At 43.3% G+C, this 60,948-nt stretch overlaps 2 protein-coding genes across 3 annotated transcripts in view; one reads left to right on the forward strand and one right to left on the reverse strand.

Annotated features, from left to right (window-relative positions):
- The window catches only part of LOC133922197 (uncharacterized), a 3,926-nt gene extending 1,892 nt beyond the window's left edge, over window positions 1-2,034 (reverse strand). Inside the window, exons 1-4 of one of the 2 annotated variants that reach the window (XM_062367413.1) lie at window positions 1,683-2,034; window positions 1,460-1,580; window positions 244-383; window positions 1-104 (exon numbers count right to left, since the gene is read on the reverse strand). The exon at window positions 1-104 is cut by the window's left edge and continues 247 nt beyond it. In XM_062367413.1, coding sequence (XP_062223397.1) covers window positions 1-104; window positions 244-383; window positions 1,460-1,580; window positions 1,683-1,760 — 443 coding nt within the window. In that variant the 5' untranslated portion in view covers window positions 1,761-2,034. The remainder of the gene's footprint in view (window positions 105-243; window positions 384-1,459; window positions 1,581-1,682) is intronic. The other variant, XM_062367412.1, reaches the window with a different exon arrangement.
- A 25,544-nt stretch (window positions 2,035-27,578) lies between these two features.
- On the forward strand, window positions 27,579-57,283 carry LOC133923111 (phosphatidylinositol/phosphatidylcholine transfer protein SFH6-like). Its single transcript, XM_062368556.1, has 8 exons — window positions 27,579-27,608; window positions 27,947-28,213; window positions 28,278-28,355; window positions 28,444-28,545; window positions 28,636-28,685; window positions 28,775-28,874; window positions 29,129-29,245; window positions 57,135-57,283. Exons 1-8 carry the CDS (start codon window positions 27,579-27,581, stop codon window positions 57,243-57,245), a joined length of 855 nt encoding a protein of 284 aa, XP_062224540.1. The 3' UTR covers window positions 57,246-57,283.
- The last annotated feature ends 3,665 nt before the right edge of the window (window positions 57,284-60,948 follow it).

Raw genomic sequence — 60,948 nt, forward strand, 5'->3', positions numbered from 1 at the left:
GCACTGATTTCCCTGACTCGAATCTCAGGAGGAAGAAGTCCATTGATTGCAGAATGAATGTTATCGAGGCAATGGTAGGCAAAAGGTGTAGTAAAATGTGCAACCTGAAAACAACAAATATGAAGTGTTATCCCTGGCATCCATATAAACCTCACATGATGTTCACAAGTGCAGGATACACAAGACGAATGATATACATTAATGTGAGCCTTAGTTTACAGTTATGTAATAAGTTTATTAAACCTGACCCCATGCGTGAACACCTGTATCTGTCCTGCCTGCACCAACCAAGCATAGCTTCTTCCGATCCAGCTTAGTGACGCGTATCAGTGCATTCTCTAAAAAGCATTGTATTGTTGGAGGTGATGGTTGATACTGCCAACCTGAGATATAATGGTGATTGGAGAATCATTTGAGATTTAAAATTACATAGTTCTCATAAAAATCTTAGTGATGTTGGGGGGGGGGGGGGGAATGTGAAACAAATTCAATTAGATCATAGATGGTTGTTAGTTTGAGCATAACTGATGACCTGGATAGAGAGGGAAAAAAGAACAGTGCTCTACCCAATTTTTCTCAACCCTTTCATTGATGTTTAGATGCAAATATGCAGGCACACAGATGACATATTCCTTGATCATTGAACCATGAGTACTCATATTCACATCTAATTGTGATACTCTTAAGTAACGATATAGCACTAAGTGTTGCCAACATGAAGAGAAGTCCCAAGCAAATCCAAATATGAAGCCTAAACTACTAATTACTTAACTAGAACTCAAATCTATTGAGTAGTCTTTTTGCAAGCCAGAGAAGTCCCATGTGAGAGTTCTCTTTCTTAAAGACTGCAGGCAGACAAGAGTAAATTGCAGCTGGGAGTCATGCTTCTAAATTTTAGAGACTGTTAATCTTCAGAGTCTCACTTTTGTAAGTTGAAACATTTGATATTCTGTCAATAATAAGAATAAACCAATCACTAGCGAAGGGCATAAATTCCATACACAAGATGTACTGAAAATCAGCTGCAAATACGATGACAGCTAAAACATGTTTGCACTAGAGCTACGATTAAACTATGAGCAAGTCTTGTAACGGTAAGCAGTCATTTCAATTATGCTAGAGGTTTTCACCTCCATGAAGCTTGAGCATAACGCCCAAAGAACATATTATACTCCAAATCATCATGAATCCTTTTGATGCTAGCAAGACTTGCTGTCCTTGGCGAAATCAAGTATATAGATTAGATGATGTATCCCAAATAGCACAGCTATAAAATTTAGAAAACAATAAAATGAGCCTACAAAGAAGAGATATCGCATAGCTCCCACAAGAACACTACATCACCTATCACCATTTTTCATCCCGGTAACCACAAAAGCATAAAAACGCTCAAGAGAAGGCACCGAGGCCACCAATCAAAGAAATCAAACAGAGCGCATATATGAAGGCCAAAACGAACCTTTGAACTTGGTCCCGTCGTAGGCGATCACCATCCTCCACTTATGCATATTCTCCGGCGGCAGCGCGTCACCTTCGTCGGCCTCCGGCACGAGAACCGAGAGCTGGCCGCCATCCGCGAGCTGCCGCCGCCCGTCGGAGATAGAGAGTAAGGCCAAGAAGCCATCCAAACATGAGATGTGAAAGGAGGCGCGGAGGAAGAGAGGAGGGGAGGAGGGCTTTACCGAGGTGTTTCCGCAGCAGGCGGTGGCGGAGGCGCGAGCAGGGGGAGCAGCGAAGCGGAGGGGCGCTAAACCCAACATATCGGGTTCTCAGTTCAGCACCGGAGCAAACTCAGCGACGTGGAAATCCAGCGGGTTAACGGAGCCGGCCTGCTAGACCCAGCCTGCATAGGCCATGGAGGGGGGGGGGTGCAGCGGGGGAGGGCAGGATGCACGCCGGACCGACAGCGGCGCAGGGCGAAGACTGTAGGAGGGGGAAGAGGCCAGCGTGAGTAGGGAGGAGGTGGAGGAGAGGCGGCGCGGGGAAGGCCGGGGCGGCGGTCGAAGTGGCAGGCGCGGATAACAAAATTGGAGGATAACAACCAAATTCAATCCATCTTAAAAATAAAATAAAATCAAAGGAAAAAATATATATTTCTTGTCCCTCAACTATGATCTCAATTTAATTTTGATCCCTCAATCGTACAACCAGAAATTTATCGTCCTCTAACTCTCGAAACAGTGAAACATCTATCCCTCATCCTGTTTGCGGCTGTTTTCGACAACTTGGATGAGCTGACATGGATTTGATGTGTACATGTGCCGACTCAGCCGGTACTTTATCCTTTTCCCCTCCCGGTCTACCTATCTTTGTTTCATTTTTCCTTAATCTCTCGCGTCGGTAGGAACCCTAACGCTCTGATTCAATCGTCACCCTCTAAATTTGTAGACACCATAGCCAGCTCGATGAGCTCAAGGGGTGCTCGATGAACGGGGAGCTCGATTGTGAGGCCGCAGCTGTTGATCCCTTACTGAGAGGGACCCCTAGATTACAAGCCAATATGTTATGTTCTTGTGGGAAGAAAGCTGCTCGGTGGCTTTCATGGAGCGACGACAATCCGATGAGGAGGTACATGACATGCGCTCGTTATCGAGTAAATTTGGATTTTTGATTCATTCCTTGAGTTTTGTCTGGTTTTTGCGTTGTCCTGAGTTTGGATTTGTGGCCATTCCTCAGGTGGGAAGGGGGGGGGGTTGGCAGTACTGAGAGTGGTTTGACTCGGAAACACTCCATTTCTCAGATAATTTTTGGTTGATTTGCGTGATATGGTTCTTGATTTGAGGAGGGAGAATAATGAGCTTAGAGGTGCTGTTTTAGCTGCAAATGGAGAGGTTCAGAGCTGAAGATGAGGCATGAAAAAGAGATTGCTACACTGCTGAGCTGCGTGAAGCAAGAATTGAATGTAGCACTGAGATTATTGATAGGATTAGTAGGCTAGAGAGGCAACAGAAAATACTGATATATGCACTTGTATGCTGTTTTGCGATGCTATTTGTTGTGCTGATACCTTGAATCAATATAATTTGTTGTCAATAATGAATCCATAGTTTGGCACATCAAGGCACAAAAGTACATTACATAAGCCAACAGTTTGGCAATTAGGTAGTACAAGCCATCGGTTTGGCAATTAGGTAGAGCCTTCAGTTTGGCAATTTTCTTAAGATACATCAGTGAGTGCTAGAAAACTTAAGTAGCTTTGGAGGCTTGGTATTCTTGGTAGGCCTCAGTTTCTTGCCCTGCGTAGGTGCTTCATTCTTTTAGCCTGGCAAGCCAAGTGAGAGGTTACTGAGTACTTCTGCTAGGGGCAAAGTCACTACAAAGCAAGGTGGATCTGCTTCCATTAGCTTAGGGGCCAATGTGGGATCATTAGCAGTTCTACATGCAATATTTCTGTCACGTCTAGATCTGCTTCAGCTCAAGTCCATGCACAAAGTCCTCCTGGTAACTGAAAAAAATGGTGAAGTAAGAATGTTGCAAAACAAGAATCTTATGAACTTACATTGTCAATGGTTGTAATAGTTTCCAGAGAAGTGCGTGTCCTCTTTCTTTGACCAGATGGATTGGTGTCAGATACATTTTTGCTCCTCTTGCCCAATAAACTTGAGCTTTGTTGTGTAGAAGTGAGAGGAACCATAGCATTTTCCACTGGTGTAGCAGAATTCCCCACACTTGCTCCTCCTACATTAGATTCCTGACCATTCCTTTGCTGGCATGTAGACCTGTTGTGACCCACACTATGACAAAGCGTGCACCTTATAACTGTGCCAACCTTGAATACCCTAACTGATTTGGGTTTCTCATGCACTTCCCTCTTTCTACATATTTTTGGCCTCCCTGGCATCCTCAGATTCTTTGGTGCCCTTGGCTTTTCTCTGTTAGATATGGGCCAACAATGCATCCCCTCTAGTGGTTGCAAGCATTACGGATATGTCTTCTTATACTCCTCAACTCAGTAACAATTGTCTATGTAGTCATCTAGCTTGTTGGTTCTCTAGTACATACATGAAATAGCATGGAGAGGACAACACTTTTGCTATGAATTTCTTCCTCATAAAAAAGTGGGACATTTCATGCAAGCAAAGGAATCCAACCGAATCATCTTTCTGCAACCCTCCAAAGTCCTAAATGAGCAGGTTCAGCTTATGATGCAGCACCTCATGACAGAAGATTTTGATAGAACTCTCAAATCAGCGATGCCAGAGAGCTGCACAAAATGGCTGCAGGTGATAACTTTAGTTCTCCCCTTGCAACAGAGTATCCCAGCTTCTCCTCATTGTCGAAACATGCAAGACTCACATTATGACAGTACCTCAGGACCAACCATATCCTGTATACAGAACACCTTGCATTACTTGCACCTAAGGAGCATTCTCAGTACCGTGGTTGAACCCGCATCTTCTCCACTACAGCAGCTGCTTGTCCTACCATTCTTGCTTTGGCAAAACAGTGCAGGTGCATCATCAACCAATTTTTTGGGGCCTTCAATTAAACTATTGGAAGACGACAATGGGGGGAAGCGTAGGAACAAATCTGGTTACGAAGTCTGGAGTGGACATTAATAACTGCAAGAAATATTTCGGACATACCTATTCTAGAAGAAAGAGAATGCTCACCTTCCAACAAATCACACACAAATTCTTTGCCAGATGTGCCAACAAGATAATTCAGAAAACTTATGCAAGAAAGAAAATGGGATTAGCCAATGTAAAGGCTGCGGTTAAGAAAAAAAGTCACCACTCCCATGGTGGAAACTAACCTAAAAAGAAGCACAAGACTCAGTGAGCTCAATAAAGGGTATAAGCAGAAATTTTAGGTAGCTCCCGCATCCAAAGGAAGAAAGATAAGTGGTCAAGTCAAGAGTATGATTGAAGATCTCGCTCAGCAAGTGGGTCTTGATCCCTCAACTCAGCAAGTGGGTCTTGATCCCTCAACTCAGCAAGTGGGTGTTGATCCCTCAACTCAACTGCCATATTTTCCTGGCTTATTTGCATTTCCAACTATAGAAGACCTCAATGATACAGTAGAGCCTCATCCTGAAATTGCTATATCTGCAATCCAAGAAGTGGCAGTGAAGAGTTGCGGCATAGCTCCTTCGGAGGTAGCCATGGAACTGCTACTGGCAACTGAGGATAGCAGCTCCCAAAGACAAGTAACATTTTATTCAATGGATAGTCCTAAATTGGAATGTTAGGTATAAATTTAGAGGACAAATGGCAAGCTATAAAAGGGACAATAGAGGAGAGCTCTTGTGCAGTATTTTGCATACAAGAAACGAAGAGGGAAGTAATTGATAGCACCTTTATGAAAAAGCTAGCTCCCAAACGCTTCAACAAGTTTGCTTATGCCCCTTCTGTGGGTGCTTCTGGAGGTATTTTGATTGGTTGGAATGGATCTTTGTTCGATGGCCAGATCATTCACAACACTAGCTTTGCAGTCACAGTCAAGCTCTCGTCCAATCATAATGGAGAGAGCTGGTCTCTAACAGCAGTTTATGGGCCATGTTAGGGGTCACATAGGGTTGAATTTGTCAATTGGTTAAATGGTTTGCAAATAGAAGATGAGGAAAATTGGACGTTTATTGGGGACTTCAACTTCTACAGGTCACTTGATGACAGAAACAAACCGGGAGGAAATATGAACGATATATCCATTTTCAATGAGATCATATGCAATTTGGGACTACTAGAAATTCCCCTCAAAAGTAGAAAATACACATGGAGCAACATGTAGGATGATCCTCTTCTTGAACACCTTGATTGTTGTTTTACCTCTACAAACTGGACTCAAGACTACCCCAACAATCTTTTACTCCCTCTTGCAAAACCTCTCTCTGACCACATTCCATGCTCAGTACAGATTAGGACTAAAATTCCAAAAGCACAAATATTCAGATTTGAAAATTATTGGATAGAACATCCATGATTCTTTGAGATAGTGGAAAGCACTTGGAATACAACAGTTAGAGCCACTAATAGTGCCACCAAAATAGCTGCAAAATTCAAGCTCTTGAGAAGAGCACTAAAGAAATGGAGCAAATCCATATCACGGCTGAACAATCTTATCAAGGAATGCAATGAGGTACTGATAGTCTTGGAGAAGTTTGAAGAGCAAAGGAACTTGTATGTTCAAGAAAAGAATTTCAGGAAAACCTTGAAGAAACACATTATCCAATTAATGAGATACAAGAATGAATATTGGGTTAAATTTGGAGATGAGGATACAAGGTTTTTTTTTTCACGCAGCAACAATTGAAAGATATCGGCTGAATAAAATTACTCACCTAGAAGCACCAGATGGGAGAAATGTAACCAACCACAACGATAAGGCTGCCATCATTTGGGAGGCTTACAAAGAAAGAATGGGTCACTCTTCGAACCCTCATATTCACTTTCAATATCATAGGTCTAGTTAAGTCCCATGACAACCTAGACTGCCTTACAGAACCTTTCACTAAGAAATTGACAATACTGTCAAATGCATGCCCACTGATAAACCTCCAGGGATAGATGGATTCAATGGGCTCTTCATGAAGAGATGCTGGTATATAATCAAAGAGGACTTCTATGTATTATGCAATGATTTCTATAATGGCAAAGTAGATCTGCAAGCCATCAACAGCTCTTTCACCAAAGGTCAATAATCCAACAGGGATAAATGATTATAGGCCAATTTCTTTGCTAAATCTAGTGCTAAAATTGATTACAAAGCTCCTGGCTAATAGATTGCAAAGCACCATCCTTAGTCTCATACACACAAAACAGTATGGTTTCATTAAAACTAGAACTATACAAGACTGTCTAGCATGGGCATATGAATATCTTCATCAATGTCATCATTCTGGAGAAGAAATTGTCATCCGTAAGTTAAACTTTGAGAAGGCTTTTGACACAGTTGAACATAGTATCATCTTGGAGATGTCAAAATGCCTAGGTTTCAATGACAGATGGAACATGTAGATGGATCAGATTTTATCCTTAGGAACTTCATCTGTTCTTCTCAATGGTGTACCCGGCAAGTATTTTCATTGTAGAGGGGTGTAAGGCATGGAGACCCTCTCTCCCCTCTTCTCTTTGTGATTGCTGCTGATCTTTTGAAGTGCATCATAAACAAAGCACACTCACAAGGTCTCCTCAGTTCTCCTCTGCATTTAACTCATGAAAGTGACTTCCCGATTGTACAGTACGCAGATGACACCATCTTGGTGTTAAAAGCATCACAAAGGGAGCTCATCTATCTCAAAGGTTTGCTGGAAACATTTGTATAATCAACCGGTTTGAAAGTAAACTACTCTAAATCATGTTTGGTGCCCATCAACATTCCAAGTGAGAAAGTACAACTCTTAGTGGGAGTTTTTGGTTGCAAGATAGGCTCTTTACTATTCATATATCTTGGGCTACCTCTTGGTACAACTAAACCAAGAGTTGATGATTATACACCCCTTATGAATAGAACTAAAAGAAGGCTTACAGCAATCAGCTCCTTCCTAACTCAGGTTGGAAGACTCACCTTGGTCAACTCTGTTCTTTCATCCCTTCCTACCTACACAATGTGCACTCTCAAGCTTTCCATAGCTATGATTGAATATATAGATAGAGCTAGAAGGCATTGTCTCTGGACAGGCTCTGGCATAAATGCTAAAGGAAAAGCCCTAGTGGCTTGGAAAAAGGTTTGCAGGCTCAAGAAGAATGGTGGGTTAGGAGTGATCAATTTCAGAATTCAAAATGAATCCCTCTTGATGAAGCATCTACATAAGTTCTAAAATAAGATGGATTTGCCATGGGTAAATCTAATTTGAAATGCACACTACTGAGATGGTCAAATTCCACACATATCAATTGATAAAGGTTCGTTTTGGTGGAGGGACATAATGAAGTATTGTGACCATTACAGAGGCATTGCAGCTTGCAAAGTAGCAAATGGGACCATTGTTTTACTATGGAATGATGTGTGGAATGGCAACTACCTAAGAGAATAATTGCCAAGATTATTCTCCTTTGCAAAAAATGAAAACATATCCCTGCAGAATTTATGGCAGACGAGGCAATTCAAAATCACTTTCACATACCACTGACAGAACAAGCATACCAGGAGCTACAGGAACTTCAAGCCATGGTTCAACAAGTACAGAACCAAGACAATCAACAAGACATATGGCAATACTGTTGGGGATCTCAATTTTATTCATCAAGAAAAGTTAATGCACTCCACTTCAAAACAATTAATCCATCGGATCCTTTCCATTGGATTTTGAAATATAAGCATTGTAAGAAGCTAAAAGTGTTTACATGGTTGCTACTCATGGACAGACTTGATACCAGAAAGCTGCTTAGAAGAAAGAACTGCAAAATTGAAGGAAACAACTACAATTGTGTGCTATGTAATGCAAATGTAGAGGAAAATGCTCAGCATCTTTTTTTTTTGGCTGCACTTGTAGTGCCCAGTGTTGGTTTCACATTGGGATACATTGGGACTTTACACTCCCATTCTTCAACATGATGAAAAAGGCCAAGAATGAAGCTCAGCTTCCCTTCTTCATGGAAATATTCGTAATAGTTGCATGGCACATCTGGAAACAGAGAAATGGAGTCATCTTTCAGCAAGTGAGACCATCTTTTCAAAGTTGGAAACAAGGATTGGTAAATGAAGCAACCCTGCATTTGCACAAAGTGAAAGAAGATCATAGACCTCATATCTTAGAATGGATAACTCAATAGTCTAACTTGTAAAGATCGCTTTCTCTTCTTTGGCCTGCTTTAGATCTGGTCTTTCTCTCTTCTCGTGACCGAGTAGCCCTGCTACTCTTCCTCTTTTGTTTACTCTTATTAATATTCTTTATATATATATACCATACTAGGAGATTCCCCTACTGTATTTTCCTCAAAAAGAACAGTCAAATATATGACTTCAATTGTGGAAGTTAGAGATATTCTTCATTTATGCAGGAGTTATATTGTCATTGAAAAAGAGTATTATTTGAAAAATATATGACTTCAATGTGAGATGCTTGTTTAATTCTTCACTCGAAGAGTATTATTTTGAGTTATGTTGTCATTGAAAAAGATTTATGATGATTATGATGGTACTATTAGATCTAATATGAATTGCCTAATGTGTGAACACCTAAGATCAAAGAGATTAGGGCCCAACTTACCATCATTGGAAGAGGAGGCCATCGGGTCTTCACGTAGCGATGTAGATGTGGCCAGCGTGTGGTCGATTGCCTACTTGACGATGAGGTTGATGTAGTGGACGCTGGGACAAAGCTAGCGATGTCCTCGCCCTGCAAAGGGCGTCGGCCTTCCCTTGGGCACCAGCGAGGGATCGATCGGGATCGAGTTTGTTGGGGTGAGAGAGAGACTAGAAGATCGTTGCACCAAACCTAGAAGCTGGCTCACCCCTTCCTTTTTATAGCGCTGGGCCATAGGGGACCTTAACCAATTATCGGTTAGGCGCCCCCGATCAGGGCACATCGTGGAGTTCGACTCCCCTTAGGTTTGGTCTCTCGGTTAGCCCAAGATCAACACCAACATTCTTCCCCTTAATTGTAAGGCTAACCTCATAAGCCCATTCGTAATACAACGGTACACCAAGGCAATGTGTTACAATGGCTAATGAAATACCTCTGAAACCCCAGTACCTATAGTGCACTATTCTATCTTGATATGGAAAACTTTATACTTAATGGGAGGATTTGTATAATGGTCCTCTAATTCCAAAATTAAAGGCTTTCCAATAAACCCATGCTGGCAACATGATCTCTAAAAACATTGGGTGGTAAGCCTTTAGTTAGCGGATCCGCGAGCATTGACTTAGTGCTTATATGCTCAATCTTAATTGTTTGATCCTAGATTCTATCTTCACAATGTGATACTTAATGTCAATGTATTTGGCAGAGCCACTTGACTTGTTGTTACTCGCATAGAAAACTGCTGGTTCACTATCGCAGTATAACTTAAGTGGTTTAGCAATGCTATCTACCACTCTAAGTCCGGGAATACAGTTCTTAAACCATACAGCCTACCCCGTAGCCTCATAACATACCACAAACTCAGCATGCATTGTCAACAATGTAGTAAATGTCTGTTTGGAGCTTTTCCACGGGATAGCTCCTCCAGCGAGGGTGAATATATATCTAGACGTGGATTTCTTAGTATTTATACTCCTCGCGGAGTCTGCGTCTGAATAACCCACAACTTCAAGATTATCAAATTTTCTATATGTGAGCATGAAGTGCTTATTGCCTTGCATATAACACAAAGCTTTCTTAACTCCTTTCTAGTGGCCCGGTTCTAGAGTAGACTGATATTTGCTAAGCATCCGGGTTACAAAAGCTAAGTAGGGCGCGTGCAAACTTGAGCATATATAATGCTTCCGACAGCAGAAGCGTAATGAACCGCCTTCATCTGATCAACTTCATATTGGTTCCTCGGACATTAGAATGTCCCAAACTTATCGCCCTTAACAACAGGAGCAGGTGAGGCAGAGCACTTATGCATATTGTATTCTTTTAGTACTTTGTATATGTATGCCTTTTGTGATAATCCTAATACTCCTTTGGACCTATCTCGATGAATTTCAATGCCCAGAACATAAGAGGCTTCACCGAGATCCTTCATATTAAAATTAGTAGAAAGAAATTGTTTGGTCTCATACAAGATATCCTTATCGTTGCTGGCCAATAAGATGTCATCCACATAGAGAACTAAGATAGTGAACTTGCTCCCCTTAAACTTAACATATATGCAATTGTCCACATCATTTTCCTTAAAGTCAAAATTTCTTATTATTTGGTCAAACTTAAGGTATCATTGTCTAGACGCTTGATTTAATCCATAAATATATTTCTTAAGTCGACATCCCATATGTTCCTTGCCTTCCACAATAAAACTTTCTGATTAAGCATGTAAATATTTTCATGCAAGTCACCATTAAGGAATGCAGTTTTAACATCCATCTGATGCAACTCTAAATCATAATAAGATACAAGCGCCATAATTATTCTAAATGAATCTTTAGTTGAGACAGGAGAGAAAGTATCATTGTAATCCATGCCTTCTCTTTGTGTGTAGCCCTTTGCTCTGAGCCTTGATTTAAACTTTTCAATATTTCCCTTAAGAATCATATTTGGTTTTGTAGACTCATTTACAACCTACTGTTTTGTCTCCATCAGGACTCCACTTCTCCTCGAGATTTATAGTCATATTTCCCTTAAGAGTCATATTTGGTTTTGGCCCCATTTCTCCTCAAGATTTATTTCCCTGGGCTCGATACTCCACTTGATCTCATCGCTTTCAAAGAACACAGCATGTCTTGTCTCAACAAACTTAGTAAACTTATTTGAACAATAAAAACGATACCCCTTTGATCTATTAGGGTAACCAATAAAATGGCGACTGATAGTCTTAGGGTATAATTTCCCAATACTTGGATCGAAAATTTTAGCTTGAGCTGGACAACCTTACACACGTAAATAATTTAAGGTCAGTTTCCTCCCAGTCCATAATTCATAAGGTGTCTTAGGTACTGATTTACTGGGAACCCGATTAAGTATATGTGCGGCAGATTGACCGGCAGATTGGAGTAACTTAGCATACTTCATACCATATCCATAAGAGTACGATTACATCTTTCAGCAACTCCATTTTCCCGAAGTTCACCAGGTGTTGAATATTGGGCTACTATGCCATTTTCCCGAAGGTAGTTAGCAAAAGGTCCGGGAATTTGGCCATAAGGAGCATGTCTCCCATAATATTCTCCCCCATGATTTGATCTTACTACTTTTATCTTTAAATTGTGCTGATTTTGAACTTTAGCCTTAAATATCTTAAATTTATCTAGTGACTCAGATCGATCCTTAATGGGATAGATGTATCCATAACATGACAAATCATCAGTAAATGTTATGAAAGAATCAAAACCATCTACTGATGTCATAGGAGAAGGACCGCATACATCAGTGTGAACTAATTCTAAGATTCATGTACTTCGTGTGGCTCCTTTCTTGATTTGCTTAACATATTTTTCTTTAATGCAATCAATGCACTGGTATGAGTCAGAGAAGTCTAACGAGTGGAGGCTCTCTTCTTTAATGAGACGCTTCATTCTCCCCCTTGAAATGTGGCCTAAATGACAGTGCCACAATTTCGACGAAGTCTCATTATCACTTCTCTTACGCTTAGTAATTACATCACAAACATTCATAGATACAGAGGGATCACTGAGAGATAGCAAATAAAGCTTATCTTGTCAGATAGCAAGACTAACATTAACATTATTTAACTGAATAACACACTTCTTATTCTCAAAATTACAATGAAAACAATCATCGTCTAACATAGAAACTGAAATCAAGTTTTGTCTCATAGAAGGGACATAAATTACATTATTAAGCTGAAGAATAAAGCCACTATCTAGTGTTAACGGAAATTATCCCACTGCTTCAACTTCAACCACTATGTTGTTGGTGACTCTAATTCTTCTTTCCCCTCTTCTTAGGGTCCTCCTCATAACGAATCCCTACAGTGAATTGGTAACATGCACAGTTGCACCAGAATCAATCCACCAAGAATTAATAGCATAATCAGCATAAAGAGATTCATCTATGAACGTAAATTCATCGTTACCTTTCTTGTTGAGCCACTTTAAGAAGTCGACACATTCCTTCTGGAGGTGTCCACCTTTCCCACAGAAGAAGCACCCATTTGGATCCGCTTCCTTAGGAGGAACAGGAGCAGCAGGAGTCTTGGGCCCCTTACCCCCTGTCTTGTTTGGCTTAGGGGAGAACTGTAGCTCCTTCTTAGGCTTGCAATCTCCTTGGAACTTTCTTTTGCCAGAACTGAATTGATTGATGTGATCAACTCTTTCAGCCTTTAGCCTTTCCTCCTCTTGGGCACACATGGTCATTAGTTCGTCAATAGACCACTTTACCTTCATAGCATTATAATTAATCATAAATGGTGCAAACTCAGGAGGTAAAGAGGTCATAATAAAATGGACAAGGAAACCATCAGAAATTTCCATCTCCATTTTCTTAAGCTTAGAGGCCATATTGCTCATCTTCATTATGTGCTCTCTAATACTTCTTGATCCATCATATTTGTCATTTACAAGCCTCTTAATGAGTGTACTTTCATAGACTTTAGGACCCTTTGAATTGATTCTCAACTTTCTTTAAATACTCCTTAGCATTTGTGGCATCAGGGATTGCTCCCCTTATCCCTTCTGAGATTGAGCTCTTAATAATCATTAAGGACTGATGGTTTGTGAAAGTGCATCTAGGCCCCGTAAGTGGGTTTTGGTTTATTGATGACAAAACGATTAAGGATCTAATATGTTTATCTAAGTCATGAACAGGTCTAAATCCAAATTGAGAAGACATATGACGTTCGACGCTCTTCGAAAAGAAAGGAGAAGCAACTAGGAGTACTTAATAGAATTTAAATTCTTTTATTTTTAAAATTGAGTCTAGGATAGCCGCTCTATTAAGAGGGTTACATTTGATTGCTTGATTAGTGTCTCAATGCTCAAGATATCCTTTAGAACCAACAAGTTGAGAGACACACTCACCCACGGACACCAGGTTGTTTAGCAAAGTTCACTGAGTCTGGAGTCTCCGGTGTTCACCGGATACTCCGGTACTCAGTATTTAGTCCGGAGTCTTCGAGATAGACTTCGGCAGAGGGTGCTCGGTTCCGCTTTATTTTTGTTGAAAAAGACCGGAGTCTCCGGTGTTCACCGGATACTTCGGTAGTTGGTGAGTTTTAAGGTCGGAGCCTCCGAGGGAGACTCCGCTAGAGAGCCTCGGTTAAGCATTTATTTTTATTGAAAAAGACCGGAGTCTCCGGTGTTCACCGGATACTCCGGTAGGAGAAAATGTTTTAACCGGAGTACCTGGAGAAGCCGGAGGGTCCGGCAAGTCTCCGGACTTAGTATAATCGATAGCCCTATCAGGACCGGAGACTCTGGTGTTTACCGGAGACTCCGGTAACTTAACAGAATTGTAACGGCTAATTCTGACACGTTCTGTGACTGTTCTGACGTCGTTTTTGGATTTGAGACCGGATACTCCGGTGTTCACCGGATACTCCGGTTAGGTCTGACAGAACAGTAACGGCTAGTTTTTGAGAGAGGGCTATATATACTTCCACACCCCTTGGCATTAAAGGCTTGCTGTTGCTGGTGAACTCTAGACTCCTTGAGCATTCCAAGAGCATTCAAAATCCCTCCAACCACCTCTAGTGCTAAGTTTTGCAAAAATTTAGTGAGTTTGGGTTTGGAGTGAGGTTAAGCCACTTGATCATTGAGTTCTTCCTCAAGCATTCGCTGTGATCTTTTCTCTTTAAGCTTTGTGCTTCTAGACGGCAAGGCATCACCCGTAGAGCACCCAATCTTTGTGGAGTGCCACGGGAAGTTTGTAATCGACTACAAATTGAGTAAGGAAACTCTAGCTTGATCTTGGTGGTCGCTAGAAGAGGATATGGTTGGAAAAGACCCGGCTCTTTGTGAGCTCCTCAACGGAGACGTAGGCACTTCTTTGTGAGGTGGCCGAACTCCGGGATAATCCCTTGTGTTCTTATTTGTGCAATTTACTTAATCGTGTGGATTTGAGAATTTACATATAAGTTGTCTTAGTGATCATCCTGCTAGTATTTATTGTTGTTCTAGCTTTGTGATATCTAGTAGACTTAGTATCACCTTTAGATTCTAGCTGCTCGCTTTAATTCATAGTTGTTCTTGATTTCCTGTATAGACCGGAGACTCCAGACTAGACCGGAGACTCCGGACCAGACCGGAGTATCCGGCAGTTTTAATCCGCTGTTTAGTTTTAATTTTCAGAAAAACCTATTCACCCCTCTAGGCACTTTCAATTGGTATCAGAGCCTAACCTCCTACAAGGCTTGACCGCTTGGAGGAAATTATAATGTCAACATCCGGAAGTCCGAGGGGTTTTAAAGATGATCCATCGAAGAATGATGACGGTAATGGTAAAGGAAAGGGAAGTTAAGTTCCTTCCAATTATGATCGTTTAAATTCTTCGAGCAACTATATCTTCGTGCCTTCCAGGCGTGCACCATTTTTCGATGGTACACATTATGCCGTTTGGAGGCACAAAATGAATGCATTTAATCTCTCTTCATCCTAGTATTTGGAAGATTATTTGCACAGGCTTTGAGTTACCGGAGGAAGATCAAGAGCTCACCTCAAGTGAAGAACAAAATATGCACCGCAATGCTCAAGCCACAAGTATATTGCTTAGTGCCTTGAGTCCGGAAGAATTCAATAAAGTGGATGGACTTGAAGAAGCCAAGTAAATTTGGGATACTCTTCAAGTTGCTCATGAAGGGACAACAAGCGTGAGAGAATCCAAGATAGAGCTACTTGAGGGCAAGCTAGGAAGATTTGTGATGGAAGATCATGAAACTCCTCAAGCTATGTATGATCGAATGATGGTGCTTGTGAACAAGCTAAGAGGGCTCGAGAGTGAGGACATTGATGATCACAAAGTGGTAAAGAGATTGCTTAGAGTATTTGCCCCTAGAAACCCCACTTTGGTGACACTCCTCCGAGAGAGAAGGGACTACAAAAGGCTTACACCAAGCGATGTGCTTGGAAGGATCCTCGCTCATGAGCTCATGGAAGAAGAAGCAAATGAAGTGAAGATTTATGCCAAACAAAGCTCAACCTCCAAGAACAAGGAGGTTGCATTCAAGGCAAGCAAAAGCAAGCAAATTCAAGAATCAAGTACAAGTGAAGAGGAAAGCTCCGAAGATGAAGAAATGACCTTCTTTGTGAAAAGATTCAAGAAGTTCATGATAAAGGGAGGCTACTCAAAATACAAGAGAGACATGCCCAAGAAAAGAACATCAAGAAGGGCATGCTATGAATGTGGCGAAGTTGGTCACTTCATAGCCGATTGACCGAACAAGAAGAAAGGAAAGGATAAAGAAGACAATAAGATCAAGCCATACAAGAAGGACAAAAACAAGATATACAAGAAGAAGTATTCGTGTCAAGCACACATTGGAGAAGAGTGGGATTCAAATTCCGACTCCGACTCCGATGATGAAGGAGTCACCACAATTGCCATCCACGAGCCAAAACCAAGAAAATCACTCTTAATGAGTGATGATGATGACAACTCTCCAAAATGCTTCATGGCTAAAAGCCGCAAGGTAAAATCTCAATCCAAGCTTCTAGATAGCGATAGTGAATATGATAGTGATTGTGATAGCTTGTTTAAAGGTTTGAATAAAAATGTCATGGCTAAAATAAAGGAGCTAATGGATACAATAGATAGTCATGAGGAGACCCTCAAGAGACAAGAGGACTTGCTCATCCTTAAAAAGGAGAGAAACCTTAAACTCGAGGAGCTCTTTGCTAAAGAGAAGGAGAAAGTTGAGAAATTATCAAATGACTATGATTTGGCTAATTCCTCAATTGCCGACCTTAAGAGTAACAATTTCTTGCTTCAAGAGAAATTATCTTGCTTGGATAAAAATTATAAAACTCTTGAAACGCAAATTGATACCCTTAAGAAAGGCTCATCCAACTCTAATGAAGCAAATTTACTATCTAGTGCATCTACTAGCAATTGATGCTCTCGTTGTTTCAATTTTGATATAAATGCTTGTACGACTAATGTTGAATATTTGCAAGCATTACAAAAGGAAAATGAGAGGCTAAATGCCTTGGTCAAATATGGATGCATCAAAACCTATAAGTCAAAAGATGCACTTTACAAGACCATCCAAGCCAAGGATAACAAGCTAAAGAGAGGTCTTGGATTTGACCAATACACGAGCAAACCAAATGGTCGTGTGCTATTGAATGGAGTGGAATGTCTTAAGTTTGTCAAAGGAGGCAAGCAAGTTGATCACACGGCTCAAACAAAGCAACCAAAGGCTCATGCTCCTCAATGCTCATTCTATGCCTCATATATGCTCAAGAGAGACCACCGTGGTAAAGTGGTTGCTCTCTATGTTGGTCCCCGCACAAGAGATAGAATTGTTAAAAGGAATGTGTGGGTGCCAAAAGTGCTGGTGACTAACGCTAAAGGACCCAAACAAATTTGGGTACCTAAAATAAAGGCATAACTTTGTTTTGTAGGTATACTCCTCCGGTGGGTGAAGTTGGGTAATTGATAGTGGATGTACAAATCACATGACCGGAGAAAAGAGTATATTTTCCTTTTTTGAAGAAAATGGAGGACCTCATGAAAACATCATTTTTGGCGATAATGGAAAAGGAGAGGTAATAGGCCTAGGTAAAATCGTCATCTCCAATGATCATTCTATTTCAAATGTCTTATTAGTCAAATCTCTTAATTATAATTTGTTATCCGTGTCTCAATTATGTGAGATAGGTTATAATTGTCTTTTTACCAATGAGGGTGTGATTGTCTCTAGAAGGGAAGATGCCTCAATAGCTTTCACTGGTAAGTTGAAGGGTAAATTTTATCTTGTTGATTTTTCAACGGATGAAGTGAAGCCTAAAACTTGCTTGATGGCTAAGTCTAGCATGTGTTGGCTTTGGCACCGCTGACTAGCTCATGTTGGCATGAGAAATTTGTCTAAACTTTAAAAAGGCGAACACATCCTAGGACTAACAAATGTGTCTTTTGAGAAAAATAGAATTTGTAGTGCTTGTCAAGCGGGAAAGCAAGTTGGAGCATCTCATCCTATTAAGAATGTGATGACAACTACAAGACCATTGGAACTCCTCCACATGGACTTATTTGGGCCGATTGCCTACATAATTATTGGAGGTAACAAATATGGTTTAGTTATTGTTGATGACTTTTCACGTTTCACTTGGGTATTCTTCTTGCATGACTAAAGCGAAACACAAGCTATTTTCAAGAAGTTTGTAAGAAGAGCCCAAAATGAGTTCGAAGTGAAGATCAAGAGAGTGAGAAGCGACAACGGAAGTGAGTTCAAGAATATACAAGTTGAAGAGTTTCTTGATGAAGAGGGAATCAAGCATGAATTCTCGGCTCCTTACTCCCCTCAACAAAATGGAGTGGTCGAGAGGAAAAATAGGACTCTAATTGAGTCCGCAAGAACAATGCTTGATGAATACAAGGTATCGGATCAATTTTGGGCGGAAGCAATCAACACCGCATGCCATGCCATCAACCGGTTGTATCTACACAAGATATTGAACAAGACCGCATATGAGCTTCTAACCGGTAACAAACCAAATGTTTCCTACTTTAAAGTTTTTGGTAGCAAATGCTTTATTTTAAATAAGAAGGTAAGAAGTTCTAAATTTGCTCCAAAAGTAGATGAAGGTTTTATGCTTGGTTATGGATCAAATGCCTACGCCTACCATATTTTCAACAAAACCACCGGTTACGTTGAAATTGCGAGAGACGTGACATTTGATGAATCTAATGGCTCCCAAGTGGAGCAAGTTGATCCTAATGTGCTAGGTGATGAAGAAATACCAAACGAAGCAATCAAGAAGATGACAATTGGTGAAATCAAGCCTTTAGAGCAATAAAAGCTACAAGCGACCCAAAATGATCAAGATCAATCATCTTCATCGATGCAAGTGGAACCATCAACATCAACTCAAGATCAAAGCGACAAACGACCATAAGACCAAAATCAAGTCTATGAAGACCCAAATAACTTTTTGGATGATGAAGTGGAGATATGCAACATCAATCTCAAGTACCACACCCACACGTTCATCAAAGCATCAAAAGAGATCACCCCGTGGACAACATACTTGGTGATATACAAAAGGGGGTAACTACTCGTTCAAGAATTGCAAATTTTTGTGAATTTTACTTCTTTGTTTCCTCTTTGGAGCCCTTGAAGGTAGAAGAAGCTCTTGATGATCTGGATTGGGTGATGGCCATGCAAGAAGAATTGAACAACTTCAAAAGAAATGAAGTTTGGTCCTTGGTGGAAAGGCTAAAGCAAAATGTGATTGGCACAAAATGGGTCTTCTGTAACAAAAAAGATGAAAATGGGATAGTAACAAGGAACAAGGTACGATTGGTTGCTCAAGGGTTTACTCAAATTGAAGGTTTGGATTTTGGTGAGACTTATGCTCCCGTAGCTAGGCTTGAGTCAATTCGTATATTATTAGCCTATGCTACTCACCATGATTTCAAGCTATATCAAATGGACGTGAAGAGTGCATTTCTCAATGGACCAATCACCGAATTGGTGTATGTGGAGCAACCGCCTGGCTTTGAAGATCCAAATATCCCGCACATATTTACAAACTCCATAAGGCGCTCTATGGGCTAAAGAAAGCTCCTAGAGCATGGTATGAATGCCTTAAAAAATTTCTTGTCAAAAAGGGCTTTGAAATAGGCAAAGCCGACTGTACTCTCTTTACCAAGAATGTTGATAATGACTTATTTGTTTGCCAAATATATGTTGATGACATTATATTTGGTTCTACTAATCAACAATTTTTTGAAGATTTTAGTAGGATCATGACAAGAAGATTTGAGATGTCTATGATGGGGGAATTGAAGTTCTTTCTCAGATTTCAAATCAAACAACTCAAGGAAGGAACCTTCATTTGCCAAACAAAATATATCAAAGACATGCTCAAGAAGTTTGATATGGAGAATGCCAAACCTATCAAGACACCTATACAAACTAATGGACATCTTGATCTCAATGGAGAAGGAAAAAGCGTGGATCAAAAGGTATATCGCTCCATGAGAGGTTCATTGCTTTATCTTTGTGCATCTAGGCCCGATATCATGCTTAGTGTGTGCATGTGTGCAAGATTTCAAGCCGCTCCAAAAGAGTGTCATTTAATGGCCGTTAAGAGGATTCTTCGATATTTAGTTCATACACCTTACCTTGGCTTATGGTATCCTAAAGGGTCATCCTTCGACCTCATCGGCTATTCGGATTCTGACTATGCCGGTTGCAAAGTAGATAGAAAAAGCACTTCGGGGACTTGCCAATTCTTGGGTAGGTCCTTAGTGCCTTGGTCGTCCAAGAAACAAAACTCTGTAGCCCTATCCACTGCCGAAGCCGAATATGTTACCGCGAGAGCTTGTTGTGCTCAACTCCTATGGATGAGGCAAATGCTAAGAGATTATTTATGGCCACAAAACATCCAAAATTCCACTTTTGTGTGATAATGAGAGTGCCATCAAAATAGCCAATAATCCCATACAACACTCAAGAATCAAGCACATAGACATTAGACATCACTTCTTGAGAGACCATGCAACAAAAGGGGATATCAATATTCGCCATGTGAGAACCGAAAGACAACTAGCCGATATCCTCACTAAGCCACTAGACGAGCAAAGGTTTTGCGAGTTGAGAAGTGAATTAAATATCCTAGATTCTCGAAATGTGGCTTGAACTGTTGCATACATTTGCTTGTTATAGATTTGTAGCTTTCTTAGCTAGGAGTTTGCGAAAACTACATTTTTGAGTGAATTTCTCAAAATTATTTGGTTCTTTGATCTCTCGATCATAATTTGCAATTTGTGATCATAGTTATGTAATGATGCTTGTTGGCTGATCACAATTAGCAAATTCGTCTTTTATGTCCAACGGCCTTCTCCCGAAAAATTCCTCCCCAAATTTCAGCCTTCACTCTATTCTGTAACAGTTCCAGGTGCCGGAATGTCCGATGTTCACCGGAGTATCTGGACCTGACACTGTTCACTTTTCAGCTGATTCCTGTCCAGGTTCCAGTTACCGGATAGTCCGGTCTTCACCGGAGTCTCCGGTAAAGTATCAGGACCGGAGTCTCCGGTCTTCACCGGAGTCTCCGGGGTCTCCAGATTTCTATATACCCCTCTGCCCGAACAGTTACTCAAACCCATCTATTCTCAACTCCTCTCTCCCAAACTTAGTCTCTCCGGCGATTTTTGAGGAACAACCAAGGAGCTTCAAGATTTTCATCATTCCTCACTTGGATTCAAGGCCGGAATCTCCGGACATCTCTATTCATCAAAATCTCCGGAGTGTTTTTGCTCCAAAAGGTACTTTTTCTCAAAACTTCCCGATCTATCAATGCCCTTCTCTAGGATCGATTTCCCTTGGTAGAATAGCTCCATATACTTCCTAGAACTTGTTCCTATACCAGATTCAACTCTTGTCGGCCAAATCTTCCAAAACCCTAGGTTTTGGGGATTTTCTCGGGCTGACCAGAGTATCCGGTGTTCACCGGATACTTCGGTCTCTGCCTGTTTTTCAGTAGTAGTTCTTTCTTCAATGTATCTTCGCATCCTCCTTATTCCTTCTATCTCTCTCAGGTAATTCGTCATGGCCGGAGATTGTTTTGTGAAGGGTCACACGTTTGAGAGGAAAAAGAAACAGAAAAGCGATCCTCGTGCTCAAGAGGCAAGAGCACCGGCCCATTCAGAGGATAGCGGGAGTGGGCATGCGAGCGGTGAGAGAGTTCACAAAGTGGCCACCGGAAGGGGGATTCACATAGAAGAAGAGACATTTGCTGGAGCTTCTCAAAGAGACGTTGTCATCCTGTTTAGGACCAAGAGTCAAGCGATGAGGGGCTGCGACAGTGGTCGTGGAAAGGGTTTAGCCCCAATGACAGCAGGGAGGGGAAGAAGTGGGATGCCTTCTCGAGAAGAGAGAGGCAAAGGCATCGCCATGGAAAACAGTTCTGAGTCCGATGAAGCTGAGCAAGAGGATGAGGAAGAAGAGGAAGCTGATGATGTGATTGGACCTCTAAAACTCCACAGACCCCTAAGGACTGCTTCTATCTTTGACACTCCGAAGCAAACAATGAATTACATGAGGCACGTATCCAGGGTGGTCAATGAGAGAATGAACAACCCGTATAACTATGAAAAGAATGTCACGGATCACCGCTTTTGGAATGACTTCCAAGCAGATTTTTATGAAACGGTGATCCTATCAAAGAAGAAGTCGATCACACACATGCATTGGATTGATTGGAACTACATGGCGCAGAAAAATTACCCCGTGTTTAATGAAGTCATCGCTGCATGTGAGAGCAAGAAGGTCAAGAATATAATGGCATTCAAGTATGATTGGTGCGAGGAAGTCATCGCACAATTCTATGCCACCGTTTGGTTCGAGGGATCGGAGAATCCCTTCATGCATTGGATGACCGAGGGAGTTCAATACAAAATAAGCTTCAGAGGATTTGCTCATCATTTCCATTTTGATACTCGAGACACACACAAGGATCAAATCCATAACGAGAATCAACTTACCTTGGAAGAGCTTGGGTTCATGTATCTTAACCATGGACGAGTCAAATTTGGAAAACTTACAGGAATGAGACCATTCTACCGATGCTTGAACTCTTTGTTTCGACTCACTTTGGCACCAAAGAGCGGGGATGCGACTACAGTGCAGAGCATCTCTAGGAATCTCCTTGCTGCCATGTCTAACGATCATGCTCCTTTCAGTGTGGCGTATTTTCTTTGGGAAGAAATTATGTTCACATCAAAATCGCCCATCAAGAGTTGTGGATACGCTCCTTATATCATGTCTATCATCGAGCGAGTATCCAAGAAGACCTTTGTGGAGGAGATAAAACATGAACCCTATCGGATGAGACCTCTTAACATCCGAGCTCCATCTCCATCGTCATCCCCTCCTCATGTTCCATCAAGCTCAAGGAAGATTGCCTCGAGACGTGCTCCTCCTCGAGGGTCATCGTTTATAAAAAGCGCTCTCAAAGCTATTTTCAATGTGTGCACTCATAATGCTACACAGATCAAGGAGCAGAGTGTTCGTGTGAAGAAAATGGAGAAACGTCAGAAAGCTATGTATACCTCCATGAACCTTCAGCCACCTTGCTCACCTATCGCTTCGAAAAGTGCACCCGTTGAATTTGAAAATCCATGGGCTTGGTATGATGAAGCCCAAATAGCTGCCGAGAGCTCTCAAGCTCAACCTCATGATGACTCCTCCGACGCCGTTCCTGCAGCGAGCTCATCTCCTGGCGATAACAATGATGGAAGTGAGGATGATGGTGATGACGACGCTGACGACGACGAAGAAGCCAGCAGCGAATGTGTTCTCTCTCTTTTTGGTGCTTGATGCCAAAGGGGGAGAGAGTTATCAGATTCTTAGTTTCCTTAGTTTCTTTCTTTTCTAGCTTTGGACTCTATTTCATCATTGTTGGACATTTGAACTCTATTGTGTGTGTGTGATGAACTATGTGCTCTATTTAAATTTGTAAGACTCTTCATGTTAGTGTGATGCTTGTCGTATTTCTTAAATTAAGTGTGATTCATATCTTGTCATATGCATCTTGTTTACTTGATATTGCATCCCACGGATACTAGGATATAGGGGGAGCTCTTGCAAATTTAAATCTTGAATATGTGCATTTGAGTGTAACTCAATCTTATATCAATGCACATATTTAGGGGGATCTCACCATATCTTCTAGGATTCAAAATCCTGTTTCAAAATATCTTTTGTAAGCTTTAATCGTGTTGTCATCAATCACCAAAAAGGGGGAGATTGAAAGTGCATCTAGGCCCCCTAAGTGAGTTTTGGCTTATTGATGACAAAACGATTAAGGATCTAATATGTTTATCTAAGTCATGAACAGGTCTAAGTCCAAATTGAGAAGACATATGACGTTCGACGCTCTTCGAAAAGAAAGGAGAAGCAACTAGGAGTACTCAATAGAATTTAAATTCTTTTATTTTTAAAATTGAGTCTAGGATAGCCGCTCTATTAAGAGGGTTGCATTTGATTGCTTGATTAGTGTCTCAATGCTAAAGATATCCTTTAGAACTAATAAGTTGAGAGACACACTCACCCATGGACACCGGGTTGTTTAGCAAAGTTCACTGAGTCCGGAGTCTCCGGTGTTCACCGGATACTCCGGTACTCAGTACGGCAGAGGGTGCTCGGTTCCGCTTTATTTTTGTTGAAAAAGACCGGAGTCTCCGGTGTTCACCGGATACTTCGGTAGTTGGTGAATTTTATGGCCGGAGTCTCCGAGGGAGACTTTGCCAGAGAGCCTCGGTTAAGAATTTATTTTTATTGAAAAAGACCAGAGTCTTCGGTGTTCACCAGATACTCCGGTAGGAGAAAATGTTTTAACCGAAGTCTCCGGCAGGGGTGCCTCGGTTAACATTTATTCTTTTTGATAAAAGGACCGGAGTCTCCGGTGTTCACCGGATACTCCGGTACCTGAAGAAGCTGGGGGGGGGGGTCCGGCAAGTCTCCGGACTTAGTCTAATCGATAGCCCTGTCAGGACCGGAGACTCCGGCAAGTTAACAGAATTGTAACGGCTAGTTCTGACACGTTCTGTGACCGTTCTGACGTCGTTTTTGGATTTAAGACCGGATACTCCGGTGTTCACCGGATACACCGGTTTGGTCTGACAGAACAGTAACGGCTAGTTTTTGAGAGAGGGCTATATATACTTCCACACCCCTTAGCATTAAAGGCTTGCTGTTGCTGGTGAACTCTAGACTCCTTGAGCATTCCAAGAGTATTCAAAATTCCTCCAACCACCTCTAGTGCTAAGTTTTGCAAAAATTTAGTGAGTTTGGGTTTGGAGTGAGGTTAAGCCACTTGAGCATTGAGTTCTTCCTCGAGCATTCGCTGTGATCTTTTCTCTTTAAGCTTTGTGCTTCTAGACGGCAAGGCGTCGCCCGTAGAGCACCCAATCTTTGTGGAGTGCCACGAGAAGTTTATAATTGACTACAAATTGAGTAAGGAAACTCTAGCTTGATCTTGGTGGTCGCTAGAAGAGGATAGGGTTGGAAAAGACCCGGCTCTTTGTGAGCTCCTCAGCGGAGATGTAGGCACTTCTTTGTGAGGTGGCCGAACTCCGTGATAATCCCTTGTGTTCTTATTTGTGCAATTTACTTAATCGTGTGGATTTGAGAATTTACATATAAGTTGTCTTAGTGATCATCCTGCTAGTATTTATTGTTGTTCTAGCTTTGTGATATCTAGTAGACTTAGTATCACCTTTAGATTCTAGCTGCTCGCTTTAATTCATAGTTGTTCTTGATTTCCTGTATAGACCGGAGACTCCAGACCAGACCGGAGTATCCGACCTTCACCGGAGTATCCAGTAGTTTTAATCCGCTGTTTAGTTTTAATTTTCAGAAAAGCCTACTCACCCCCCTCTAGGCACTTTTAGTTTGAACGCTTCCAATTAGTAGATATGACATCATACTCTTTCTTTTTTCATCATAATTGTCCTCACCTATGGTGGGAGCAACGGGAGCGTCCATTCTAAAGGCATAACCGAGATTGAGAATGTCGAGCACAACTTCAATTCTTTCTTTCCAAGATTGGAAATTGTTTCCATTCAGCTGCTCAATGCCACTGATAATGCTGGCAATGTTGGAGGTGTTGGCAGCTGAAGTTAAAACATGAAACATTAGTGAAAAACATAATATAATGCATGTGATTAACCCTACGTTGGTCCGATTAACAACATGCAAATTTATTGTTCTAATCTATATCACCATTGGGTAGAAAACGAAATAAGAACAATAGCTTAACTTAATGACACATAATTATAAACAACGTTGGTCAGAATATAATTAAATGCCATCATAAAATGCTCTACTTAGACTTCTCTTTGGTTCCATTTAATTAGAGACATCACTTAATTTGCAACGAAAACATCATTATTTGGGCAATAAACATTAATTAATAGTCTTATAATAAAACATGAAATAAAACTTAATTGGAAAGCATTGAACAAATGCTAATCTGCCCAAAAACATAAAGCCAACCCAATTATTAACGGGCCGGGACAACTACCCAAACTTATATGAAATTGGCTCGGCCCGTTATCTCCCCTGCGAGCAGCCCATTTTCCCCGGTGGCCTGACTACGTCTCTGGAGAGATGCCAGTTGTTGATCATCATCCGACGGACGAGCATGTTTTTCGGCAGAACAAAACTAGCCAGAACACCGCTGTAACCCTAACCCTTGCTCATTCACCCATTCTCTCCCCGAGTAACACGCAAGTAGTAGAGAGTGGCGGCACGGGACGCCATCGTCAAAAAAGGAGGCGCCACCGCGGGCCTCTCGCCGGCGTGCGCTTGCGACCGAGGTGGCACACGGCTCCGTTGAGCGGATCCGTGGTGGCGCATTAAGGCAGCTTGTAGCGGGGCGGGGGAGTCCCCGGCGTCGAGGTCCACGGCGCGGTGCTGTTGAGCTTATTCTACCTTGCCAATGTGCATGAGGGCAATGATGACAAGTGGGTCTCCGGCCGCGGGGAAGACGACAGGAGCTAACGGTGGGGCGGCAACGACAACTAAAAGATCCAAAAGGTAAGGTCCCGATCGCATCTTCTAGGGTTAGGGTTTGGGATTGATTTGGGAAAAAAATAGGGTTTCAAGAGGGGATCTTCATTAGGATTTGACTAATTTGTTTGATCCCCTCCTTCTAATTGCTAATCGAGGCAAATCCAACGTGATAACATGATCTATTTGAGGGTCGTAGGCACATGAGCATAAAAAATGGATAGCTAACAGGGATACATATAAAAAAAACGATAGCTAACAGGGATACATATGATCCTAGTCTAGAGATCATCAATTTGCGACTAAACATGTTTAATGCGGATTAACCTGAGAATAAACATGAATAATTCAACCTTAATTAAGGGTAAAATAGGGGCTAATTCTAACTTGATCATGCTTAGGGTTCATGAATTAGGGCAATTAGGTGTCCGATACCATTGTTAGATCTAATATGAATTGCCTAACGCATGAACACCTAAGATCAAAGAGATTAGGGCTCAACATACCATCATTGGAAGAGGAGGCCATCGGGTCTTCACGTAGTCGATGTAGATGTGGCCAGCGTGTGGTCGATAGCCGGCTTGATGTAGTGGATGCTGGGAGAAAGCTGGCGGTGTCGTCGTCTTGCAAAGGGCGTCGGCCTTCCTGTGGGCACCAGCGAGAGATCCGAGAGATCGATCGGGATCGAGTTTGTTGGGGTGAAAGAGAGACTAGGAGATCGTTGGACCAAACCTAGATGCCGGCTCACCCCTTCCTTTTCATAGCGCTGGGCCACAAGGGACCTTAACTAATTGTCGGTTAGGTGCCTCCGATTAGGACGCATCATGGAGTTCGACTCCCCTTAGGTTCGGTCTCTCGGTTAGCCTGAGATCAACACCAACAAGTACTGTTGAACATACGATGTACCTAATGTCACTAATTTAGATTAAATATGCACAGTCATTAGAACATGAAACAATAATACAATTAGGGAAACATTGCACCGCTGTCGGCATCTGTGTTTCTGTCTTGAGTTATAGTGAATTACCAACTGGGCAGATACCAGTTTTGTGGTTGGCAATATTTGATTATAGTCTTGAAGTTGTTTTACTGACTACCATTTCAATTAATCGAAATTTTGAAAAGGCCAAGAATTCATGAGAAGTGGAAGATCATAAATTGGAAGCACATAGAAGAAAATGCAAATTACCAGTCAGGGGTTGTGACTTATGTATCTTTTGGACGCGAGAAATTTGAGCTTTTAAGGGTTCTGTAAACGTTACCTCTTCAAGTTAGTTACATCATCCATTTGATCAATCTTTTTACACTAGAATTTGTAACTAAGTGTTGGTACAGTTTGCTCCATCCTACCGGATGGTACAGAAGATTGTTGTCGGAATTACCGTAAATCCCTGAGACAGGACCCGTCTCTATCTCTTCTTAGTTTGGAACAATTTTCAGGAGAAGAGGCCCTTACTTTTTGTAGTATAGTTCCATCAAGTTGTGTTGATATCATCACTGAGAGCCTCTTACTTTTGTATGAACCATCCAATAGTTGCAGAAGCTTATGCGGTTAAGCTAACAAAATAAGAGCAATAATGTATACAAAGTTACTATACTTCATACTTTTCTGAGAGATGCATGATGTTTTATGTTCTCCACTGTACATCCACATTTTGATGATTTGTGCCCTTTAGCTAATATTTTCTTTTCTTCCCCACTTTTTTTATACATTTGGCCAGGACTTCGAGTATGCAGAATTAGATGAAATTCTGCAGTACTACCCTCATGGCTATCATGGTGTCGACAGAGAAGGAAGACCTGTTTACATTGAAAGGCTTGCAAAAGTTGACCCAAACAAACTCATGCATGTAACTACCATGGACCGTTATGTCCGGTACCATGTGAAAGAATTTGAAAAGAGTTTCTTAATCAAGTTCCCAGCTTGTTCAATTGCTGCAAAGAGGCACATTGATTCAAGTACAACAATTCTAGATGTTCAAGGCATGGTATGTTTCCCCATGCAATGCTCTGAAATGAATATTAATCAAATATTGTGACTTCTCTCTGCAGAGTTTAAAAAATTTCAGCAAGATCGCAAGGGATCTTATGACGAGGCGACAAAAGATTGACAATGATGACTACCCAGAGGTATTTCCTTTCTTACTACTATGTGAATGTACTTCATTCTGTGGTTTTACTCACCTGGCTATGCTAGATTACTTAATTGTTTTTCCAGACATTGCATAGAATGTTCCTCGTCAATGCTGGTCCAGGATTCAGGATGCTTTGGAGCACTGTTAAGTCCTTCCTTGATCCAAAGACAACTTCAGAGATACAAGTGAGAAGAATGCCAATTTCAAAATTTATTGATGAATACTGTTTATGTTCTTTATTAGTTATTTACTTTATATTCATTATGTTTTATCAGGTCCTTGGAGCTAAGTATCAGACCAAGATACTTGAAATAATTGATGCAAAGTAAACACTAATGTATTTAATTTTAATATCTCCATGAGGGTTGTCCTGATTTTTTTCCTTCTTTTTTTTTTCTTTGGGCAAATATATAGTCAATTGCCAGAGTTTCTTGGCGGCTCTTGTATCTGTTCAGAGATTGGAGGATGCGTTAAAGGTGAAAAGGGGCCCGGGATGGACCCAAACATATTGAAGGTATGTATTGGTTACATCTATTCATGTCGCTAGTTAGCCAATTTTGCTCATATCGTTTGTTGCTGGATTCCAGATAGTCATTAGTGGCAAAGCTCGCTGTAAGAGGCAAATAGTAACAGTTTCTAATGACAATGAGAAAATAATCGCCTATGAAAAACCAAAAATACCCTGCTGTAAGATTGCATTCCGAAAATTTTCTTTCCATTTCCTAGATAAAATGCTGAAGTGCTGAACTGATCTAAATTTGTAAGCAGAAAAAGGGCAGTGACACATCTACTGCTGAATCTGGTTCTGAAGCTGATGACATCACATCTCCCAAGGCAATAAGAACTTATGCTACAAATCCTATTCTCACACCAGTTCGTGAAGAAGTAAGTTTATTTTTTAAATTTGAATTTTTTTTTTATGGATTTTCTACAATCAATGAGTGAATTATTAGAGTAAATGCTAATCTTATGCCTCTCGGTCACCTCTTCTGTTGTTTCAGAGTTACTACCTTTTAGAGGAAACAAGAGTCTGCCTTTTCTTTTGCCAAAAAGAATATTTTGTTATGCATATTAACCATTAACGGGCTCAACTCATGTCACGGGTGAAGAAGTTAGAGAACTTATATGAGTTAGCCCCATCTATCTGGTCTTAAACTATACTATCTGTAGCAATGCTTGACATAATTTCAATATGCTAGGTCAAAAGCTATTTTATGCTAGGTCAAAAGCTATTTTAAATCTTCTACCATTGTGAAGATGTTAGGAACCTTATTATGCTGGGCTGTGTGTTGCTTGGGCCATGGGTCATATTGGTTGGTGACTCATATGGCTGCTGAGTACAAAAGGCAGCAGGGGCAACACGGGTGGAGGGGGATCATGGAACAACAGAACCGCATTGTTCCTTTCTCTCCACTGCTCCTCTTCCTCCTCCTCTAGATTTCCTATCTAGCTTTCCTCCCTGATGTACCTCTAATCTTTCTCCTTCGATTCCCTTGCTTTGCTGCCTATCCCGAACTCCATTTCTCTCTCAACTTGTATCGGTTCCTATTCCAATGTTTGGTTGTGCTTGTTAATGGAGGTGGTGTGATTGAGTTGCTAACAAATTGGTATTCCGAGCTGTTCGATACAAGGGATTTGGACATGGATATGATGTGGGAGATGCAGAGGAGCAACAGTTGTGATTTGGGGCCAGATTCCTTTCAACAACTGTGACTACAAGGCCAGCGCCCACCAGATGTTCGATGAAATTCCTACAAGCGAATTGGAGGACCGGAGGTCACCTAGTCGCATCCTCGAGGTCACCATTCACCATGTTCGCTATCCCATCACCGAGAAGGTGCTTCATCGAGTGTTTGATCGGTTTGGAAAGGTGGAGAAGGTGCATGTGTTTGGAGGACTAGATCGGGTGTTTGCTCAGGCTGCATTATAATCAAAGTATGAAGCTGCAGAAGCTTATGGAGACCTGCATGGCTGAAACATCTATGATGGGGTGTTGTCAATTGGACATCAAGTGGGGGGTATCACAAGAGCGCGAAGCCACCCCGGACATGAGCCACGGCAACACCACGACGAGCTCGTCGTCCACTCTGTCCCAAGCTGCCACTACATCTACCATTACCAAGGAGTCCGTCACCAACACCGACCCTGCTACTGTAGTGTACCAAGCCATCGAAGCTGCAACCAGCGACATCAACTTGGAGGATCCTGCAAACTGTTTGATGGAATGCCAACACTCCGACCTCGGTGTTCCAACAATCCTAGATGTTCCAGACACTACTCCGTCATCATCACCAACCTCTACGCTGCTTGGCGCCCCCACCCATGAGCCTCGCGTTGGCGAGCTCAACGTCACCGGTGTGTGTCAACCTGTGTGCCCACCAAGTGTTCGAGGAAATGCTGCCTGGCTCCAATGCTAAACCCAACTACAACACTAGCAAGTGGACATCTTGGAACGTCTACAGGGCTACCCCAACTTCAGCTTTAGATACTATGGTGCTGGTCATATGCGAGGGGCAAACCAGCGAAGCTCTTGAGCAGCCGGTTTGGGCGCTGACCGCACACACGCGCTCATCAACATGTGCTACAACTGGCTTCACTGACCCAGGAGTCAAGGAGAGGACTATAGTCCTATGGCCACCATTGGCAAAGAGGTCAAGCAGCAACCATGGCCACCACCTATGCAATTGAAGTTACGTGTCTGGGTCGATTTGAGACCAATATTGTGGCCATCTTTCAACATGGTTGAAGAGGGTTCTGCAAGCTGGAGTTTCAGTTTGCGTTGGAAGCCCCCATGGCCACCTACATCTCGACACAATATCAATTTATGTTCTTTGGTTCAGCATGTGGTGGTTGCAAAGTACTACCAGATTGCAAGGTTGTTTTTGTTGATAGTGGCATGGGACGTACACCGGCAGAGAACCAAGAGCTTGTTGAGTATTTATCTTCTAGGATAAAGGTGTTTGTAGAAACAACTGAAATGAAACTGGGATTCATTAAGAGGAAATTGATTGTTGTAGACACTGAGCCCAAGCAGCCATGGCCACAACCTATCAGAACTTTGATAATTTTCAGAACAAGAGCAATGTTGGATGTGAAAGGATTGAATGCAAAGAAGTCTGTGTTGTCTCAGATCCTCAAGTTTCGGTCCTATTGGCGCATTACTTGCTGTGCAAAAATTTCCAAGAGTGCTGGACATTTTCCTGAAGATTCATTGACTTGGAATATGCTAATTGCATGGTTTGTGGATTATGGCATTGGATCCAGTAAGGATGTTGGAATTTCTGAAATGCAACGATGTTGGAATCATAGCAGCAGACATATGTTGGTGATAGTTTCTCTAGGGCCTCCATTCAGTGAAATCTATTGGCTATCAGTGCTGCATATATATAGGCATGATGGAATTTGTGCAAAGCTCTATGCCGGGCTGCTGCTCTTTTATTGGACACTCAAATACCTGGTTAGCTGGGAAGTATTTTTGCTGGAAAGTTGTGATGAAGTGAGGCTATTTCTCTGCCAGCTGGGCCAAAGTGATCTTGTAATTAAGCTTCATCAGCAGTATACCTGGGTTATTCATGAGAGTGTTTCCTTGCTGATTAGCAAGAAAATGATGATTGCAAAACTGAGAGAAACAAGTTTCCAGATGGAGAAAGGTGATAATGAAAATCAAGGGTTCAGGCAGCCAGACATTCCACCAATTCCAACATACAATGTTTCTGAAATACAGGTATCATTTCTGCCACCGATTGGAGAATGTAAGTGGTTTAGTACTTCACTCCTTGGTTTTGAGGTGGAGTATGCTGTTATTTTCTACAACAAGATCAGTGGTTTCCTTGAGCACCTGATTTCCATGCATCTTGGACAAGGCACTAGAGATGGATTTCCTGGCATACCAAGCAAAGTTTTTGAACGAAGGTGGCACTTAATTTGGGACCCAGGAGCTATGTATACAAATTGGTCAGTGGTACAAAATGCTCTGACAAGGTGTGAACTAATTCAAGAGCCAAGACAGCCGAAGTGTGGTGGATGTGGCGGCGATAACACATCGGATGATCCGGTGCTCAAACAAGTATACACGACAGAGTGTTTTGACACCAATGAAAAAGTTAAAGAACACAACGGATGGTCTGGTGTTGAGGTGATGTACACACTAGAACATTTTCCAGGATGTGCATTCACGTAGTAGAGTAGTTGTACAGACCGGATCGTCCGGCGATGAAGAGGAGTGTACACCGGAGGTTTCACCGGAGCATTTTCCAGAAAGTTTTTAGTAAAGAGAGGAGTTGTACATACCAGATGGTCCGGTAATCAGAAAATTATACACATCAGACAAATGCATGGTGAGAAGTGGCTCGGTTGGCTCAAGTATGCACACTGGATAGTCCGGTGATGGAGTTCAAAGTTACATCGGAACATCTGGTGTTCACCATGAGTTCAAGTACAGGTCCAACCGCTAGTTTCAATGGCTAGTTTCTACTGTTGTACACACCGGATTGTCTAGTGTTTGTACTATTGTTAACGCCAAATCATCCGGTGTACACAAAAGATCATATTAGCTGAACCTTGATATACACATGCATCGATTCCTTTGCCTCACGATACTAGTCAAGCTCAAGGTGAGATACGTGATACCCTTGTGATAGCTCGACCATTCAATCAATCAAGTAGTAAATTCATCATGATTAACTCTTGAATCATATTGGCATGGTCATGCACTTTCTCGATCTAACTATCTTGAGGGGCCCAGAGATATCTCTCCCGTTATCAAGGAGGGGCAAATTCCATCTTGATCGCTCACACCCCACGACATGTTTCATAACAAGCCTAAAAACTACCTTTATGATTACCCAGTTACGGAATAGGGTTTGGCAGTCTCAAAATATGCCACTACACATTCTGGGAATCAATGACAAGGATACTACAGGTACACCATTTGAGATAACAACTGATGGCACATCATAAATAACAATCCTAGTAGTATCTCAAGGTGGGTCTATTCAACATCATATTCTTTAACATAAATGTTCATATTATTGACTTGGTATCTCTATACCTACGATCCATGAAATGTGATCATCAATCAATACATGTGTTGATCTTATGTATCATCACAATGATATGCGACTAGGGATCGACTAAGAATAACATCATGGTATAAACAAAGAATTTCATGAACAAGTCACATACTTGCCAATTAATGCAAAAGGTAGTCATTCTTGGAATAACATATTATTCAAAAGTACATTAACATACACGAGCGATATAATCATCTTTATGATTGTCTCTAGGGCATATCACGTTCAAGATTGCAAGTACGTAAATGTGAAAATGTAAAAATAGTAGAGAGAGCAAACTCACCACACGGGATTTTTATCCTGTAGTATCGATGGGATAAACACCACCCCTAGTCCACGTTGGAGCAGCCATCTAGGTCATAGCTCCCGGACGGTACCTGGTCATGACCCTTGAGTCACCTAGGACTCAAATAGGTTGAGCCACCAAGCCACCAAGGTAAGATTTCACTTTTCCATTCACTTGTTGATGTCTTCACTTCGGAACTTGGGGCACCAAGGCAAGGGTCCCTGTGTCCCCCGTACAAGCGTCTTGCCGCCACTCAAATCCAAATCGGAGGGTCAACAAGCATGTGCCACCAAGGCTCACGGTGTCGGCGAGTCACCAAGACCTCAAGGTGCATACGTACCACTTAGTATAATGTAGGATCACTCCTTAATCCTCTCTCTGTGCAGCAACACTTAGTAACAACTCTATCTAGGTTTATTAGCAGTAATCACTCCCTAATATTATGTTTAATTGTCTTGAATGATCACTTTTAGTACTTTGGTGGTTTGGATATCTTCTCAAGTGTTTATGAGCTTCTCTGGACTCCCGCACCCTCAAATGGCCGAGTGGGGAGAGGGGTATTTATAGCTTTAAACCCACAAACTAGCCATTGCTCCAATGACTCATATGATTTTTTCTGTATACTCGGGAGTCAACATGTCCTGCTAGGGATCACTATTGATTTCTGTTTAGAAAGGGTTTCCGAGTCGTAGCCGTTTGTACATGAACTTAACGGATCACACACTTAATAAGTTAGAAGAAAACATGCGAATTGGATTCATGTATGGGTTTTGATTCATGAGAAGTTAGAGTCCTAAATGGCTTCCAACGTAGGAGCCCAATGGCGAGCTCTATATAAGGAGAGGCATGGATAGGGTGTGCCAAGGTTGAGCCACTTCGAAACACTAGTCGTAACCTTCTACACGATCTCCCAAAACCCTAGTCACCCGTACGGTGCTAGCACATCGGCGCTTGGCGTTTATACCCAATACGTGTGGATATCGTAGAGACGTTGTTGCTATTACAGCGTTGATCTTCTCGGCGAGTTGATCGCGACGTGTTCGGGACTGGTCACCCACCGTGACGAATTGGTCGACGTACTTGCTTGTCTGATCGCAGAGCACAACACGACCACTCGGATCTAGTCGGGCAGCATGACATGACCACTCAAAACTGGTCGAGGACGCGATAGACCTGATCGGGAGCTGGTCGAGGAGCACGACCACCTACTTGGAGTTGGTCGGGGAGCTTGACCACCTGCGCGGGGCTGGTAGCGGATCTGATCGAGAAGCTGCTCGAGGAGTTTGATGCGCACGATGTTGTATTGGTCTACTCCAACTCTTCTTCCACTGCACTGCGCGTCGAGTGGTAACGATCTATGATCTCCTACTAATCTCCCTTTTCATGTTTACCTTCTTAGAATAGTTTGCTAGGATTGGATATAGGTTGCAAATCTTTTTGCATGGTAGAGTAGACACACCAAATGAACCTAGAGCCCATTTAGATAGAAATTGATATAGGTATATCTTGTGAAGTTTTTAGAGCCGATTAATTTTAAGTGTCCTAATTCACCCTTTCTTAGGAAGTCATAGATCCCTTTAGTTAGTATTAGAGTCAGGGCTCACACCTTTCGCAAGGATATGCTAATTCAAGTGGCATTTGAGTCATGTTCTCATTTTGATCGCTTAGGCTTCACCGCCTAGTGAGTTGAGACGTCCGGGGTAAGGATGGATATCGGTAGTGCTCCACGTTTTGACGGCACCCATTTCCTCTATTGAAAAATTTGAATGACTTATCATTTGCAAGCCAAAAGTTTAGATGTTTAGAGAACCACCAAAGAGAGGACGAAGCAACGTCTCACAAACAAGGAGAGGTAATTCGATGCTTTAGCAAAAAGTATCATTTTATGATCTCTAAGCATTGATGCATTTAATCAATTATATTCTCTCATCAATGCTCATGAGATTTGGACTAACCTCATTGAAATACATGAAGGCAAAAATATAGTGCGCAATAAGAAATATGATGAGTTAGTCTCTGTCACGGCCCAGAGTTTCTAAACACGTAATTAAGCGCTAATGAGCATCATTAGCATCTTTTGTTTTTGTTTTTGAGCAGTATAGACATGCAATGAGGATTAAACCGAATGTGGTTAAACCAGGTTTAACTGATGCGTTGTAAAGCATCTCCCAAAACTTCTATGGAACATAGGGCTAGTGACAATTTTAGAAATTAGTAGATGCGAGGAGAAGAATATAAATGAATTTTCCCAAATTTTTGGGAAATATTTAGAAGACATAAAAATCATCACAAGATGGAAAAGATAGCATCTTTGAACAATTTTTATTCAAAATTGGCTCAAGCATTCTGGGTCAAACAAGTTCAAATGGGTTCCTTATGAATTTTAGTTTCAAACAAAATTTGTTTTACCAATTTTGGGCAATGGGAAGGCTTCCATTTGGTTAAGGTCTGTGGAGTGGGATATTTGTATTGCCGGCACTGTTCACGGCCCCACCTGTCATCCCCTTCGCACACACAGCTCTCTACCCCCCTTCTCCCGCTCTCACAGAGCAAGCGGCTTTGCCATACTTGACTTTGGTGGCCACCTCCATGTTGCCGGCCAAAAGATCAGCGCCAGGCCTTATCCCCCTCCCCTTGCCCTCTGCTTTCCCTCTCTCTTTCCCCTCTCGCGCGGCACCAACGAGAACAGAGAGCAGCGCTGCGCTGAGCAAAGCAGAGCCACGGCCGCTGGCCAAAAACGCGTGCCACCGGCGTGTCCCGCCGAGCCCGAGCAGGGTGGAGCACCGAGGGAGGACGCCAAGGCCCTCCTCTGCCGTTTTCCCTCCTTCCCCAGCCGTTTCCCGCACGGATTGGAGCCATTCGCGCTTTCTTCCCCAACGGCGGCAACCGAGCTCCGCCGTCCTCCATCGACCCGCCGCGCCCTCGCTTCTCCGGCCCAACCCGCTGCACGGTGAGCTTCCCCGTGCTCCTGTACACCTTATGCGCGCGCCGTTTTCCTTCCGTCCCGTCGCTGGCGCGTGCGTTCGCGACGACCGGCTGCTGCCGCGCCACAGCTCTCGTCGCCGGCCGTGCCACCGTCGAGCTCCTCAGCGTTGGGCCGCGCCATTTGGTCCACACGCCCTCGTAGAAGCTATAGCCGCCCTCGTAGAAGCTATAGCCGCCCTCGTCTGAGTCTATTGCGCCACGGTTTCGCCGCCGGCGACGCCAACCGTGCCGCCGCCGTGCTAGTCTCGCCCCTCGCCGCTGCTCGCCGTGCTCCGCCCATCGCCGGCGTCGACGTGTGCCCCCACCGTAACCGTGTGCTCGTGCTAGTGCTGTTGCCGCCCTCGGCCGGGCCGTTCAGGCCGCCGCTCGCCGTCGGCAGCCACCACAAGGGCCGCCGGTCGTCTTCCTGTTGCGCGCGCGCCGTGGCCGTGGGCCGATTTTTGACTTCAGTCAAGGGAGCCGGGCCCGCGGTCAGTGGCTTGAGCTAGATCAGCGCCGGTAGAAAAAGGCATGGGCCCATTTTAATATTAGAGGAAATCAGAAATTGCGAAATGAATATCTGTTGAGTTGATAAATCGGCTAAAATCTTGAAAAATGCATAGGAAATTATGTAGAGCTCCAAAATTCATGAAACCAATTTTTTTGGTTTTTTTATGACATGATCTATCCATTAAAAATACCAGTGGCCATGAAATCTGTGCTGTGAATTATTAAATTAATGAAATATGTCTAGGCTTTGATAATTCATAGTTAAAGTTTGGTATTTCCAAAATTGATGAATCCAATTTTGTTATTCTTGTTTCAATACCCCCTGTTCAGCAAAAATAATCACCCACATGTTGGATGTTAAAATTCTATATAGGGTTAAGCTTAATTAATCCTAGAAGTGTTCAAACGTTTAACAGTAATCCCATTTAAGAAAAATCTTCGATGCTTTAGAACTCGTGCCCTGACGATTTGCACTGTTATCGTATTCTATGGAGCATCCTTCATTTCATAGCACTCATATTCATTGCATTGCACGCGTTATTCTTTTAGGGAACTTCGACCCGACGAACGAGGCGAGCGAGGCTGTCCCCGGAGGTTCCCGCAGTGGTGATCGTGACTCGGGTAGTGTCAGGCAGCAGTCAGGGCAGCAAGGCAAGCATCTATCATATTGCACCGTGTCAATTCAAAATATAATATGTTATCTACGCTTATGTATACATTGCATGTGTCGGGTACCGAGTTGGGTAGAACCTATGCCGATGCATTATCCCATTTCGGTCACGTGTCATGTGTTATTCCTAGGAGCCTAGTGGTGTCGTCGAGGTCTAATTATAGTTCGCTATGCTTAGTGGTACTTAGGCTTTCCGGTAGAAGTCGACGACGACGTCCACCGTTGTCGCGAGCCTAGGGCTTATTACCTGTTCACATTTGTGGTTGTGTTGATGATGAGTCGGTTTGGTGAGTGGTGAGTTGAGACGAGGTGTGGGCGGTGTTAGGGGTGTTATCTGCTCACGAGGAGTCCTCAGGCAGTTCGGGGAGGGAACCCGAACACCATAGACCGCTTGCACCGGTTAAGCACCGACCGTTGGTGTAGTCGTCTTTAGCACTTACCTTACTCACCACATGCTGATATAATGGTAGGCGAGCTGATTACCTTCGCAGACGTGGTCATGTGGGCCTCGTCATAGACGGTGTGAGTTCGGGCTTTTAGCGGTATTAGTTTGCTCGGGGAGTAGTTCTAATACCGCCGCGCCGAGCTATGGTTGATCCATATGGTTGGGCCTGGTTAGGAAAGGTTGTCACGGGTACCCCCTTGTGTGCATCTTAGCGGGTGGCACAAGCCGTATGGTCCCTGTGTCGTGTGGGTCCAGGAGTATCCCCTGCAGGGCGTATAATCAGTTCGAACTGCCGCGCTCTCGGTCATGAGCATTGCTATCACTTATCTCCACCGAGCGACCATGTTTTGGTCGTAGAGTTTCGATGTGGGTTGTGGCATGGTTGGTTTGGGTGGTTTGGTCGGTATGTGGTCGGTGGTTTGGTGGTAATGGTTTACTTTTATACACTTGTTGTTTATATATCTGTTCTGATCAGTTGGTTGGCAGGGTTTGAGTGGGTGGTTGGTTAAGTCAGTTGCTTACACCTAGAGTCTAAGTTGCTTACCGCTTAATGAACTTAAACATGTCTTAATCCTTGCTACAGCTTTAAATGCATGATCCTTGGAGTCGAAAATATATATACTCATACTGTGTAAGACTTGCTAGTACCTTCGTACTAAGGGTACTGCCCTTAAGTTTCAGGTTCACAGGTTGGCGAGGAAGAGGCAGTGTTTGGCTACTTTGTGCTTGCCGATCAGGGTGGCGGGCAGGAGTAGCACCTTCTACTCCGAACTTCGGCGCTTTTGGTATGGAGCCTAAGGGCATACGGCTCCATACTCTTTTGTTGTATAGGTTTATCTTCCGCTGCGTAGTTGTTGTTGTTCCTCTTTTGTTGTAAATTGTGGAAGCAATTGCATGTTTAAGTATTGTAATACAGCTTAATTACTTGCTCTCTATTAAACTGTGTTGTGATATTTGAGTTGGAAGGCATGTGTCCCGATCCTGGGCACAAAACACGTGCCGGGGCTACCGGAATGGTATTCTGGTTAATCGTCGAGGTTGTGATTATGAACAATGATCCTCCTGATGATTAATTAGAATACTATTTGGGCGGTTCCTCACTGTCTCTGAGCTCAATAGCATTAAATAACTTATCTATGAAAGTGCTAATGACATATACTCACGTTTGAATATTCTTATCAATGAGATAAATGGGCTAAGTTTGACGTCAATTAGAGACAATCAAGTGGTGAGAAGAATACTTCAAGCTCTTCTTTCAAAATATAAGTTGATTGTGCCTATCATCTACGACAACAACAACATTAGCACGATGACTCCAAGCCAAGTTCTCCTCAACATTACCGCATATGAGATGACCATGAACATGAAGGTTCAAGGTTCATTATCATCCGACACCAAGAATCTTGTCCTAACAAGCAAGCAAGCTCCTTGCGCACACATGAAAGAGAAGATAAGAAGGCAAGAGTAAGAGCAAGAGTCAAGATCAAGCGAAGATGATGGTGATGAAGATGAAGAAAGCGATGAAGAAGATAAGAAAAACACCTCAGCTGATTTAGAAATGGATCCCAAGATCGCCAATACCATCTCAAGATTGGAGAAGGACCTTAAGATGATCAACGCCAAGATTAATCTTCTAATTTACATTGAAGACTTGGTCAACGAAATTGATCATATCAAGAAGAGAAGAAAACCAAGAACAAGAGAGAGACAATAGAAAGAGGCAAAGTATTTGCAAGCATAGGAAGATGGATGAGTAAAGATGAAGATTGAAGCTCAAGTGATGAGAGCTTCACCATCCACTCCTCCAAGAGAAGCTCCCCCTCAAGGTCGTCATCACGTAAGTAGTCATCTTACAAGTGCCTTATTGCCAAAGGTATGAAAAGTATGTAAGTGATGATAAATTCGATGAGAATTCACTCTCTCAAGAAGAACTTCTTGAATTGATCAATGAGCAACAAAGGGACTTAAAAAACAAGCTAAAGAACTTTGTCGAATATCTAAATATGGGGTATATACGCATAAGAAATACACTATATATGGACAGTGTATACCATGCACATGTGTAACAACTTCAGATACTATGGAAAGAGAGTATCTAGAATACTCGAAAATCTAGAAGACGTATACTAGGAAGGTCTCGATTGCTTGCCCAACTCGAGAACGACTAATATCCAAGTCGAATTTATCTGCTTTGTCTTGGTCAACAACATAGATGACTCCCTATCGACTATAGTTGGATATGAGACGGCATATCAGCCCTATATAAAGCGGGGACCCAAACCCCTAGAAAAAAAGAGGAAGAGAAAAACTGACACATCGGTAACTTGACGCAAGCACCAAGACCATAGGAAATACTCAGTGACTTCAGCTCTAAATTAGCTTAGATCCGATCTACTCCTTGTAATAGGTCTAGCTATATTGCCTATAATTGAGAGAATACACATGCATCATCATCCATATAGGACGTAGGGTATTACTCTAACCGGGGGCTCGAACTTGTCTACATCATGTGTCTCGCTTCATGTTCAATCCCTGATCTCGAAAGGTATCCTAGTCAATTATTGACATATTATCAGGAATTAACCTTCAACAGTTTGTGTGCCAGGTAGGGGCCTTCTTCTACTTTTAAGAATTGATCATGTCTTGAGTTCACATACACGCTGGTTTCTCTGACGATGGTTTCTATGACCACTTCGAGTAAGCGGAAGCCATCTACTTATCGCCTCCTACCGAATCTGAGATCCTCTTCGGAGCTATGGTTTTCCGCTTGGATAATCAAGGTGGACTGATCCATATTGGTATTCTCGAGTCTAGCCCATTGGACGCATACCGTGAGGTGGGATATCTTGACTAGGATCTCAAGGAGACTAATGTTCTCCAATGCATATTCACCGATAGCGAGGACAAAGATTAGGAGAGTGGAAACAACAACTCGGTCAATAGCTAGAGTAGCCGAATGGACCAATTTGTGTTCATGGCACGAGGAGTCAGAACTCCACCGACAACCCTATGGTGGTAGATCAAAACACCGTAGAGAACAATGGTACCGTGATTCCTACGATCCAACCAGTGGTAGCTGCTACCCATGGTACCGGTGTCGTTGGAGATATACCACCAGGAACGTTTGTGGCTGGTGCACAGTTAGCTCCTAATACTATTCATCATCAATGAACCACAGAAGGTTAGGTGCCCTCTAGTCTTCAAGGACGACTTCCGGTGGGTACCCCTCCACCACCACTAGTCCCGAGATCAAGGAATAGATACTCTCAGGACAACTGTCACGAGGCTTCAGCGACGTAGCCACAGCCAAGCCTCGGTAGTAGTGTCTTCAGTACTCCAAAGGCTATTGTCCAGGGTGCTCATATGATTCTAAGATCCTTCCCCACATTGGATCTGGCGAATCCTTGAACCCCAATGCTCAATCAAGTGAAGACTTTACTCGATGCAGCTCAGATCCAGGCTACTCGATTAAACTACCCTGGCAGTTCTAGGCCCTCAATTCAGCAAGGTGCCAGTTTGAGGAGCCACGGACGCAGACATCCCTGAGTCAAAGAATCATAGATGGGAAGATCGAGTGGTCAGGGTTGTCCTACGGGCAAGGCTATAACATCCCTATTCATAGGTGCAGGAACCAGGAAGACATGAGAAACCGTATCCCTCACGATTGGCATGATCTACGGAGAGTGATAAACAATCGTCATGAGGAATATCGTGAGGATGATCGACGCTATAATGAGCGCAGATCTCCTGGACAGGAGGATCAACATGACTCCCATGTTCGAAGGAACAGGTGTTCTTCATCCTCCGCCTCCTGAAGAGTTTGATCGGGGTTGCGAAGCTTTCGCACCTGAGCTTCGATCGATACGATGGCGAGAGAAGTTCAAAGCAGGTCCGATCCAAAAATACGATGGAAAGCTCAATTCTAATGAGTGGTTGCAGACCTATATCGATGCTATTCAAGTGGCTGGCGATGACAACAAGGTGATGAACAACTATCTGTTGATCGCGATGGGCCAGCACAGTCTTGGCTATTGAACTTGCCACCCAACTCGATCCGATCGTGGGTTGAGCTGAAGGCTCGGTTCATCCCCAACTTCTAGGGCATGTTTGAGCATCTAGGAACTAGGGCTAGCAATTGGACCCATGAGTTTGGGTACCCATGGGTTTCAGACCCGATGGTTCTGGGTTCATGTTGCAATTTTTGCCCATGGGTCTAGCGGGTTGTGTTGTAATTTTCAACCATGGGTGCCCATGGGTCGCCCGATAGATATCACCATGTCACAAGCTCACATCCACTCACGTGTTCATGTCTCCTAGAGTCCTAGTCTTGATTGCTGCACTCCTGGCTACCACCACACTCATGCATCCTAGCCATATCACACTCACGCACCTCGTCCTCGGAGACCCCACCCTGTCCGCTGCCACTACCCCACCCTGCCCTACCCCTCCCTAATGTCGACCCGTCCCATCCTGCCTCTGCCTCACCCGACCACGTCAGCCTATTGCCACCGCTCTGTTGCCGCCTCGCACCACACCACCCCCACCCCAGCACCACCTTGCTGGCCTGCTGCCATCACTCTGTCACTGCCTCACCCCGCCCCTGTGCTGCCCTGCCTCGCTCGGCTATGCTGGCCCATTGCTGCCGCTCTATCGTCGACTTGACCTAGCCTACCCCACCCTGACGCCACCCTACCTCACCCCGCATTGTCGTCGTGATCACCACGCTAGTGGCAGCTGCACCTTTGTGTTTGTGAACATGCCTCACGGTGGAGGCTGGTAGAGCGCCGTGCGTAGTGTGGATCTATGGCTTAGGCTTCTTGGGTGCCTCTTCAGGAATGGCACCGCAACGGCCGGTCACAGCGATGGTGTGGTCGGCCCCAACACCACCACATCAATGTCCATGTTGACTACCCTACTCGCCTGCGACCGCATGTGGATGAGAAACAGCACGGGCATCTTGCCGCATCTTGCCCTGCCCTATCCTCTCCTCGCCCGATGGGCGCCCGAAACCCAACGGGCAACCGACGGGTTTGGGTTCAGGTTTTGATTTTAGCCTGTTTGAGCATTCAAGTTCGGGTCAGGTTATGGCTAGCGGGTTTTGGGCTGGGTATGGTTTTGCTTGATCCGGACCCAACCTGACCCATTGTCAGCCCTACTAGGAATGGAGAACGATTTTCATCAGCTGAACCAGGGCAAAGACGAATATCTTCAAGACTTCATCTGCAGGTTCAGCATGAGGCGCAACATGATCCTGGACATCTCCAATGAATCAGTCATCATCGCCTTTAAGCGAGGCGTCAAGGACATAGATCTAGTCGGCAAGTTAGCTACTAGAAAGATCCAAACGATCAAAGAGCTCTTTGAATTGACTGACAAGTCTGCAAAGTGTGTTGAAGCTTAAGCACATGCCAAGAACCCTCAGCCGGACAAGCACAATCCTGAGTCCTCGAAGAACGGGGGGAAGAAGAATAAACATGGTGACAAGCATAAAGGTCCTGACACGACTGTAGATGCGGTCGATAGGAGCAAATTGCATAACACCGAGGATAACAAAGGCCTGAGCTGAGGTGGTGGAAAGTGGTGTTCTGTCCATCGGACCAACCAGCACGACTTTGACGAATGCCACATCATTAAAAGGAAGTTCGATGCTAAGCTCAAGGCCGCTGTTGTTGAGTATCACAGCAAACAAGCCAAGCCGAATGCTAAAGATGATGAACCTGAATTTCATAAGGCCGATTAGAGCTTGGCACACATCTTCGAAGGATCTACCGCGTATGAGTCCAAGAGACAGTACGAAGCGGTCGAGAGAGAGGTCAACTTGGCTCTAACAAGACCAACTCGATACCTCAAGTGGTCGTCTCGATCACCTTTAACTAAGTTGACCACCCAGCTGCAGTTCCACACCCTGGTCGATACCCGGTCGTGGTCTAGCCTACTATCCTTAACATCAAGATACATCAAATATTGGTTGATGGGGGTATTTTGCTTAATCTCATCTTTGATAAGACGTTAGACAAGATGGGAATTTAAAGGTTGGAGCTCAAGGCAGGAACTGAGCCTTTTCATGATATAACCCAAATTCATCCAATATACCCTTTGGCTAGCTCGAGCTACCAACCACATTCAGAGAGCCTCACAACTTCTGTACAGAGAAGTTAACATTTGATGTGGCGGACTTTAAAATAGCTTACAGTGTGATTCCAGGTCACCAATTGCTGGGTAAGTTCATGGTCGTGGTGCACTACGTGTATCAAACACTCAAGATTCTAGGCCCTAAAGGGGCCATAAATATCAAAGGGGATCAGTGTGCAATGGTCAAATGCGATAAGCAGAGTTTGGATATGGTCAAGCACTTTTGTCGGATGACAACTACTTCAAAAGGTGCAGAGTCTAAGCACCAGAAGCATCAAGCCATCGTTGAGGTTAAGGACTCCAAGCTTGTTAATTTTGCTAGCACTTCCAAGTCCAACGAGGCCACCAAAGGAGATTACAATGATGGTGCCAAGGACAAGAAGTATGGTGGTGGTGTCAAGGCAATACCCCTCGACCCGTCTGAATCAGCTAAGATGATCAAGATAGAGGTTGAACTTAATCCTAAATAGGAACTCGAGTTCATCACTTTCCTCTGGGTGAACCAAGATGTGTTTGCATGGCAATCGTCCGATATGTTTGAGCTCCCTAGGGAGGTGATTGAGCATTGACTAGCTGTGAAACCCGATGCCAAACTTGTGGTGCAGAAACAAAGATTTGCAGAGGATAGGAAGCAAGCTATCCAGGAGGAGGTCACCAAACTCTTAAAGGCAGGCTTCATTCGAGAGGTTCATCATCCTACGTGGCTTGCAAATCCTATCCTCGTGAAGAAACCTAATGGTAGGTGGAGAATATGTGTCGACTTTACCGACCTCAACAAAGCCTGTCCCAAAGACCCTTTTCCTCTTACTTACATCGACCAGATCATCGACTCTACAGTGGGTTATGCATTGCTGTGTTTCCTAAATGCCTATTCGTGGTATCACCAAATTAGCATGGGAGTAGAGGATGAGGAGAAAACTGCTTTTGTTACTCCCTTGGTGTATTTTGTTATGTAAAGATGCCTTTCGGTTTGAAGAATGTTGGTTCTACTTACCAATAATGTACTCAAAACTGCTTACAGCCCCAGATCAAGCGCAACGTTGAAGCTTATGTTGATGATATTGTAGTCAAGTCTAGAACCGAAGGGCATTGATTAACAACCACAAGGAGACATTTGACAACCTCAGGAAGTATTATATGATGCTTAATCCGAAGAAGTGCTCGTTCGGTGTTCTGTCCAACAAGCTTCTCAAATTCCTAGTGTCAAGTCGGAGCATCGAGGCCAATCCACATAAAATTGAGGCACTCAACCAAATGCAGTCACCTCGAACATTGAAAGAAGTTAAAAATTGACGGGATGCATAGCAGCCCCTAGTCTATTCATCTCCAGGATGGGCAAATGAGGGATTCGTTTCTTCAAGTTGCTAAAGAAACACGACTGGTACGAGTGGACAGAAGAAGCGAAGAACGCCTTCCAGGATCTAAAAAGAAGTTGCTATATGCAGTCTTGATGTCTTCATAGAAGCTACGACACTATTCTAGGCACACAAGGTCACTATTGTGACAACATATCCGCTGAGGGATATCATACGCAACATGCAGGCTACTGGATGGATCACGCAATTGGCGGTCGACCTCAATGAGTTCGATGTACACTATGCATTGCGAACAAGTGTTAAGTTGGGAGTACTAGCGGAATTCATCGCCGAATGGACAAGCATTGATGATACAAATTCAAGTGTGACTGAGGACCACTGGACGCTCTTCTTTGATGGATCACTCACGCTTCAAGGTTCAGGGGCTGACATTGTACTTAAATTTCCAATAGGCGACAAACTCATATACGTTGTTCAATTAAATTTTAAAGCTTCCAACAATGTTGCAGAATATGAATGACTGGTAAACGGGCTCCACATAGCTTCAACACTTGGAATTAGGTGACTTCTCATGAAAGGGGACTCACATCTAGTCACAAACCAGGTGAAAAAAGAGTACTAGTGCTTGTACAACAACATGGTGGCTTATCTGAATGAGGTGCAACAGCTTGAGAAAAAGTTCAAAGGGCTAGAATTAATGCACATTAGAAGAAGTGATAACGCTAATGTGGATGAGCTTGCTAGACTCGCTTCTTCTCGAGCACCAGTGCCCATGGGAGTCTTTATTGATAAACTCCTCAAACCATTTGTCCTGATAGTTCAGCGAACAAATGCAGCCCAACTCAACCAGTAGTCTGGTCAAGTCAACGAGGCAAAACCTGCAGACATAATAGATGTACTACTCGAACGCGAACCAACTTAGATGACTTTATAACAAGCCTATCTCGAAGGTTGAGACATCCCTGACGATGATACATCTGTAGAGAAAATTGCTCGTAAGTCCAAGCTCTATGCTTTGGTAGACGGCAAGCTCTACCGAAAGGGGAGTAATAGCATCTTGATGAAGTATATCACTCAGGAAGAGGGCAATAAAATATTGCTCGATATCCATGGAGGCATGTGTGGTAATCATGCATCTTACCACACATTGATCGGAAAAGCTTTCTGCTAGGGATTCTATTGGCCGACTACCCTCCAGGATGCTTTCAAGCTAGTCAAAAAGTGAGAAAGCTGTCAATTTTTTAGAAGGCAAACCACTCAACTAGCCCAAACTCTGCAAACAATTCATCTTTGTTGGCCTTTCTCTGTCTAGGACTTGGATATCCTAGGACCATTTAAGGGCCCAATGTGGTTATAAGTTACTATTCATGACTATCAACATGTTCACTAAGTGGATCAAGTCCGAACCCGTAGGGAAGATAACCATAGAAGCGGCTAAGAAGTTCACGAGGAGCATAATTACTTGATTCGGAATTTTGCATCGGATAATTATAGACAATGGTAGCCAGTTAAAAAGTGGGACTTTTATCGTGTTCTATTAAGAATTAGGCATCAAAACTTATTTTGCTTTAGTAGCTAACCCTTAAAGTAACAGTCAGGTTGAGCACACCAATGGTATAGTCTTGCAGGGTATCAAAACTCAGCTTTTTGACAAGCTAAAGGCCTACTCGAGATGATGGGTGAAGGAGCTTCCCTCGGTACTATGGTCCATTCGCACTTCGACTAATAGGTCCACTAGTGAAACTCCTTTCTTCTTAGTCTAAGGAGCAGAAGCAGTGCTCCCGATAGAATTGAAGTATGGATCGCCTCAAGTGGAAAGTTACTCAGAAGAAGGGCAAGAACAATCAAGAGCGAATGATACCAATTTACTCGAGGAGTATCGTAATCGAGCATCCATTCGAGCGGCTAAGTATTAACAAGCATTGCTTAGATATCACAGTCCAAAAGTCCAGCCCAAGAAACTCACTGTTAGGGACCTTGTTTTACGAATGGTGCAGAAACAAGCTTAGTGCCATAAGTTATCACCAAAGTGGGAATGACCCTATATAGTAGTCAAACTAACACGACCTGGATCAGTACGACTATCTACTCCAAACGGTTCTATTCATAGATAAGGTAAGTCAAAGGTCTGATCAAACTTACTATCATGTTACATATTATTAACAAAAAGGATTTTGCCTAGCTCTCGTGCATAGTGAAGATCCACCATCTCCAAGAGTTCAGAAGTATGTGGACCCCTACTTGTCCTCCAACGAGTCGAGGAATCTCTTCTATTCCTATGCGGAGTGGCAGCTAATCGCCCCGGGATCGGCCATCAACCAGTGTAAGGACCAGGGAAGGTGGCTTAGGTGAAGACCCTATTGGAGCTATTGATCGGTGCTAACGATGCTGAGTAACCCTCCATAGGATGCGAAGGCGATCTAGCGGTTGTCGACGGAGAAGACAACCGCACTTTCTTCACCACCAGAGGCTCAAGGGCTCCATCGCCAAAGACCTCATTGGCAACCCAGTCGATGATCTCATCAAGATCACCACCATCTTCATTCCCCTCTGGCATGGCTCGCGCCGTCGACTTCTGTGCCGCTCATTTCGTGGCATCGGCATCTAGGAAATGTCAGAGGTGGTGGGTGAAGGGCCAATGACCTCAGATAGACATTCTATTCCTTCTCCTCTCAGGCTTTTCAATCAATTACTCCTTGTCGGAGAAAACAATGATGACACCGTCTGGAACCATGGAGAGAGGCCTTGGGGCTAGAGGTCTTACTCCCCCTATTTCTGAACATGGCTCAGGAGATGACGATGGAGTGGAAGCCATGGTTTCAAGCTCTACGAGTTTCAACTGGGCAATGGGTAGGGAGAAAATGAAGGGGACGAGATGAAAATGGACAACCCCGGATGTACCTATTTATAGATGGGAAAATGGGTCATATTGCGGAAACAGCATCATCAAGATCCGATAGTGCCAGGCATGATGACGAGGCCACCTTGGTCACGCGGCGTGTTGGGCTGAAGTCGAGGCGCTGCTGGGACATTATGACTTGTCTAATCTTTACAAAGAGGGTGTGGTGTCATTATGATATGTTAAAATCAAAGGTTGCAGTGAAAACGAGCACGAGCGAAAGTGGGTTTTTAATGCTCATCTGCTCGACTGTTCGATTTTCACTCAATGACCATAACATAATTGTTGTCGTATGCCCAGGGGCTTATACTCTCGAGCACATGGTCAAGAAGAATGAGTTGATGCTTATGCTCTACTCTCTACTCGATCCGGTCATCAAGTAGAGTCTCGGGAGCTACATCATGTATTTTTTATACTTATACTTCACTCTCTATTTAACTATCACATTAACCAGAGAGCCAGGAGTTACATCGTTTGATGACAGTGCTTATGCTCCACTTGCTACTCGAACTTAGTTATTGAGTGAAGAGTCAGGGGCCACATTAGGTATATTATGATGCTACAACTCTACTCTCTATCTTGATTATCACATCAAACATGGAGTCGGGGACCACTATGCGTACTTTTGATGCTACAGCTTTACTCCCCACTCAATTCAGTCATCAAGTAGAGAGTCGAGAGATATTTCGCATACTTTCGATGGTGCAGGTATGTTGTTTCTTGCTCTCTGATTGAGTATATTTTCCTCCTCGACTAGATAATATGAGAAATCATCTCGGCGCCTGGCCCCACCTCCTCCTTGAGAGGCCATGTTGCGCACGAGAGCCTCGAGGAGCGTCGTTTGAGCTTGACGGATTTGCTCGATTTGCATTAGGACATCCGCCATGCTCGGTGGTGGAGGTGGCGGAGGGTTGTTCTCATTAGAACCCTCGGGAAGATCTCCCAAACTGCCACGGGTTCTCATCCTGTTGTGGCGATGAGAAGAAAGATATGTGAAAGGTTAAATTCTGACATAGGTGAAAGATCAAACTCCAACTAATGCTACCTTACTATGTCGGATCTCACTTACTTAGACCCGTATATTATATACTACTGAAGATGCATGTTCAAAAGTATGATACAACATGAGCAATGAAACATGAAAGCATGCTTGCTCCCGAACTACACATATCCTTCTCAAATGCATCTCATCCCATCAAGCACCACAACTACACACGTTATACTTAGGGGTATGATATAATAGGTTCATACATATTGGCAAGAAGATGCACAAAAGAAATTTTAGTGAGCTGCTTAGTGAAGTTAACCACTTACTAAACAACGTTCCAATCATGTTTATGCAACTTCATTAAACCAAGCTCTGATACCATACTGTGGGGAACCGTCTAAATTATATTCTAAATAATCACCAGGAAGATTATTATTCATAATCACAACCTCGATGATTAAACAAAATATCATCCCGGTAGTCCCGACACGTGTTTTGTGCCAAAGATCGAAACACATGCCTTCCAATGATTAGCATCACAACATAGCTTAAGAAAGAGCAAGTAATTAACATTTATATTACAAGTCTTTAGCATGCAACTATTTCCAATAATTTACAATAAAAGGTAACAACAACTACGCAGCAAAAACATAAACCTATACAACAAAAGAGAGTGGAGCCACATGCCCTTAGGCTCCACTCCAAAAGCACGACCTCCGAGAGTAGGATGCACTACTCTTGCCCGCCACCCTGATCGGCAGGCACGAAGTAGCCAAACACCAGCTCTTCCTCACTAGCAGCACCTAAAAACGTAGGTATGAGTACGAAGGAACTCGCAAGACTTAAACCATATAGATCACATATACATAGCTCGACTCCAAGGACTATGCATTGAGCCATTAGCAAGGAAAAGCCACAAGGTTAAGTTAAACATAAGCCGTAAACAACCTAGACATATATGTATGAGCAACAACAAACTTAACCAACAATAACATAACTCCAACCTGCCAAAACCAACTGAACATAAATAAAAGGAACCATTATGAACATACATGTAACAAAGATCAACTCAACCATCTCCCACATATCCAACCATCAACCACAAGCGAAAACTCTATGACCGATATATATGGATAGAAGCATGCTCGGCACGGCATTTCGAAATATTTTTACACCCTGCAGGGGATACTCCTGGACCCACACGACTTGAGGACCAAACGGTTTGCATGACCACACAGATCCATACAAGGGGGGTACTCATGTCAACCTTTCCCAATAAGCCCCGATCATTGAAACATGCATCGCTCGGCGCGGCGGTACTAAAACTACTCCCGGAGCAAACTAGTACTACTACAAGCCCGCCCGCTCACACCGTCGATGTTCAGGCCTCAAATGACCACAGCTACAAAGGTATTCAGCTCACCTTACCATTAGATCGGCATGTGGTGAGTATGATAAGTGCTAAAGCCAACAACACCGATGATCGGTGCTTAAACGACACAAATGGTCTACGATGTCCAGTTTCCTCTCTTGATCTACCCAGGGGAACTCCACATCCGGGCATGATAAACACCTCCTAGCACCGCCAACGTCTCGTCTCATACTCACCACTCATACAACCATTATCAACAACCCATATCCACTATTGTGATCAATACGAAAGTAAGTAACGCCTATGCTCACGAACGATGAAACAATTCACCGCTCGACTTCTATCAAATGACCTATGTATAATTATAGTTTATCAATTTTAGACTTCATTTAATTGAACGAAGGTGCAATATGCTTAGTTGCTTCCCTTCCTGCTCAGGTGGCTCCCTATAATTATCCACGTAACACTCGCAGAAATATGGAAGATTGGAGTCATCTTCAACTGCAACCACGCCACGCTTCGGCTCCTTGTTCACTAAACAAGAACGCATGCAATGATGAGCATGAATGAATGCAACAAGGTATGCCACAATGCTTAAAAACATGCCGAAAGTATAAGACATGCGAATCAATGCAACTCTAAATGATCTAAATGAAATCTGAAATATGACAGCCATCCGGAGTATCCGAATTGGTTCGGAGTATCCGGGTTTGGACCCTTCGGGTGAACCTCTAGAAGAGGTGCTCGGTTACTACCGTTTTGCTTGTCTGACCTGGAGTATCCGGGTGAATCCAGAATATCCGGGTTTCGGAGCTTTCGGGCCATCCTCTGGTGAAGGTATTCGGTTAGCCACTATTCTAACTTAACCCAGAACCTCTGGGCTGGTCCGGACTATCCAGGATGTGCCGAACACTCAGGGTGAGGCTCCAGGAGAGGCTCTCAGTTATTCAATAACGCAATTACCCGGAGTCTCCGGGCTTACCCGGATTATCCGGGTGATACAGACTTGGGTTCTTCACAACTTTTCCCTCGGATGATTCGACATACTTTACAAATCTGTGCTACACAAACTTGTATGTGCCCCATCCAAAGGATTCTAAACTAATCTCGCACCCTAAACCCTAACCAATTTTGAACACAAATTGACGGACAATTTCTACTGAACCTGGAGTATCCGGGTGAGGCCAGAATATTCGGGTTAGCCCAGAAAAGCAGTTCTCAAGTGGATTTTTTGTCTATTCGAGTTGTGATCTTTTCCAAACCTAAAGGGAACATGTTAGGAGTAGTTCAAGGGTCCTGAAACTTACTCATCCACTAGCAACACGACTCTAGAACTCATTTTCGACCAAAACTCTGTTTTTGCTCCAAAAAGCTCAAGAACGTTTTAAGAACTTCAAGAACTACTTGATTCTTCCACAAAAACAAAAATGGATTGGATAGATGAGTAACTCATGAGCTAGAAATGCAATGGTACCACATGCATACCTTGGCTTTGCTTCTAGAGTGCGGATTCGAGGGAGGAGTGAGAGAGAGCTTGAGAGAGGGGGGGGGGGCTGAGTGAACTGCAGCAGCTATGCTGCTCAAGTGAGGGCGTGGGGAGTGAGGGAGGACAGAGAGGGAGCAGGTGGTGCTACCCCATTTGGTGGTTGGGATGGTGGGGCCACTTGTGGGGCCCACATGTTAGAGAAAGGAGGTATTTCAATGCGATTTCTATTCTTTTCTCTCCTAATTTTCTTTCTCTTATCTGAATGACTTTAAATAAATTGCTCTAGAGTTACAAAGCAAAGTCACGTAAAATTAAACATCATGCTTAAGAAGCATAATTATGCTTAATTATGTGATTACGGTTTTGGGACGTGACAATGATGAACAACTATACCTAATAAGGCATAACAGAACAAGAGATTGTCAGACATCTCACGCTAACAGCTAATAAGGTTCTTAGGTTCTAGTCGTCTATGTGTGTTCTCTGTCGAGTTCATATTCACAACGCTGGTCAAAGTGCAAGCCGATAAAAATTTGCAGAAGATTATCATGTTATTCTTGTTTCTAGTCTTATACTAGTCTTTTTCTCATTATTATGGTTGCTTCGAGTGGTTACTCAAAGGCCAATGCATCTAATCATCTATCTAGTTGAGTTTTTAGGTGTCAATAGATATTCAATCAACAAGTCTTGATAATGGTTATAGCACATATTAATCGATAGGCAAAATGTCAGCAACATTCTTACAACCATTAGACAAAAGACTATCAAGAAGCCTATTACTCGACTAAGGGGAAAGCTTCAATGATATTCATCTATAAGAATGCCACTTAAAATTCCCTCAAGGGATTTTATGGTTCTAGAAATTTTGTCATGGCAGGAAACTTCAAGCACATCATAATCATCCCTGCCATAAGTTGAGTTCACTCGGTGGAAGCTAAGAATTTGGTCAGGGTTGGTAACTCTGGGAACTGATGACACAACTTCAGATGTCATGCCCAGTAGAATTGATTTTTCCTTCGGCCAAGGAACAGCCTCCCATTCTAGTGGTTCTCAAATGTTATCGCTGAATGCGTGAAGGGAAACTAGCATCAAGGCATTGTGTTCAATTGGATCGTCAATCTGGTCAGCAGTATTTAGGAAAAACACGCGAATCTCTACTAGAAGCAGTCAAGAACCTCCCAGAATAGGTTGCCAGATCTTGAACTCGGGCATCGACTACTCCAATACTGCCACGACTCCCAACGGATCTCCTGAGGTAATTCCATCCAGAAAATCCGCAATGCACCACCAGAACTTGTTATTAGAAATCTAAAACCACCGTGAAGGTTTGTCGATGAGACAAACATGCACTCCCTTTATCATTTCAATATGGAAGCTTGTGTAAGTAGGTTGAGGGCAGGAGTAAGGAAGAATTGCTATAGTTCAGGTTTGTACAGATAAATAGCCAAAAAGTTATTGACTTTTTGGTAACCACCCCCGTCTCTGTGGCACCTTGACCGGCGTCAAAGGCGGGATGATGGCGTTGCGTGAATCTCTGCACACACATCTGCATGCATTAAATGCTCATATACCCAACGTTTCAAATTTTGGAAATCTTTTTAACTCTACTCATAGACGGATGTCGAGAAGTCAAATTGTCCAAGCCTTTCTTGAGTCTTGAATGCGGATAACAACAGGGTGCTCGACCCAAAAGCATTTCTACTCAACACTCGGAATAGAGCATATTCTTACTCGATTCTTTCGACTATGAGTTTGATCTACCTTACTCGACAAAGCTCAGACTTGGTGGTACTCGAGTAGTCACTTGCGAAAATCCTCCCTGCTGAGTAGAGTTAGAGGGCTACTATTGAATATCTAAATATGGGGTATATACGCAAGTACACTATATATGGACAGGGTATACCATGCACATGCATAACAACTCCGGATACTACGAAACCGAATCTGCGGTACCTGGTACACTCGAAAATCTAGAAGATGTATATTAGGAAGGTCTCAATTGGTTGCCTAACTCGAGAATGACTGGTATCCAAGTCAGATTCATCTGCTTTGTCTTGGTGGACAAGATAGAGGACTCCCTATTGATTACGGGTGGATAGGAGGCGACATATCAGCCCTATATAAATCAGGGACCCAAACACCTAGAAAAAAAGAGGAAGAGAAAAACTGACATATCGGCAACTCGACTCAAGCACCAAGACCATAGGAAATACTTGGCGACTTCAACTCTAGATTAGCTTAGATCCGACCCGCTTCTTATAATAGGTCTAGCCACATTGCTTATACTTGAGAGAATACATATATATCATCATCCATACAGAACACAGGGTATTACTCCAACCTGGGGCCCAAACTTGTCAACATAGTGTGTCTCACTTCGTGTTAAATCCCAGACAATTATGGACATATTGTTAGGAACTAATCTTCGACAAACTTAAAAATTCAATGCTATTAATGACATTCTTGCTTCATTTGTTTCTAGTTATAAATAATTACTAAGAAAAATTGAATTGCTAAACAAAGAGAATGAAAAGCTTAAGGCAAAACTTGAGAACATTGAATCTCAACCTAAGGTCCCTTTAAAGCATTATATCTCTCTCTTTAATTCCAATCCTAAAGTAGATGCTTCAATTTCTTATGATGATTTGATTGATCTATGCAGCTCACTGTTTTTCAATGAGACGTGTGTTGAGAATGTTGTTGTAGAATCATGTAATGATCTCATTACACAAGAGAATGATTAGCTCAAGTAAGAAGTGGAGAAGCAAAAGAAGGATTTATCAAGATTGAGGGAAAAGAATCATGTCCAACCTTCTCAAGATAATCGTGACAATATGGTGAACAAGCTTACGGAGGGGTCTACTGTAACACCCTAATTTTTCTAATTCCAAATTGCTCTCAATATTTGTTAAAGTTCAAATGAGTTTAAATATTTTATTTTAAAAAGAGAAGAAAACCCTATTTTATATGAAAGAAAAAGAAAATGACATAGGATATAAGTGAATCTTGCATTCATGCTGAATTAGGCAAATAAGATTTTTATTTGATTTTTGATGAATTTATTTGAAGAGTTTTTGCCTGGATTTTGAATTTGAATTTGGATTTGAATTCATAGGAAAAAGAAAAAAAATAAAATCCCTTGTGGGCTGTCTTTTCTCTTTTTGGCCCGTTTTTCCCTCGGCTTCGGCCCAGCCGTCGCTGGTTTCTCCTCCCACCTGGGCCGCCTGCCTCGGCCCATCTCCGCGCGCCATCCCCGCGCGCCGAACCGCCCACCCGAGTCGCTGACATGCGGGTCCCGCATGTCAGGACCTTCTTCCTCCTTCAGTCGGACTCCGACTCAGAGACGGGAATGCGCCGGCCGCCGATTTCCGTTTGAATCCGAGGCCAAACCGAACCCGAGAGCTTCTAGAGAGATGCCAAATCAAACCCCTGGGATCCCCTCTATCTCTAGCCGGCCTTATCTCTAAGGAAATCGCGGATTTGAGCTCGGATGCATCTCCCCGCCGCCGTGTCCGAGTTGATCTCACTGCGCCGTCGCCCTGGACACCCCGAGCTGCCTATATAAGCAGAGACTCCCTCCCCGAACGCATCTCAACCAGAGTTCGCCAAAACCCGAGCCTTAGACGCCGAGTTCAGAGCTCGCCGCGCTGCCCTCGCCACCGCTTTGACCGAGCTCGCCGACACGCCGCTCCAGAGCATTGCAGCACATCCCGAGCCCACCATCGCGAGTGCCTGCCACCACATAAGCTTTTCCCGCCGTCGATTTGATCTCGGCGCCGCCGGAGAGCCTTCTCCGACGAGCTCCCGAAGCAGCCGCCGCCCCCTTCCGTCGCCGACCACCTTCCCGTGACGCGCCGCCTCCGGTAAGCCCCAAAACGAGATCGCCGTTCCCTCCTGATACTTTTCCGCCGCTTGTCGTCGTGATCCGAGGCCGGCGACGAGGTTTGCGCTTGTCTCCGGTGAGACGCCACCGTGCCCGAGCTCGGCTCCGCCGAAGAACACCCTGCCGACCGCCTAAACCTTCCCCAGCCATAGGATCCGAAGCCCTCGGCCCAGATTAGATCTGTTCTTACCCCTTCGGTCAACCAATCAGAAGCTGCCACATGTTGCTACTTAACCCAGTCAGCAGCCATGCCATGTCACCCATCCACCTCAGCCGCCACCTCAACCTTTCTGCTGATGTGTCACCCCTGTCACCATGCCACGTCAGCCTGAGCTACCCAGTCAGTAATTCAAACCTTTTTCAGTATAAAAATAAATCTGATAATTCCTTTAATTGGTAATTTTGCAATTTAGCCCCTGAACTTTTCTGAAATAACAAAAAGAGCCCTGTCTTTTTACAGTTAGGTCCCTATACTTTTTCATAATTACATTTCGGTCCCTCCATTTTTACAAAAAGGTCCCTGGACTTTCTGATAATTCAATTTAAGTCCTTTTCTTTTTCCAGGTTTAACCCTAGACTTGTTTTAACCCTAACTTTTCCATCATAACTCCGATTTAAGCGATTCTTGCGTCGATGGATTCGTTTTTCAGTGCTCTTTCTTTTTAGCCAGTTTTTATCTCATTGTTCTTTTGTTTTGTGCTCTGTTCTTAGTGTATCTTGTTTGTTTGTTTACCGATAATTGTGCGATTAGCCGATAACGTCCCGGATCAATTTGAAGAACATCAAGACCAGGAGCAAGAATACACTGAGCAGCAGCAAGGAGAAGGCAAGTGTCCTTGATCATATTGAACCTATATTTTAAATGTTTTGTTTTACAAAACTGCATGCAATGTCTGTCAATATGATGGGTAGTCATCTATGTTAGGGTTTTTCCCTAGATATTCCATTATCATCCCCTGGAACCTAGATGGTTTATGGTTAGGAGTCTTTTATGGGTAGATTGCTTAGCCTTGCTTTTGGGATATTGGGAAGTGTCATAATTTTGACTAATGAACATATGCAGTAATTATGGTTAATATGATAATGTTTTAGCAACATGGAACCTTAGGTCTTGAGCATAGGGATGTTGGTGATAGTTGTCATGGTTATGACGTTGGTTTAGTGTTTGCTCAAGTAACCTAAGTAAGGACCGGTTTGTGGAGTGACCACCCAAGAAGTAACGTACCAACCATGAGGTTGATATGGGTAAGGTGTGACATACTGATTAGAGTCTGTCTAGTGTGTGTTGGGTCAGCACAAAAGGGGGCTTCTGGGTAGGAGCTTTGCTTGCGTAAAGCCTGGCGGTGAAACCTAGTGGGCAGACATGCACTGGATTAGCCTCTGGTTAGTGGAAAGTGTCATACAGTGATTCTTGGCGGCACACACTAGCGTGTGTTAAGTGTCTTGCAAACACGGCAACATGGAATTCACTGACTCGTGGGTAAAGTTGGACAACCTCTGCAGAGTGTAAAACTATTATAACAGTTGTGCTCACGGATATGAGAGACTTGGATCCTCACATGATTAGATGGTGGTTTGGTTTTGGTTCTGGTACAGGGAGTACTAGATGTTGTGGTTTTGGTCTTAGTATAGGGAGTACTAGACAGTTGTGGTATGCAGGGTGGGGAACCTTGTATGCTAAATGATGGATAGTTGGGTTACATTCACTTAATACAAGTCTAATGCTTTTGAGTCCAAATGTGTTTTCATTACTCGCATTTACGCAAATAATACATTATGTCAGCCTACTCTTGATATAAGCCTACATGTCATTGTTTTCCCACACTTGCTGAGTACATTATGTGCTCACCCTTGCTTTCTCCTACCAAAAACATATGCTGCTCAGTGGAAGACTTTAAGGATTTCCAAGACGACGACCTGGTGTTCTAAGGAGCGTATATTCCAGTCGGTGCCTGTGGAGTTTTGGTCGCCAATGCTTTCATTCCGCTGCCGTCGTTTAGATGTTGTCGTTTAGGTTAATTTTGAAGTTGCTTAGGTGAAGTATTTTATTGTAAGAGGTGAACGTTTAATTGAATAAAGTATTGCTTTTGTTATTTCACCTATGACGTCCTTATGTGTGTTAAACTTCCTGGGCACACATAAGCCGCACTTGGTTTTGGCCGTTAAAACCGAGTGTGACAGAGGTGGTATCAGAGCCATACTGACTGTAGGATCGCAAGCCTAGTTAGCATGGTCGTCCTAAGGAATTTCCTAGTCGTCTAAACCCATCCAAGCCTTTCCATAGTTCTCAAACTTGTCTCTTGCTATCCATAAGACTATTTCTTACATCCCATCTCTTCCTTTTTAGATGGTTCGCCAGCTACTTACTACCCGCAAGTCAACCAGAGGACGTCCACCTATTCTACCACGTGTGCTAACTGAAGAGGAGATTGATGACCCCACCTTCCGGAATATGGATCCCGTTCCTGACATTTATGAGAGTGATGGTCTTCATGCTGGACATCTTCCGCGCCTTCTTTGGGGGATACTTTCTGGACTTGGACATACTCAGAAGCCAGTCTACAGGGGAGTGAAGAAACTATACCCTGGATATGTGGAATGGAAGGTTGAAGTCGCTATCTATGACTACGAGCGAAGTCAAGACGAAGGTATGGAAGTTCGGAGAGTGGTGGGCACTCACTCAGCAATGGTCCCGAGAGCAACCTTCACCGCTGGAGTTCGAGATGCGGCTCGTCAAGCCATATCCCGTGTTCATGATCAATACAACAACAAGATGGACAACTCTCCGTATGCTTACTGTCAACGCAGAACTCGGGGAAGTGACGAACCGTTCGTGAAGAGCACCTTTGGAGAAAACCCCAAGCTACGAGAGCAAGTTGCCCTTACTGGCCTTGGAGGACGAGCTCAACTGTGCTTTATGGGAGTTGGGAGAAGTTCGCCAGCACCTTGCCTTTGTCTCCGCTTCCCTTGAGGATGAACAAGATGCAAATCAAGAGAAATCTGAAGATGACAAAAAAGACTTGTCTATCCACTCGCCCCCACACAAGAGGATCTGCTTCAACACCCCCGCCACCTCTGAGGATGGATCAGTTGATTCCTCCCCCTCAGAGTCCCGCACTAGAGAGGAGTCCCAGTAGTGTAGTCATTACATAGTAGTCTTTTCCTTATTAGAACCTAGCGTCGATGTAATCGTTAAGGGTAATATTAATGTTAGTGTGAGCTTTGTTATGGTGCTAAGTGTGCAAGTTGGAGTTTTTGCTTGAGTGCTGATGCGAGCTGTGGGATGCTTTGGCACTTTGTCCACAGACGCATCTTTATTTCCATATAATATAATATAGATGGGTTCCTTTAGTTAAACTTCTCCAGACTTGCTCATCTACTTCTGTTCCTTTCTTCAAACCTAACCAGATGGTTAACACAAGGAGGAGCATTAACACTCAAGAGGAGAACAACAACAACAAGAATCCACCCCCGCCCCCTTCATCAACCTTGGAGTAGCAGATGGCTATGCAAACTCAAATCTTGCAAGCTTTAGCTCAAACAATGGTGCATATGCAACAACAACAACCAAACCATGTTCCTCAACCACATCAACCATCAAGGCTTGGAGAATTCAAACGAACTCAACCCCCAGTCTTCAGTCATGCAGTGGAACCAATGGATGCAGATGATTGGCTGAAGGATATAGATAGGAACCTACACGTTGCACAGTGCAATGATAGGGAGATTGTTCTCTATGCCTCACATCAACTCACTGGTCAAGCCCTATTGGTGGGAAGCCTACTGCGCAGCACATGAAAACCCTGCATCTATCACATGGATGGAGTTCAAAGCTAGTTTCCGCACCCATCATATTTCCTCTGGAGATGTACGTCTGAAGAAGAAGGAGTTCATGAGTTTGAAGCAAGGACCCATGACTGTGAGGGAGTACCTGACCAAGTTTACTCAGTTATCCAGATACGCACCAAATGAAGTGGACACAGAGGAGAAGAAACAGGAACGTTTCCTGGAAGGCCTGAATGACGCCATAGAATATGCTTTGCTACCCCAGGAGTTTCCCAATTTCCAAGCATTGGTAAACAAAGCCCTAATGGTTGAGCACAAGCGCCGCCAACTGGAAGAGAAGAAGAGGAAGATGTCATTCCAAGGACAAGGAAGCAACAAACGATCCCGTGGAGCTACACAGATGTCTCCGCAAGGCCCCATGTTTCGTTCCAACGTTCAGTATCGGACTCAGACACAAAACTCCGTTCAGCGCTCCAACTATCAGACGCCCCGATCAACCCCACCGGCCACACCTCAAATCAAGAACAGCCCAGCAACCCCAGGCCCGAACAAAGGATGTTTCTATTGCGGAGAAGAAGGGCACTATGTGAATAAATGCCCTAAGAAGACGCAAGATTTGACCCGAACCAACAACACACCAAGGACAACTCCAACCCCAGCCCAGTCACGCAATGGAAGTCAGAACCCCAGCCAGAATAATCGTGGACAACAGAACTATGTGCATGGGAAGGTCAACCATGTCACAGCAGAAGAGGCTATTGATGCTTAAGATGTGGTGT

This window comes from Phragmites australis, chromosome 6 (genome assembly GCF_958298935.1).
Source record: "Phragmites australis chromosome 6, lpPhrAust1.1, whole genome shotgun sequence".
Taxonomy (NCBI): domain Eukaryota; kingdom Viridiplantae; phylum Streptophyta; class Magnoliopsida; order Poales; family Poaceae; genus Phragmites; species Phragmites australis.

Coding starts and splice junctions, on each gene's coding strand:
- LOC133923111 (XM_062368556.1), top strand. CDS start 27,579: ATGGTACAGAAGATTGTTGTCGGAATTACC. Junction 28,356..28,443: donor ACAATGATGACTACCCAGAG/GTATTTCCTTTC, acceptor TTGTTTTTCCAG/ACATTGCATAGAATGTTCCT. Junction 28,875..29,128: donor TGGACCCAAACATATTGAAG/GTATGTATTGGT, acceptor ATTTGTAAGCAG/AAAAAGGGCAGTGACACATC.